We start from the raw sequence: 51,037 nt of genomic DNA, 5'->3' as shown, positions 1-51,037 counted from the left end.
GTGTCTCCGGGTGTTGGAGCAGAAAGGATCGGGGGTTTCGTCATGTAGCTTTTCAATTGGTTGAGAGCTTCCTGCTGCTGAGGTCCCCACATATCTTTGCTTTTGGATCGAATAGCATCAAAGAAAGGCTTACACTTATCAGATAATCGGGATATGAACCGGCTGAGAGCCGCAATTCGGCCGGTTAGAACTTGCACTTCCCTGCGGGTTTTTAGCTCCTGGTTCTGTATGAGTGCCTTTGCCTGAGCTGGGCTTACTTCTATTCCTCTTTTATTTACGACGTGCCCAAGGAACTGTCCTGATGAGACGGCGAATGAGCACTTGGTGGGGTTCAGCTTCATATTGTACCTCTTGAGGGTATCAAAGACCTCCTGGAGGTGCTTCGGGTGGTCCTCTTTCCGTATACTCTTGACCACCATATCATCGATATAGGCTTCAACTGTGTTCCCCAGCAGATTATTAAAAATTTTATTGACAAGTCGCTGGTAGGTGGCTCCGGCATTCTTTAGGCCGAAGGGCATCACTCTGTAGCAGTAAGTGCCTGTCTCTGTAATGAAAGCGGTTTTCTCCTCATCTTCAGGATTCATGGGAATCTGATTGTAGCCGGAGTATGCATCGAGGAATGTGAGCCTCTCATAACCAGTCGTAGCATCCACCATTTGATCAATTTTGGGCAGAGGGAAGCTATCTTTTGGGCAAGCTTTGTTAAGGTTGGTATAATCTACGCATACCCTCCATTTCCCATTCTTCTTTTGAACGACTACTACATTTGAGAGCCATTGTGGGTACTGTACCTCTCGAATGAATCCTGCTTGTAATAGTTTATTTACTTCCTCGGCTATTATGCGATTCCGCTCAGGTGCGAACCGTCGGTGCCTCTGCTTGACCGGCCTGAATTCTGGGTTAACCCTCAAACTATGGCATGAGACCATAGGATCGATCCCCACCATTTCCGAGTGATCGCAGGCAAAGATATCTGAATTGCACCAAATGACCCTGATCACTGCTTTCTTCTCTTCGGCTGTGCAAGATGAGCCAATGTAGGTGACCTTCTGAGGGTCTCCGAGGACTACCTCTATAGCTTCGAGGGACTCCTCGGTAGGTGCTTCAACCTCGGCTTCTTCCTCTGCCTTGAGATACTTGGGCAGAGGATATTGTAACTGCTATTTGATTGCGTCTTTGGGATTCGCCTCTAACTGAGGTGATTTTGACGCCTTTTTTGTTTCATGTAGCGTTAGCATGTAACATTTTTTTGCAGCCACCTGGTCTCCCCAGAGGTCGATGACTTCCCTGCCATCTGGGGATAAACACCTCATTACTTGATGAAGGGTAGAGGGGACTCCGTTCATACGATGGATCCAACCTCTCCCCATAATGAGGTTATAAGATGGATGAATCTCCATCACGACAAAGTTCTCCTTCAGAGTCCTCTTTGCTGCAGTAACGGATAGATCGATCACCCCAAGCGGATACCTTAGTACCATCAAATCCCATTAGGGGGCTGGAAGTTGGCCTGATGGACGATGGCGAAACCCCCAACTGATCAAAAGCTGTTTTTGTAATGATGTTGGCTCTACTTCACGGATCTATCAGCACTCTCCTGATCATATAATTCGCTACCAGGAGGCTAATGACCAAGGTGTCCTCATGCGGGCGCTGGACTCTAGAAAGATCATTGTTACCGAATCCAATGTTGATGCTGCCTGGTGCAACCGTGTTTACCGAAGACAATCTTCGTAACTTATGAGCCTCTCTCAGCCTGGATCTGTACAACTCTTCAGACTCTTCATCATCCTCTGACCTGCCGTGTATAGCATGGATAACCTTTACCTGACCGCCCTTTACCCGTCGAGGGTTAACCTCCCGAGGTTTTACGTGCTCCTTCGTGGCGAGATACTCCACCAACTCTCCTCTCGCTATCATGCTTTCTACCTGTCACTAAATGGACCTGCAGTTATTGGTGGTATGCCCATAGTCTCTATGGTAGGCACAATGTTTGCTTTTGTCCCTCTGCTCCAAGGGTTGTTTCATGGGCTGAGGAGTTGCGAACCTCGTCTTATTTTCTTGGAATAGGCGCGCCAAGGTAGTACGGAGAGGGGTAAGCATGTCCTCTGTCCTTCGCCTCTTCTCAGATGCTTGGGTGACTTGTGTGGTGGTATGAGGAACCTTCTGCATCCTTGTGCTCGCAGCCTTCTCTCGAGACTTGTTTTCCACTGTGACGAGGGTAGCGTGCTATGCACGGTGGGCTACGTTTTCCTCCAACCGAATGTAGATTTGTGCCCTAGCGTTCAAAGTCTGCATATCCGGGGGGGAATATTTGACCAAGGATGTGTGAAACTTGGTTCCCTGGATCATTGCCAACTTAAATGTTTCGATTGCCGTGGCAGGGTGGCAATCTGCTATCTCCGAGGCCTCCATGTTAAACCTGGATAAAAAATCTTACAGAGTTTCTCCCTTCCTTTGCCTTATGGTGAAAAGGCTGGTGATACTTTTCTTCTGCTTCTTATTTCCGCAATACTGGGCTAAGAACATAGTGCACAAGGTCTCATAATCAGGGATAGACTTGTGTGGCCTATTCCTGAACCATTCTAATGCTGCTCCGGTTAAACTGGTAGGAAAAACCTTACACATCCATAGATCGTTATGATCGTCCAGTGCCATCTTTTGCGCATAATGATCGAGATGCCGAGAGGGGTCTCCTACCCCATCGAACTGGGTGAAGGATGGCATAGTGAACTTCTTTGGTCTCTCCACAAGGTACACCTCGTCAGTAAAGGGGGTCTTGACCAAGGAGTTCTTGTGCTCTCTAGCCATCTCGGCTAGTGTCTGAATTCTTAAGAGCTTCTTTTCGTCGAAGGCATCTTGTGCGCGTGCACCATCTGGAACGCCATTGGACCATACCGTAGGCCTATGGCTGGACTCGGCCTGTTCATCCTGTGTGCGATGCGGGAGATTATCCGAAGCAACCGCCTCGGACCTCGTCCCTTGCTTTTGCTGAACCTCATTAGGTCGAGCCCTGTTGGGTGGTGTCTCGTTGGCTGGAGGCTCGTGAACCGGAGGTAAATTCCGGGTGGGGGGTGGTGCCGCAGCATCGCCTGGTGGTGGTTGTGGCGTTAGCCTGGCCATAGCCGTGTGCAGCGTATGAGTCTGCTGCTGAAGCGCAGCTATCTGGGCGACACTCGTATCATTTGCTTGCCGGAGTGTCTCAAATTGGTGCAAGAATTCTTCTCGCATCTTTTACATCAATTCTATCTGTTGATTCATTGCTGACTCTCCATTTGACATTCCAGACACGACTAAGGATTTGATTTGAAGAACAAGTAGGAGTATATTTTTATACGTTTCCCACAGACGGCGCCAAAGTGTAGGTGCAAAATTTCGCTCAACCAATAATGATTGAGAAAAATAAAACAACTCACTCAACAAATAATTAAAATAAACAAGAACAGTATATAGAGAAGCGTAGAATTGCTTGATCGCTCTATTGGAGGTCTTAGCCTCTATTTATATACAAAAGATTGCAAAATTATGGTAGGACTCGCGTTGCTTGCCCTCCAATTCTTTCTATATAAACATTCTTTTCTAATAGAGTTCTTTCCATTGTCGAATTTTCCATACATAGAACTTACCTTATACAGAACTTCCTATCTCAGAGTTTTCCTTCTACAGTAAATCCTTCAACTGGTAGGACTTGTGTACTCTTGAATAACTAGGCTGAACATATTTTGATCCGGCTGGGCTTGAGTAGCAGGCCGGATGTTAAATATTAATAAGCTGGGCTGATGACTTCTTGATTCGGCCTTGATGGAGGTTGGAGGACAAATAACAATGGTCTTGGGCTGTAAATACCCTCAATTTGGGCTTGAGCATGATGGGCCTTATATGTCCTTGGAATGTAGATATGGGTAGTGATGACGTGTGCGCTTTTTATTGGAGGGGGTTTTTTTTCCCTCCACAAGGGGGGTTTCTGTCCTTTGTTGCAGGTAAAGAGCAGAGGCTCATGTCTATAGGAAGAAAGTTGCGAGCATGATGGCAGGCATTTGTATACATGTTTGACGACTATGTAATATTATTTATTTAATTGTGGCCCACATGATTTGGACATGTGACATATTACTTGGTGGGTAAGTAAATAGATATCAATTAATATTATTTATTTTTGGTCAACTTATAATTACCTTTTTGGTAATTACTTATTGGAGAAGTGTTTTTGTAATACCCCTAATTTTAAAAGGATAGTCTCGGCATTTATTTATTATTTTTATTGTATTTTTGCATGATTATTTGGTTTAATTATTTTATTTAATTGTTTACTTGTGTGACGTGTATTTAATTGGTATCTATTTCTTTGTTTAAATTGCATTCTATTTATTTAATTGATTATTAAAGGTTTTAATTTAGGAAGTAATTTAGGAAGTATTTTAATTAACGATTTTTCAAAATTGAGGGTTTAGTTTCTTTAGCCGACACGGGATTTAATTAAGTTCTATGGGCTGGTTAGGATTTAGTTAGGGCTCTAATTAATGTAGGGTTTTGGTATAACTCTATAAATATATGGGTATACGTCTGCCGAGGGTTTCTAAAACCCTATTCACCATATTCCCGTATACAGTAAAGAGAGAAGTTGAGAGAACAGAGCGTCGTAACGGTCTGTCAAGGAGAATAACAGAGAAGACCAAGGGAGGTGTTTGGTGGATTAGATCAGAACCAGAGGAGGCTAGAAGGTAGTCAGTGGTTGCCGGAAATCTTAGAACAACGGCGTCAAGGTTCTGTTTATAAAACTGTACAGGCAAGTTCTTCTCTTTCTCCTTCCCTTTGGCTTGTGTTCTGTGCACCTAGACAGTCTCTAGGAGATTAATTGGCCTTAAACTGAACCATGCATGTTTGATATATGTTTTACTTGATCGTTTTATCTGTGAAATTTATTTACAAAACAATTATAGCACGTATGTTTTCTTGACTCTGTTTTGGCGTAACGTCTTACTGGTTTAATTTTTATTTTGAATCTTACTGAAATCAACCGAGGTCTGATTGGATACTAGATGTAATTTAAGACTTCAAATTTAAAATTGGAGGAAGAACAGAGGGGTTGGGATAAAACTGATGTCGCAATTTAGTTTCAGTATTGTTCTTCAACTATGCTAGTTTAAATGGCTTGATTAAACTCTGTAATTGTTTGCAAAACTATTGTAAACAATCTTGGGGAATGCTTCTAGACTAAATTACGAGTCCTAAGATTAGTTTTAGAGACCAACAGAGTGGTTGGATTTGATCAGAGAAGGAGCGGACGGACTGAAACGAAGCAACGGGGACAAGGCTCTCAGAGGAGGTGAGAGCCGGCTCCATGGAAGTGGGAGCCGGCTCCCACAACAAAGTGGAGCTGGCTCTAGGGAGTCCTAGAGCCGGCTCTAGGCTGGAAAAGAGCCTGCTCCAAATTCTGGAGCAGGCTCCCTTGGTATTTTTGATTTATTTTACGATTTTTTTTTAATTTTCTACATACTATGTTCACTGTTGGAGCATGGAGACTGTTTGAATGAAACTGGAACTTTACAGAGGGATCAAGGAATGAATTTTGAGTGTTATTAAGACCCTAAATTGAGTAAAGTTTAATTCTAAGTTGTCGGGACAAACAGTGTAAAAATTAAGGCACTTAACAAATGGAAGTTGAATTAATTGTTGAATTAAAATTCAGCAATTTGATGGAACATAATGTATTTATAAAACTTGTTTTAGAATGCATTCAAGTGCATGATAAGGTCATTTAATTATTAATTTTGATCTATGCATGCTTAGGAGGCTAGTTGCTGAATTATTAAATTGTTTACTGCAACTATATGGTTAATGCTTGGATTTAAACTGCTGAAATATTTAAACAATCTTCTGAATTGTTTTAGCAATTTATTGGTTAATAATAGGATTATTTAACCTATTCACATGCATGATGGAGTCCCTGACATATTAAATTTGGTCTATGCATGCTCTGGATGTTAGTTGTTGATTTGTTAAAATCGGCTCCTGCAACTATATGGTTAAATGCTTGGATTTAAATTGCTGAAGCTTTAAATAGTTTTCTGCAATTGTTTGGATGGTAGTTTTTGGTCTGTAAATTATTGAACTGTTATATATGTTGTAATTTACATGGATATGGAGGATGGTATGTACCGGTATGGGACGGTGACATACTAGGGACGGTTTAGCTCAAAACGCATAAACCTAACCTAATGGATTAATGGAATGGATTGAAAGATATCGAATCCTAATTGTGGCTAAGTCAGATCAGTTGTAAACAAGTTGGATGACTTCCTGGATTAACGGATGGTAGTTAAGTCATATCAACTGAATAAGTTGAATGACTAACTAGTTGGTTTATTGTATGACAGTTTAATAAATAGTTGAACTGCATACCCTGGATTTGGACGGACTTTATATATATGGTTATGGTACCACGAGTTGAGCTTGAGTCTCAGACTCGTTGGTTAGGGTGCGTATATGCAGTGGATGCGTAGCTGGTTATAATAGGTTGAGGTGTACCCTGTTAGGTCTAGGTACTCATGCCCACCTTTGGGTGCGTATTCGCATGTTGCCTTCTATTCAGGTTGAGACCCCTATTATAGACTGGTGAATGTCCTTTAGTGTGGATATATTTATACGTATGGACTAGATAGATATTGTGAGGTGTCTACGGTGTATCTGCGTATCGAGTCACTGTATGGATTGCAGTTAGATTAGAACTTGCTCGTGGGTCTGACCCACTCCTTTTTTACTCTTTTCAGGTACAGGACGGTTCCAGCCTTAGAGCTTGATCGTGCTTGTCGAGGACAGTCTCACTTTCATCTGATTACGTAGGACTTCTCTCGATGTTTCTAGTATTATCTATTTTCAATTTCATTCTCAGTTGAACTTTTAGTTAGGGGTCCATCAGTAGATTCCCAAGTTGTAACTTTGAGGTTTTGGAGGATTGGAGTTTCAATTTTCAGTTGTACATGGAGGATTTTATAATTAATATTTCTTTCAGTTTTATTCTATCTTTATTGTTCATTTTGTCATCTGTGTTCGCTTTAATATACTTTAATTGTTTGATATTCCCTCGGGTTTGGGCCCGGGCCTGATCAACCCGTGTCTCGGATCCGAGGGGTATCACAGTTTTCCTTTCTTATTCTTTACTTTGATGGAAAGTAGAATTATGTTACTATAAAGAAAACTGGTCATCTCTCTGCCTTTATAAAAGTGCATATACTCCATCAATTATGTACAATTAATGAAACAACACGTAAAAGTTTTATGTGTGCAAAAGGCCAAGAGAGATAAACCAGTTTCCACCTTTGCCTGTTGATCAGAGTTGCAGATTAGTTCGTGGCCAAAGGATCTGGACGTTGGACTTAATCTCAACAAGAATTGATATCGTGAATCGAGGTATTTATATCTAACTAGTATTTATTTATGCATTATAGATATGTGAAAATCATGAAGTTCTAAGATATGGGATTCATGTAAATTTGTGATTAATGGCTTAACACGAATTATTATAGTTTACATGTGGTATCAGAGCTAACGGTTTAGGAACTCATTATTTTTCATTAAAGTTGCATAAATAATATGTATAAATTTAAAATTAAATAATTGTAGAATCCATTATTTTAGAATCGTATGTTTAGATCAGTCTGTGTGGTTTTTGGGTTTGGGTAGCTCAATTTCCGAGCCAAAATTGAATTATGAAAGTTGATTACTGATACATAGTTTACATATGTGTAATAGTACAAACATATGCATAATGTGTGTAAGACAAACAATTTCAATGCTTTAGGTTATTGATTTTCGTGCATGACTAATAAAGAACATTGAATTAAAATAATAATAATAATAATAATAGCATTTGTCTTGCTTTTGTTTCATAGAAACAGTCAGTTTTGCAAGGATTGCAAAGACTCATTATTATTATTATTTAAAAATTAATAAATACATAAAGTTTGTGTATTTATTTATTTTATTAAAGAGGTTTAAATTATTGTTATAAGTATTTGTCCAATGATTTGAATATTCTGATTTTAATAAAAAATAAATTAAAATTAAAGTTATTGAATACATAAAATATATGTATTGATTTATTTATTTTAGGAATTTGAATTTCTAGAATAATTTGTGAGTTTAGAAATTTAATCTAATAAATTAGACATGCAAATAACTTTTTGTTTCGTACCCAAACATACATACATATTGTGGAATCAATTTTAAACTGATTCAATTATGATCTTTAAGTCTGAAAATAAAATAATATATTTTATTATGTATATAAAATAAAAAGATATTTTCTATGAAATTTCGGACTATTAAGTTTTTGAGATCGAAGTTGCTTAAACTTTAATCGACAATTATGAGTATGTGTGTATAATGTTAAATGGGTAAATTAATAATTAATTAATTACTAGTTAATTTAATATTCATATTATGTGTGGGTTAGTAGCTACCAAAGTGGCCTAACCATAATGGTCGATGAATATTAATTTTAGTAGTAAATATAACTTAATGATGAATTAATTACTATCTAATTTAATATTCATATTATGTGAAGATTGGTAGCTACTAAAGTGGCCCAATCATAATGATTGATGAATATTAATTTTTGTAATAGACATAATTAATCATAAATTAATTACTATCTAATTTAATATTCATATTATGTAAAGGTTGGTAGCTACCAAAGTGGCCTAACCATAATAGTTGATGAATATTAATTTTAGTAGTAAACATAATTGCAATATTTCATGAATTATGATACTTATAATTTTTTGTGATATTCATGAATATTGATTTTATTTAATTATGAGAAATAATTCCTCAAAGGGAATTGATTTTCAAGTGATTAAATAAAAAATTTAAGGGTCGTATGTATTTTTTTTTTAATTAGGTAAATATAGGATATCCAAAGGTAACTTATTTGTTTAATTAAATAATGCATCACCAATAAAGGTATACATATAAATACATGTAAGCATCATTATTAGTATTTTATAGTTGCCACTCAAAGGGGTACTATAGTTATACATTGTATTTATATTTTAAAGTTATACATACGTGTTGTTAACTCAAAGCATTATTGTTGTTTAGATTTTATCTTATTATATTTGTTTTATTACATCCCTTAATGCGCATGCTACATCTGTTCTGATTCTCAATATGATTAACTTTTCATAATGAAATGAGTAAGTTGAGTTCAAAATTTAGATGTGTTAAATCTTAATTTAACATTTTAAATTGAGAAACTTACTGTTATTACTGATAAAAACAGTGAGGAAGAAAAGATTCTCCATAAAGTTTGGGAGAGATCGAACAGATTAAGCATTATGGTTATGCGAATAATTGTTCCTCATAATGATAGTGCTAAGGAATATTTGATTATAAGAATGTTTTCGTGTTGTAGATAAATATCTAAAACGAAAATTATTAATTGATATAACTACTATGGATTTTTTGTTGGTACTCTTACCATGTATGGTTATGTTCTTAGGATGACTAATGTTGTTATCAAATTGAGAACCTTATGGATGATTGTGGATAAGAATTTTCTTATTCAATTTATCTCAATTTTTGTTTACTCGGTATGGGTCATTTCGAATTAACACTATTAAGACAAGTGGAAAGTAAAAGAATTGACCATTATGTTAATTTAGGAGGAGACAAAGCTTAAGCAGCAGATAATCATTATGTTCATCTGATGACTCAAGGAGTTAAAAAGAAATTTGTGAATAATTCAGAAAAGGCAATAAGTGAGCAACACCCAAAATTAAAAGATTTAGGTCAATCTACTAAAAGAAAGTAATGTAATAATGAAAAAGTGTCATTAATGTATTGAACACTTTTATAAAGATTACATGACATATAAAGAATGATTCGAAAAAGAAAAGTACGTTTTTGGCTTTTGTATATTGCGAATTACTTGTTGAAATTCTTTTTAATACATGATAGGTTGACTTAAGTACTAATATTTATGTTTCTAATAGATGTAAGAATTTTGTATGGCCTAAACCACAAATTCAAATAAGAATTTCTTATTTATGATAATTGGGAAAAAGTTTTGTTGAAACAATTATGACACTATGTTTAATGTTAGACAATGGATTTTATTTAAATTATTTTAAAATTTTTATGTTTATTCAATTTCCCATAATTTGATTTTATTTCAAAAACTTTATATTAATAGTTTTTCATTTAAATTTGGTAATGATATTTATTTAAGAAATTACAATTTGTGAGTTATGGTATTATTGTTGATGATTTCTGTAAATTCAAATTTGATGGTTTATTTATTAAAATCCTTTTGATCTTGTATCATAATGTTAGAATTAAGTGTAACTCAATTAATAGAAAATTTATCTTTGACATAAAATACTAGGTCAATATCTAGTGAAAGGTTAGGAAAATTAGTAAAGGATGTGATTCTTCTGAATCTAAACTTTACTGATTTTGATGTGTGTGTAGATTGTATTAAGGGTAGACAAATTAAACGCACAAAGAAATGAGTCACATTAAGTACATAGCTTCTTGAAATTATTTGTAAACCTTCTGATGTTCCATCTTTTGAAGGAGAAAAGTATTTTATCGCCTTTATAGTTGATTTTTCACGTTATGGATATATCTATTTGTTGTATGAAAAATCTCAAGCAGTGGGTACTCTTGAAGTATACATAAATGAGGTTGAAAAACAACTAGATAGAAAGTGAAAATCATAAGGTCATATAGAGGTGGTGAATATTATGTAAAGTATGATGAAATAGGTTAATACTCTAACCGTTTATTAAACTCCTTAAAATGTATGCCATTTGTGTTCAATACACTTTGCTATACATGCCACAGCAGAAGCGTGTAGCTGTAAGGCGTAATCGTACTCTTATGGAATTGGTTAGGAGTATGTTAAGTAATTCCTCGTTACCCATAATGTTGTGGATATTAAGTAATCTAAAGGGTACAAGTTTTACTATCCAAAACATAGTACGATAATTATTGAAACCGGTAATGTCAGATTTATTAAGAATGGTGAAATCAGTGGGAGTGATAAAAATAAGAATTTGATCATTTCAGAAGTTAGGGTACAAATATCTTTACCCATAACATATAAGGAAATAATTGTTCCTTCAGTTGTTGAACCGTATAACAACGAAGAACAATTAAATGATCAACAACTTTATAATGAGATTGTCACTAATGAATAGATTGTAGAAGAATCATAAGGAATAACATTAAGACGATCTCAAAGAGAAAGGAGATCTGCTATTCCGGATGACTATGTGATATATCTGCAAGAATCTGATTTTGATATATAGTGAGATATATACAGATCCGGTTACATATTCACAAGCCATTAACAGTAATGATTTTACTAAATGGATTAGTGTCATGAATGAAGAGATTATAAAGAAATCTTCTCTCTAGTATTTAAGAAGGAATCTTTTAAAATATTATGGCATTAATAGCTTATTATGATTTAGAGTTACATTAAATGGATGTGAATACAATTTTTATGAATAGGAGTTTATAAGAGGAAGTCCATATGGAAAAACTTGAAGACTTCATATTAGAGGGTAAAGAATTCATGGTCCGTAAACTTAAGATGTCAATATATGGATTTAAACAAGCTTCCTAACAATGGTATATTAAGTTTAATGATACCATTATTTCTTTTGGTTTTAAGAAAAACACTGTTGATCAATGTATATACTAGAAGATTAGTGGGAGTAAGTTTATATTTTTGATTCTATATATTGATGATATTTTATTTGTTAGTAGTGATCTTAGTTTATTATATGAAACTAAAAGTTATCTCTAAGAACTTTGAAATGAAATATATGGATGAAGCATCCTATGTGATAGGAATAGAAATATTTTGTTATAGATCACATTGATTTGTTTTTAGAATTATCTCATAAAGCATATATTAAAAGAGTTCTAGAAGATTTGGTTGGAGGAACAATATTATGAAAAAGTGCAAAGTAATTTATGATTACTTTGTCTATTATGAAATTTTAATTTGTAGCATGCTTTGAGGCTATAATTTATGGTTGCAGAATTTATTTCAGGACTTGGAGTTATGGGTACCGTTTTCAGATTGCTGAAAATTTATGCTGCAATTGTTGATCTTCTTGTATGAAAAATGATAGGTATTTTAAAGTTGAAATACTTTATCATTAAAGAAGATATTTAGAAACAACAAATGTCTATTGAAATTATAAGCACACAACTTATGATTGCAATCCATTAATGAATGGACTACCATCCAAGACATTTATAGAACATGTTGAAAGAATGGGTCTTAAATGTAGTCAATGATGATTATTTTTTAATTGTGGATTGCTTAAATAGTGCTTATATATATTTGACATTTTGCGCTGATTAAATGTGTTTCTGATATTTCCTATTAATTAATGTACATGTACGTATTACTTTAATAAGTGGTAATAGAAATAGTCTTGGAAAAGACATTATTGTTAGATCATTATTGATATTTCTCATTTATAGACTATGTTGAATAGATTACTAATGTTGTGGTATATGGAAGGGACTGTGTCATTTAAGAATATATAACCGCCATGCCTCGCATTGGTAATTTATTAACCATGGTATTTATGATGACCAATTTAATAAGTTAATCTGATTTATGGTGCACATTAATGACTATTTTACTAAAGCACTACAGAAATTATCATATGTGCCAAGTGGGAGAATGTAAGATTATTTATTTAATTGTGATCCACATGATTTGGACATGTGACATATTACTTGGTGGGTAAGTAAATAGATATCAATTAATATTATTTATTTTTGGTCAACTTATAATTACCTTTTTGGTAATTACTTATTGGAGAAGTGTTTTCCTTTCTTATTCTTTACTTTGATGGAAAGTAGAATTATGTTACTAGAAGGAAAACTGGTCCTCTCTCTGCCTTTATAAAAGTGCATATACTCCATCAATTATGTACAATTAATGAAACAACACGTAAAAGTTTTATGTGTGCAAAAGGCCAAGAGAGAGAAACTAGTTTCCACCTTTGCCTGTTGATCAGAGTTGCAGATTAGTTCGTGGCCAAAGGATCTGGACGTTGGACTTAATCTCAACAAGAATTGATATCGTGAATCGAGGTATTTATATCTAACTAGTATTTATTTATGCATTATAGATATGTGAAAATCATGAAGTTCTAAGATATGGGATTCATGTAAATTTGTGATTAATGGCTTAACACGAATTATTATAGTTTACAGGCTATACTAAACTTTAGCAGCTAGAGAACTACTTTAGATCTCCATCTCCTCTTTTCTTTTTTTTCTTTTTTTTAAACTGAAGAGTATTAGCAGTATAAACAAGGTAATGTTTATCAGTATTTCCTACCAAGACTATACCCAGTTCCGGTGAAGTCCACTCTGGCCAGTTCCGGAGAGCTCCAAGCTTCTGCAAAACCCATGTCAGTTCGGTGCATTCCTCTTCGGCGAAACCCACTTCAGTTCGGCAACGTGTCCACGCTACCTAGGCCCATCGTTGCAAAAACGCAACAGTGAGCTCATAAAACTGAAACAGAGCTCGCCGTTTTTGTTCATCGTAGTTGAATGCAAGTCGATGAGTTCACTGATTTGTCACCGGAGAAGGCAAGCAGGCCGTGAAGCTTGCTGTCGATCAGTTCACAGGAGCGCGGAATGCAGCTTGGCTTTCGCCGGAATCAATGGTCACTTGTTGAACCCGAACTGGAATAGTAGCTGAAGCTTGCGAACGGCGAACCCAAACTGGAACAGCTGGCGATGGAAACAGAAAGATATCCCTTTTGATTTTTTGAACAATATGAAATGATATGCCGATATGGGTTTTGAACTTTTGATTCTTGCAGCAGATGGATAAACTAAAATATATGGGTTTGAACTTCGGATTCTTGTAGTTTGCAGTTGCACAGAGACAGAGAGAGAGAGAAGGGGGGGGAGGGGGGGGGGGGGGAGTTGAGAACCAGAATAGCGATGGATATATATATATGTATATATAAATGATAAATTTAATTATATTATAAAATATGAAAGGGCATGTTTGCTTTTAGATTTAGTTATATTTAGGTTTAGGTTATCCCAATTTTATTCAATTTGAAGTTAATATTATCCTTCTGCCAAACAAACCACATTTTATACAAATTTAGACAAAATGATCATTTTACATGACCTATATTTATAATCATTAATTTATTTAACTTAAGTGAGGGTATTATCGTCATTTTACACCACCAGGAACCCAATCACACCAAATTGATAGTATAAGAAATTTTTTTTACCACACAGGGACTGATATGCCATATATGATAGTAAGGGGGGAGGTTTTTTTTTTTGCACTTTACCCTTTAATTTACCAAACTTGAGTGTCATTGCCCTAAAAGGGCCTAAGTTGTTTTACCCAAATCTGGAAGAGTACAAGTGCAATTTACCACCCAAGTTGTTTTAATCCAAATCTGGAAGAGTGTTAGTGCAATTTACTCTTTAAAGTAATTTCCTAAAAGTGTGTTTGATTACATGGAATTAAAATTAGAATTGATAAAATTTTAAAAATAACAACGGTAAAAATTGAATTAAAATTTCCTCAAATTCCATAAATTCCAATTCCAAAGCTTTAATTCCATATATCCAAACACACCCAAAAAAAACATTTCTCAACTTGGAACTTAAAAGCTTGTGTTCGTTTAATCTGATTGATGCATGAACCCATTCATAAGCTCGGCAGCTCCTCACATACAGAACTGCAAATAAATTGACCAATTTATTTACTGTCTCAACTCAGTCCAATAAAAGACTCGGCTTCTTTGGTTTTCATCAAATAAACATGCATGGAGAGGAAGCATGATTATGAAAGTGCTTATATATATATATATATATATATAAAATGAATGATAAGAGTAATAAAGTCCAATTTCATCAAAAACAGCATTTTTGTTCTGAAATTTAAGACAATCACCAGCGATTCTAAACAAACTAGATAAGTGCCCTTTCCAGGTCAAAATGTAGCAATTAGATGGTTGTCGTTATCGTCTGTCATCGTCATCTTGAAAATGTAGCAATCAGTTCAACTCACCCTGTTTACTCCAATCTGGACACAAGCAGAAGGGCATCCCCATATTCAGTACCACTAAATAGTTCAGCAAACAATAAGTGCATTTGGGCATTTTTAGCTTTAAAACTCTGAAGGACACAAGACCATCAACTTAGAACTAAAGAGAAATAGGCAAACAACATCGTTCCAAACACAAAATGCAAACAGCTCTCATGCTTGATATGGCAAAAGTAGTAGCAAGATTTACCTAGCGACGGGTGTTTATCCCATTTCATCACTCAGTAGAGTTCACCTTCCTTATGGGTGTGAATCACACAGTCGGAAGTTGGGTATGAGACACAAGTCAGCAAGTATCCACTCTCTATCTGTTTCTCGTCCAGGAAAGACTGATCCGATTGGTCCACTGTTCCCATCGCCATATGACCGGCACATGTAGAGCAGGCACCAGCCCTGCAAGAGTAGGGCAAGTCTAGTCCTGCAGCTTCGGCTGAGTCGAGGATGTACGCATCATCGGGGGCATCAAACTCGTTCTCTTCGCCTTCCGGTCCAATCAGTTTCACTTTGTACGTTGCCATTGCGGATACTCTGAAGGAGGAAGAAGACTTCAAGCCAAATGCTTTAGAAACACTCTTCACAGAACCCAAAGACCATGGACTCTTTATCAAGGCACAGGATGTCGCTGGGGGTGCACTTTTGAACATGCGAGGTGAAGGAATGATCACGGTCGGAATGCTCACAGTCGACATGGTTAAACCTAAAGCCCATGCAAAGATATTTGATTTAGTAATACAGAATTAGTTCTTAGAGATGAAATAATGATGAAATACGTAAACAATCACTACACTGGGATGGTGCCAAGGCCATCATTTGGCTTTATGCACAAGGTAACAAATGCTCAGTATAGGGTGAGAAAACCAAGGTAGGGTTCTCAACTCCACACTAGAGGTTCCATCTTTCAATAGATTGATGGAAGTGATACCACAGTAGGTCTATCGTATCAAATAAGGTGAATTTTTGTTTCACTCATAGCAAAAACATTATTGTATATCTAGTGAATTAAGGTTCTACACGGCAGAGTCCCAAGAGCCACTGCACGTGTAGAACCTTAATTCATGGTGGACGGTACCATCAGAAAAACTAACTGGCCAAAAAATTGTGTGAACTGCTTCTACATATTCAAAAAAATCCCAATACCTTGGAGAAACTGCAATCATAATAACTTAGGAGGGTGACAAAGAGGAACCAAGTTTAATTGGTTTATGCTATGGGCACTTGAAAATACCAGGCAGCTGCAGTCGAATGAGAAATACCGTTTTTCTAAACATTGTGACACTAACATTAACAAAGATATGATGCTATTAAGACGCATGCACCCTTTTAACTAAAAGAAAGAAACTAATAATATCAATAGACTGATCTATTTTATAAATTTTATTTGATAACTCCTTGTAGAAATTGGACCTTTTAAGCTAATTCAAACAAAGAGCTAAAAGATTGTTTTTTATTGTTCATGAGTTCTGTTATAATAGAAATGGGCAAAACCACAAAGACCAAAGGAGTATTTGCTGCTATTTCTTGGTAGAAAATGCTTGCTCTTTATTTTTACTCTTTCGGTACTAATTGCAAACCTTGCTAATTTCTTTTTCCTTTTCTTGTTACCCTGTTAACACAAATCTTGCTAATTTCTCTCTGTTTTTTAAAAAAAACACAAAAATACGAAGTTCACAAACTTTTTTCGTGGATATGTTTATTATGTGTGAGAGAGAAAAAGCTAATATAGAAACTGAAAAATATCCAAACAAATATGTATTTAAACAGTCAATATTAAGAGTAGAAGAAGTATAATTTGGGTATAGGTATCTCTACTAGCCTACATCATATTTCCACTCAAAGCCCAGAATGCTTACCGCCCAAATAACAAGCCAGCATCTTATATCACAGAAAACTCGCATTTTCTTACTCAACCGAACTATTAGATATCATTGTGAATTCTATTTAAAAATTTACACGATCAGTAACGCCTTCAAGTTCAAGGGAGACAATTTTATTTTAAATAACAAAAGTCCACATATTGTTGAACAAATTTGACAGCAGCAAACGGTTGTTTTAGAAGACAACATCACAATGTTGTTCACATAATTGTGGAAGTAAATTGAGATTCACATACCTAACGATAAATAAAATCAGCTAAAAATACCACTATTCATACAACCATAAGCTAATAAAAGAACCTTTAAGTAGTAAAGTACTGAATTAAAAATAATAAAATAATAATAATTCTTTTATTTAGAAGAATTACATAAGTTGATTCAACCTATATCTAAAGCAGATTTTTCCACCAAACCACGTCGACCCAAATCTTCAAAACATCAATAAACAAGATCACAGCTCTGTTGGGACTAAAAAATCCAACAGCCACTGGTAGGATGCATAAATGATTGTTACAACATCATCACAATTGCGGTACAATTTCAGTTCAATTATTATTATCATTATCTATACTTTCATGTTCATATATACATATGTATGTACACAAACGACACAAAACACATAATCCGCACACACAAACAGAATGATGACATATTGGAACAAAATGGAACTCAAGAGAAAAACCTTCTTTCTAAAAGTTCTAATAATTAACATATTATATTTCATAAATTAAGGAACTATTTCGGTTTAATATAATATATATAGAAACTCTGTATTTTTTCTTATGTATATGGGTCTGTGTACCACACAACACAACACACAAATACAATCCAGATATTATGTATAGAGAGATAGAAAACTAAAAACAATCAGATAAAGGAATAAAATGGACTCAAGCACAAAAACCTGCCTTTTATAGTTCAAGAACTAAATAAACTCATACATAAGCGTTTACCTAACAAAGTGATCGAACAGAAATGACCCATAAATCCATAATCACCCATACACATCAACACTGATTAATCATTAGATACGATCACACAACAACAACCAAACTCAAACAAAAAAAAAATTGCAATACAACACAAATTAAGCGAAGACATTAAGGAAATCACCCACTAGAAAAGAAAAAAAAAAAAAAAAAAAAAAAAAAAATCGAATCAATGATGGAAAAAGGGCAACAGAGAGATCTTACAAAGGCGAGAGATTTGAAGCTTCGACTGTGAGAGAGAGAGAGAGAGGGCGTGAAAAACAAAGAGACCGAGTTGTTATTATGCCCTAACTCAGTGCAAATCGTTTTGTGTGTGATGGTATATGTATAAGCATCGTGGCGGCGAGTGAGGTTGGAGCTAATTGCAACGAGGAATAGAAACAAAGTTAGGTGTCCTAATCACGTGATCCGCGTGGGGTTGATTATGACATTGTCAAGCACTTTTTAAGTCAATTATATATATATATATTGTTAATTTGGGAAAATTATTTCTTCTTATTGTAATATTGTATACATTAATAAAATTAACCCACTCAATAAAAAGCACAACAAGCGTACCAATATATAGTCAATAATATTCTGAATTTGATTGTGGACCCACCATTTATCTAATTAAGTTCTTTTAACTTGCCCTAAAAGTTTATCAAGGAAATATTGAAAATTGAATTGATTTTGATTTACTCGTTAATTTATTAATTCAAAATCATATAAAAATTTAAAAGTTCATCAAATTTAATGATAAATTTAAAACTTGAAAGTTTTATGAATAAATTTGTGCAAATGTGGTTCAACCCAATTCAATCTATTTTATAAATATAATATACACACAATCCATACACGCTTTCATTTTATTTATTTATTTTCCCCTAGGACAATTATTTGTGCAGAAACCATTTTCCTTCCTTGGGCATATACTTAAATATTGTGGAACCATTGATGGTTATGTGTTTTCTTTGATTTTCACAAGTTCGTATAAATTTGTTTTCTTGGCCCAGGTTGGGCTACCCCACTTGCACCCCTAATGATTCAAAAAGATATATCAACTTCAGAGGTTGGACAATTTTGTACGACAATACTCGAATTTTATAGACAAAGATCCTCTCCGGTGCAAAAAAAATCCTACACAAAATTTATTAATTAAGATTGTACCATCACTAATGGGTCATATTTATCAATTCAATCTTAACCACTGAATTTTGTGCAATACCTTTCATTCGCTGGAGAGAATCCTTGTCCGGATCTTATCGATAAAGATGTACTCCATTCTGATAGTTGACATAGATCGATAACAATTAGACTCATTATTTTGAATTATAAATTCAAAAAGAAAAAATATACATATTAATATTTAGGTCTCAGTAAATATTTAACTTATCAACTCTAATATTGTAATTAAAGAGAACATATTTATTTGTTATTAGTCCACATCAGCAATAAAGATGAAGTACATCCTCATTAATAAGGATCTAAATATTGTTCATCAAATTATATTATTTATTTTTTAAAAGTAAAATCGCGCCTAACAATGGGTAACCAACCATAATTCAAATAACCAATTACCAACCATAATTCAAATCTAGTGAGGTGTTTAACTACTTAATTGAGTTGGGCCCAAATCCTCACAATAAGTAGGGTAGATGAGCATCCCCTATTTTAATTTGGGCCTTGAGACCTGTATCGGGCCCAAAAAAAACTTGCGGGCCTAAAAGTGTGGCCTGGGATTATAAATCACTTTGAACGCGTCCCATCTAGATAATCAGACAACCCTCAACGTCTTCCCTCTAGAGAGAGAAAGGAGAGAGAGAGAGAGAGATGGCATCGTCTTTCTCATCTAGGGCGGCGGCGGCGGCTAAGGTGGCCGGACCCGCCGTTCGCCGGCAAGCCCTAGCCCTAACGGATGCCGCCGCCGATAGGATACGCCAACTCCTACAGCAGCGCCAACGCCCTTTCCTCAAGCTCGGCGTCAAGGCTCGTGGTTGCAACGGCTTATCCTACACCCTCAATTATGCAGGTTATTTCCTAATGCATGGTTGTGTATCAATGATTATAAATTCATGTAGAAAATTTGTGTTTTGACTGCACAAAATTGTACCGGATTTACATGGAAAGCAAAAAAAATTATAATTGATGTAAATTTGGCATATGCTGTATTTTAAATATTACATGTGTGTTTTTGAATAACGATGAAATTAGGATACATATCGTAATCCTCTGTTAAATAAAATTCTCATTTCCTGAGAAAATGTGTTATTTTTTTATATTTGTTTTGTTTGCATGATGGCTTAGAATTGTTGTGATTTCATCTGGAAGTTTGTATTGCTGTGTAGCTTATTTGCCACTTACTAAATAAATAAATAAAAATGGAATAGTTTCATTTTTGATCATGAGTATTATCTGATATTCTGATTACTATATTGTTGGTGGAGCATTATGTAGGATAAATTGGGAAATTTATCATAATATAATTGTTAAACGGTGAATCATTTTATTAATCACACTTTTTTCTTTTTTTTTTGATAAGTCATTTTATTAATCACACTTTAAATTTGTAGAAATGTAAGACGAGCAGGGGGAAATAAGAAAAAAATGAATTATTGTTGTTCTTAATCATAATTAATCACACTTTAAATTTGTAGAAATGTAAGACGAGCTGGGGGAAATAATTAAAATGAATTATTGTTGTTCCTTGTTAACTAGGGATGTTTGGAAGGTTGGTCGTGTGGTCTTATATCTGAATTTAGAATTTTATTATAAGAGCATATAGACATTACCTCATCTCCAATTCTCTCTTCAGCAGTATACCTTAGCTTTGTTCTAATCATGACCTTTAAAGAGTCCTGCTCACTAGCTTGGGAGTTACCTCTTTTTTCTATATATGGTAGGCAGATCCATTGAAGTAATATCAAGGCATGGTGAACGCCGGAAGAGGTTGACTTACCGAACCTTTCTCAATAATCCTAAAGAACAATAAAAAAAGCCCTATGGTCCAGCCTTACCTATAGAGGCCCAACATGTCTATAACAAGACAATTTCACTGCATTGATAGTATGTTAGGAACTTAGGTAATAATATTAACAAGGATACCAACATATAGTTGATAGTATCTTAGGAACTAAGACATAGTAAAATTTTAGAATTTATATCCTTTGAAAAATTATTTATTGCTGAAGATAATTGAGGTTAGTCATTCTCACTACATATGGGCTTCATTAATATAATGACGTCAAACTAAGAACATAAAATATTGCTAAAGAATTGTTGTGATAGCTCCTCTAGCATTTCAAGCACTCAATTACGCAATTACCTAAAGTGTGGGGGAAAGAGAGTGAGCTTGGATAGCCCAATAAGAAATGATCTAACCAATTGATGACATGAATTATGTAAATCGCAGGTAACGCAGTTACAATGGTAATGATAATTCATAAGTTAATGAAGCTTAACATGCCATGTGATGTGTAAACTGAAGAAATAACATTATCGCATTATGTCATTGATTCCACTAAATATTATCTTGATGTCAATCCTTATGAGTGGACGAACAAGATAATAATCCTTATGAGTGGACAACTTCATTTTCGTTATTATAGGACCACAATAGTCCGTTAATTTAACTTATTTTTGTTACTAACTCATGACTCAACCAAAACCTAAACTTTCATAAACTATGGCTAACCTCTAAGCTTAGACTAGACTGCACACAATCCTGTAAAATGATCCTCAATCCCGCCAAAATCATACACCATGGTCCAAGATTATCTCCATTTAGAAATCATCTTTCTCCAAAAGTCACGGCATAGTCTGTCTAAACCTTGCTGCATCACCATTTGATCATAAAATTCATAGACATGCCTAAGAAAAACTACTAGTAGTATGTGGCTACAAATTGTAGTTAGGGCATATCATCACTTTCCTTTGATTTTTCTATCTAGAGTTGATGATAACTATAGCTTGCCCTTGATTACTTTTCCTTTCTCTTCTTAGTGCAAACCGACTACGTAAAGAAAAAACCCTGATTTTTTGTCAAGGTTCCTTTTTTAACGAGTCCATATCCCCTAGGCTTGGCTACAGTTTCACTTTATATTTTAATTTCTTATTCCTGTTTTTCATTATTATGTTATCATTCTCATTAATTTATAATCTATTATTTAATGAAAATACACTATTAAATATATATATATTTGTTATTACAATCTACTGAAATGGAACTCTCTCTTGTTTCATTCGGCATTGTAAACCTGCAAATTCATGTTTTCCATGTTCCGATTGGCAGCCCTTCCTTGCTTGTGAAATGCTCTACTGTGCTGTGTTATTACCCATCTTCATGCTATTGTAAACGTTCTGTCTCCTTAAAAACGCTGCATTTTGCATTTTACATTTTTGCCCACCTTTGTGCAACTTTAAATTCTCTACCCGGCTCTTTTCATTTTGGTAATTGGGTCCAGTTTGTTATTTTAGATCCACCCCATATGACCGTATTTGGTTGGTCAAGATGCATTTGGATACCACAGACTGTTGTCATTCCCAACATCTGATCCCGTTTCTTCATCTTCTGAATCATCTATTGTTGACAATCAGACTGCATTACTAAGTCTACAAATATGTTCTCTTGTCATTAACAAAGCCCTACTTATTTATATATCTTGATCTTAGTTCCACCTTGTAGCATTTGAACCATTTGGTAGAAGCATCCTTTCTGTCGCTTTTGTCATTAACAAAATTTCGTTCACCTGGTTAATTTTGTGTCACACATATTTTCATTTTGTTACTTTTCGCTTCTTTTTGTCTCATCATTACAAGCATTATGTTGTCTGTTTTGAGTGCTCCAAAGTCTTAAATTTATGTGCTGCTGTTTGTGTAAATATATTGATGACCAGACTCTACGCTAGTATGCTAGAAATTGCTTCAATGCTCCACAATTTAGATGTTTCTCTGCTATAATTATTTCTTCCATTAGTTAGCAAAGTGGAACTGTTATAAGCTTATAGATTATAAAATCTCTTGTTGTGCTGATACTTTAAATATACAGATGAGAAACAGAAGTTTGATGAGTTGGTTGAAGACAAAGGAGTGAAGATATTGATTGACCCAAAGGCCCTAATGCATGTCATTGGAACAAAGATGGATTTTGTTGATGACAAACTCAGGTATGGACAACATTTACCATAAATTGTTCTGGTTATGATTTTGTCGATTTCATTTATGGACAGAACCTGAGTTAATATGCATGCATGCATTAGTGAAGTATGGTGTATGGTCACATGATCATCAATCTTGACGTTCAGAATGTTATATTATCCCTTTTAAACAATGCAGTTGATGACACCTCGGTTTCATTTGACCATGATTTGGATTCTAGATAGTTATATTGGTTAATTTCTAATTATGAGTATTTAGAGGTGATTCATCATTTGCATGGTGTCACGCCTCGCTCCCCACAGGCACATGAATTAGCCACCATTTAATAAAAATACCATGATTTCCAAACCATAAAATACAGACTCGAATCAATCACAAGATAACTCACCAAGCTTCCTACTTTCGTCTTATCTTTATTTCCTGCAGTTTTCCCTTCGAAGTTTGAACTAGAACCTGAAAATATTAGAAAAATAGGGTGAGCTCAACGAGCCCGGTAGGTTCTCAGTGTGATGAAAAGAGTATCCAAAAATAACTTCTTTAAACAATAGTAGGAAAAGAGTGTTTTTTAACGATTTTAGATAAACGAACCGAACATCTTGGACTAGATTGAAATATATATAACCAAATAAACCATTAATATATTAATTAACTTGTAATCCCATATCATTTCCAAATTTAACTCATTTCTTATTAATATATTCAAAGCATATAATCATGAAATATAATCATAAAACTGAATATTTCATCAAGTATAAGGATCTCAGAAAAATAATAAATCCCATATCCATTCAAAACACTGTGTACCCTATGCGTCTTTAGGGGCTTCCTCCTGGGACCACCGCCCCCGTCCTTCGACTTTAGGAGCTTGCACCCTAAGACCGTGAACACATTGCCGTTTAGGGTCTTTCAACCCAAGGGGAACTCTTACCCTACCTATTTTATGCTAGGCAGATGCGTAGTAGAGAGACAAAATCAATACCAAAGTACGTAATCCATATACCATTTCCATGAACAAGCTGTTCTCTTTTCCACCACCATACTCATATTAGAAAATTTACCATATAAATCACGTATTTCATATTTCTTGACAGTAGAAATCTGAACATACCATATATGGTCCACTTTTATTTCCCAAAATCTCATTGTTAAATATAAAACTTAGATATGATATAAAAACATTAAAAAATATTGCTGTCCCGTAATTTACTCAGCAAAAACAGATTTTATTCATAAATTTGTCAAAACAAGTATAGTAATCCAAATTGCATGAAACCAAAGCCATTTGAAAGCTAGCATATCATACCATAATATTAGAAATTAATATCACTGAAAAACTTCATAAAACTGATCACTTATAATCAAAACAGTAGCAAAAATTCTGCTGTGTAAAACAGTCTCACAATCAGTCCCAAGCAAACTTCAGAAATTCATAAGTAATTCGATTTTTAATGAAATTAAGTCAAACCAAGTGCTAAAACTTCATACATCAGTGTACTATGTTGTCTCAAATTTTCAAAAGAAATGAACAAGTCTAAGTCAAGTGGAATGTAGTGCTAATCCACAGTTTTCAGTTCAGATTTTCATCACAACACCATGTTCAAAATCTTATAAGCTTTTCAACCACGTCTCATGCTTTAACAAAGAGAATTAGCAACACAACTAAAATTTATATTTTCACATGGATAGCATTATTAAAAACTATAAATTTCTCTGCAATTTATTTTGTATTTAAAAAAAAAAAAAAGGATTTGGGAACCTATCTCTTTTAAGTTTTTTTCCCCCCCAATTTCAATATCTCTTTTCTTCTTTCTTTTCCTTATTTTCATCACTGGCTGCGTGATCTAAAATTTTTCGGCTCTTCTTCTCTTCCTTCACATGCATATACTTGCATGCATAATATTCTTCACTAACCAAATCTCTCTCTCTCTCTCTCTCCCCCCTTCTGGCCGTTTCTCTCTCTCTCACTTCTTTACTTTGTATACTATTAGAGACATAGGAGACTATATGGTATATATTTGTATATATAACGTTCCATGGACATGAGTAATTGGGATGACACCTATACAATGAGGTGTAACATATAAGTCCACATATGGCCTCACATGCACACCAGCATGTGTTTTTTTTCACAGGCAAGCTTACCCATATGCTAATCTATATGAATATATATATATTTATATACTTTTAGAGAATTCCAGTACCCATACTGAATGTTTGTATAATATTCTAAGTTCTCACTTCTCTCTTTATCTTTTTACTTACGTCAATTTCTATATTACTCCATTACTTAAAATCAGTATTTTCTTTTGAGCCCTTAAGTCTATCATTATCTCAAGTTCTTTTCCCTTCCTATATTTTCATGGTCTATCACAACTTTATATATTGCGACATCCCAATTAATATATTTTATCCAAGTTGGACTCACAAGGGTACTCTACTTGGACCAACAAAATGCACCATAACATTTATTACATTTTTCAATGTACTCATCATTCGATCTAATAAATCTAAAATTAAATGACCCATAACACTTGTTACCAACTAAATAACTTAATTAAAATTCAGGATATTACACCTGGCCTGTCATTTTAAAAGTGAGAATTTTCAATTCCTGTATCATCTTAAAATCTAAAAGTTGATGCTACTTTTTAGAAGCAGCCAACATTGATTTTGAAGTTTTTGTACACTTGTATTTAAAAATATGGTTCTAGTATTCAGTAAACTTCCGGCATAGAGGAAAAGCTTTATGAGATTTGGTTGCTATAAAATTTCTCCTTTGCCATCTTTACTCTTACTGAAGTGACATAAATCTAGGTTTTTGCTTTCTACATTATATTTTTATGCTGCTTTGATGGATTCTTACATCCCTATTGGTTCTATGTGCAGATCTGAGTTCATATTTATCAATCCGAATTCTAAAGGCCAGTGCGGCTGTGGAGAATCTTTTTTGACAACAAGCAGTAGTGCAAAAAGTGGCTAAGCGGCCCGGTGGTAGTTCAGGATCATAAATATGATAAGTTTGCAGTAATTGAATAAATGCTTTCAACAACCCGTGTACTTAAGATAACATAAACATTGACTACATATGTCTAATTTGCAAAGAAAACAAATTTTATGACTTATAGACGACCGAGGATGACTTGCTTACTGAGTTTGTCTTTCGGAAATCTGTTGGTGACTGTGATGTAGATGTTCATTATGTTTAAGGTGGTGCCTTTCAGTTTGCTTCCTCAAATACTCTCTTGTAAAATGTTTTCTTTTTTGTTCTAGGGATGTACATTTACATTACACTCAATGTTAATATATGAATACAGAAAATCCCCTTCCCTTTTGTGAATGAGAGATAATTTTCTTGCCCATTTGAGTTCTGTTCAATCTAATCTGTTATTGCAGAAACATTCAAAACGCAGATGCTTGAGCTTGCCAGACTGTGATGGGCCTTTTCGGGAATTGGAAGGTTTAACAATATGGCAGACACTCTTTGAAGAGTATGAGGTGAGCTGGTATTAGTTCAAAATTTTCATGAAAGTGGTTGGATCAAATATGGTACTAGTAAACCCCAAGGGGTTGGCTCTCTTGAAGCATTAAGTCCTAGGTTCAAATCCTCTCGAGTGCGATCAATTCCTTGGGGGTTACGACCTCGGACATAGTTCGAACTTTTACCCCATTCGTGTGGAGGGATCACTTTGCATGGGTCCCGTGGATACACTCCGGTTATCGAAAAAAAATAATGGTACTAGTGATGAATCAACTAGCAAACCTGCAGTGCCTAACTGGATATGGGAATCTCAAATTATTGGTGAGTTTTATCTCCCCAAGTTTAGGATTTTACTTTCCTTGGTAGAAGTTGCATTGATATTTCTTCATTAGACTTATGTGGAAAAACAGAGTTAATATTGCATAGATGACATGAATTTTTTTTAGAGAATTTACATAGTAATAAGTTGAGAGAAACATTACAACTTATCAACACACACACACACACACACACACACAAGATATGAAAGAAACATTTCAGATCTCTTAAACAGTCGCAAGGCTTGAGACTGACATGGTGGATCCTAAACATGGTCTTTCTGGAGCAACGATGCTGTCTATCCACTGGAATGAGATTGCTTTGCTGTGTTCTGGTTGATTCTACCATCAGATGACGATTCAGACCTCTCTGGTTCGACTTGAAACTGATCACCACCATCCTTGTTAGCAACACCGGGTGATCGTTGTTTCTGCCCTCTAGTCGCAATGACTCTCTGCATGACATCCATAAGCCCTTTCACCTTATTGATGTCATGGTTAGACTGTTTGTTGACGATACTTTGGCTCCGGTCTCCGGATTCCGGCATGATGCATGTCTCATCTTGGTCTAGCCTGCACTTGTGAATCTTCACATACTTCATTAGATAACCTCTCTCGACACACAGATGATGTTAGTAAGCATGTATGACCAATTTATAAGCTGGGATTAGGTAAAAAGACAGCAAAAACTTGCTGATATAGTATTAGATTGGTTGTTGTACCTTTCGGTGACCAATGTATCACCATGCCGTGGTGGCAAAGACGTCTATTAATATGATTAATTTTCTGTTAGGATATCATGGAAGATAGCATATTGTCGTGTTTCTTGCTTCCTAGTGCATTTGTTAGGCCACCTGCATACCTAAACCATCAGTCCAGAGCTTGCCGCCAACTTCGTGGCTCACAAGTTTATAAGTGTTGGCCTTTGTCACATGGTGCTGAGCGAGAACAAGTCCCAAAACAAGAGTACGAAATCGATAAAATTTAAAATTTAAATCACATTGGGGTCACCTTTTAATAAAAATGAATCTTGATAGACAAATACTTCCCTCTGTTAATTCTGTTAATTGATAATGTTGGTCAAAAGACAAAAAAAAAATAAAAAAAATATTACATCAAGCAGTGAAAAAAGTTGAAATTCCACTCTTTTTTTTTGGCAAAATATTATTATTAAACAAAAGTAATATAATCAAGCATTAACCCCTTTACAGGGATGTCACGGTGATAGGGGAGATTGACTATGGTGGTGTAATTTTTGGAACATAAGGAAGATTCAAGCAATTTTATCGAATTTCCTGAAATTCAGTGTAATATCTCACATTCAAGTAAATAAAAATAAAAATAATAATGATAAAATTGCAGACCCTCTGCATTTAGTTTGATGAAAGTGTAGTCTCTCACTAGTCTACCAGTCTCAAATCTTGACGCGTGGATTTGATGCAAGTGTACTGGAGTTGGTGGTGTTAGGTTTTGAAGTGCAATTTGTCACCTTTTAATTGTATTGGAGTTCTTGTTTTTATTTTTTTATTTTTGAGTTGATAATTGAGAGGTATTTTTCTACAAAGTGATAGTTCTGGGGAATTCGATACAATTTGGTTAAATATAAATTATAAGTAAATGGATTGCAATCATTAGCTAGCATGATCCTAATGAGCTTTTTTTATTTTTTATTTTTTATTTTTATTTTTTTTTGATTTAGTTGATTACATGACTCATTACAAAATGGACTATGTCCAATATACCCCCTCTTCTTTTGTTGGCATAAGAAAAGATTAAAAAACGAAATCAAATAGTCTTGGTTTAATCAAAATTACATTTTAAAATATTTATTTTATTAATAGATATACGAAGATATATCTTAACATACACGGTTCATTTAATTAAATATCATTCATTTATTAAATAAATTGAAGAGATATCAATTGATATATTTTTTAATATCAAAGACCGTGTAATCTAGTACTAATACTATCTTCAAAGAAAGAAAAAAAAAAGTCTAATACGATTTCCTATACAATTTTTTAAAATAGCAAGAGTATTATATAGTTCCTACTCTAAAAATACCGACTAATTTTTAGTCAATTAAATGGTTTTATTTTATTTTTTATTTTTAAAATTTGTTGTGTTAAAGTTCAAATGTTTCTCTGCCTAGTGTGGTTTTCTCGTTTGTGCCATGAGCTTTGTGCTTGTTTGGATTTTCTTTGCATGTCTTTCTTGGATTTTATAATTTAATTTTTTATATATAAAAAAACCACAGTCGAACATTTTTACAATTATAATTTATATTGACAATCAAATTATTTTTTATTTCTAAAATTTTAGTTTGAAAAATTAATTACATAAGGTACATAGTGAGACGACGTTTATTATACTATTCAACAAAATGCACTCTAATTTTTTTTATCAAGTAAATGTTGAAAGTTTTCTAAAAATACGTATTGCATTGCCAATATATATATATATATATATATATATATATATATATATATATATATCCCATGAAAAATTAATACTTGCTTGAATTTCCCAAAAATAAATGAATACAAAAAAAAAAAATTGAAAAGTAAATAGTTAGCCCAGCCGGCCGGCGGCGGCCACTCTTATCTCTCCACAGACACACACACACACACACATATATTTCTCCTCCTACGAATGTTTTTTCCGCAACAACCACTAGACCCAGTGACATGCGAGAGTAAAGCTTTCATTTTGTTGTATAAAAATGGAGTTAGAAAAAGGCGTACGGAGATGGTTAGTTGACATATCCGAGTGGAACCCTTCTCCCCAAGACTTCTTCTTCGCCATCTCTTTTCTTCCTCCACACGAGCATTCCTCTATCACCAGGTCAGCAAATTCACATATAATAAACAAACAATCACACACGCACATATATATAATATCTCTCTATGCACAATTTTGGTTATGATTATTTTCTTTTGATGATCACTTGATGTTACTATATTGGGTGTTGAAGAACCTTTTGTAATTGTTATTTGGAATATTTGTATATATTTGATGTGTATTTGCAATTTTGGGTTATGATTATTTTCTTTTGATGGGCACTTGATGTTAGTGTATTGGGTATTTATCTAAAGGGTGTTGAAGAACCTTTTTGTAATTGTTATTTGGAAGATTTGTGAAACTGGAAGATCGAAAAAGGGCACTTGTGAGTAAGCTGCTTCAGTATGCTCTTGTTCATGAAGTGTTGGGAATCCCACTTGAGGAAATTGTCATTAAACGCACTGCTGAGGGCAAACCCTATCTGGTACAATCCCAAGCTCAATATTTACGGAGTATTTGGTTTTTTGTTCTTGAATTTTTCATCCATTGAAGGCATGTATTTGTTTTCGAAGTTCCAGTGTGGTAGGTTACAAAATGGTTTCCATATTCTGTGACTATGTGTGATTGATTAGCCAACTTTGATGTTCACTAGCTGTCCTCTGAATCGAAATTGTGCATTATTTTGGATGAATTTTTTTTACCCTTTTATTGTTTTGGCTTAGCAATTGAGCTAAAGTAGCATATTCTTAGGAAATTTTCAGCTGTATTAATATTTATAATTCACACTAATTTGGCTGAATATTTGGGTAAAATATTTGAGGTCATTACAGATGCACATTGAAAACAAAAAGGAAGAAGATTTAAGATTGGGTAGCTGAAATTTGAAATGAGGATGGGTTGTAATTCAACCTGCAGCTGGATAGTGAAGGCATGAAAGCGTGTTAGTTTTGTTGATATTGCAGGTTTAGTCTTCCGATTAGGAACCAATGTAGACATCAAAATTCTTCTGTTTGTAGGCGTTTTGCAAGGTTGAAACTAAGCAGATTGTACAAACTATCCTAATTATCCAACACAAATGACTTTTAGGATATGTACGACTGTCATCCTCCTTGCTGAATCCACATTGCATGGAGGTCCTTGGTGACTTAGGATTTACTTTCATGTGAGCATTCCACCATGTCCATAACTAATGCACATCTTGTAGACATTGATCAAAATTTGGATTGAATACAATCATATTCAATTATGTTAGTATGAAACTTTTGGAAGTTTTGTTTTGTTTTATTTTACTTATGGGTTTAGTTTAACATGAAAAGCTTTTTATCTTTTACACAGTAATAGAAATCCACAGTGATTAAGATGTTAAAAGAAATTTCAAAATCATGACATTTCAGGAAATTCTGAAGTTGCTATTATTTCTTAAATTTTTGTCTCTTTCTCCTGATCATTACATTGTTTGGAGTTGTAAAAGTATCATTCTAGTCAATGTACTATTGCAAATTTCTTATGTGCTTTCCAACCTTGCCGTAATTTTTTGAATTGTAAACCTGCTTATGATATTTATGTATGGTCCTTCTTTTATAGGAATGCGATAACGTGAACTTGGAATTTCCAAATTTTAACTTCAATGCATCCCATCATGGTGACTACGTGGCAATAGCTTCTGAACCAGTATGCCTCGTGGGGTTGGATATTGTTTCACACTTCATTCCCGAGAGAGAGACAATTCAAGAATACATTCAGAACTTCTCATCATACTTCTCAAGTTTGGAATGGAATAATATTATTAATGCCGACACTTGTGATGGAATGTTAAATGAGTTCTACAGGTAAGATTGATATACAGCTCGTAGTTCAATTCAAAGAAATTTATTTTACTTAAATTATTATATTTATTTCTTATTATTTGACCCCTTCGTCCGTTCTACTCTGATTTCAGCAAAATTTTATTGATGTAATTATTTTATCCAATCATGTTACAGTGTAATGGATGGAGTAGTCCAAAAATGGATTGAGTAGTCCCAAATATCTATAAGCTTATATTTTGGTCCCTTTTGGTAGTTGGGGAAGATAGTGGATGACGAAATAATGAAATCATTGAACAAAATGGCTGTAACCTTCCACCTGAGATCAACCTTCACCATGGACTAAATCTAAAGGATGTAGACGGGCGTTTTCTAATAAATATATGTTTTCGCCACAGTTAGAATCTGGAATCTGATTAAATAACAAGGATTAGAATCCCCTAGAAATACTTCACTTTCTTTGTAATAAAAAAGTGAGGAGAAACTTAAAAATGAAATTTGACACTCTTATTATTTTTATTGCTACAGAAAGAAGGTGTAGTAATAATATAACTACACTAACAGTGGTTTATATTCGTGGGTTCTTTCTAGACAAACTGTGATTAAAAAGATTTATTTTAGTTTCAAGAGACATTAATTTAAAAATTCTAAGAAAGAAATAGGTACATTTTGTTCACTCCCTCCCAAAACATTTTCTGGCTCTTCTCCTGAGTTATGCTCTATAACATATCTTTTCCTTTTCTTTTCTTTTTTTTTCATTGTTCCAGCTGAATAATGTGTATAGCATTTTCTTATTTACTGATGTACTAGGTGTTTTTGGTGCATTTAGATGTAAGTGGGTGCAAATATGTGATATTTTTTACTAAATATAAAATGAAGAAGCAACTCTGTCTGACAAATGTAGACTTCTTCTACAGATATTGGTGTCTGAAGGAAGCATTTGTGAAGGCCATGGGGATTGGAGTTGGGTATAGATTGGATCATGTGGTATTTCATCACACTAACTGGACCAATATATTTGTTGAAGTTGATGGGGAAGAACTGAAGGATTGGAGATTTTGGCTTTTTGAGCTGGCAAAAGGGCATTTGGTTAGTTTTTTCAATGACTTCTCTTTTTCCTTCCAACTTTTTCCTTCCCTGACTTACTGGCTCGTGAAATCGCGAGTGTTTTAGAGTGAGTGTTTTTTCCCTTCTGATAGTTTAAGATGTGCTCTGGGAAGCAGCAACTAGAAAAGTCACTAGAAACTAGCTATTCTTGTGAAGGTCATCACAATATGCATTCCATTGCCCTTGTCATTTGTGTTATGCACTCAAATCTCACATTGAGTTGACATTGATATGTGTGGCCATTTGAATCAGACAGCAATGGGTGTCTAATCATTGAGAGTTTTAGGTGCACAACATACATCAGGGTGGCTTGTGGTCCATTTATGGCCTTTATGTAACATTAGTGTGTGAGATTTTTCCTAGTAATTAAAAAATAGCAAAACCTTTAAATAAAAGATGTCTCCTAGGTGACACTGACTCCAAATTGTTTGGCATAGGCACCATTTATTGTTGCTGTCGTCACTCTTGGTTCATTGTCAGACTGCACTCATGCAAAAAAAGGACTAACCGGTAGTTGTACTTTAGCTTAGCTGAGGATTCTGAACTTGATTTCTTTCACTTGAATTTGGAGCTCTCTTTGCAAATTATTAGGCCAATGAAGCAAGTTGACATTGGACCACTGGAGCACATTTTAGTCCCCTGCCCCCCAAATCTTTTTTTGGGGGGAGGGCAATGAATAGTTTTTGTTTGAAATTTGTGTCTCCTACATTTGCTTTGCCATATGAGTGCCTCACTTCCAAATTTTGTCTTGAAACCACAGGTATGCATTGCTAAGGGTCACCCCAGGACTGCCACCAAGAGTTACAAGAAAACACTAAAACGACTGCAGTTTGACGAAGAGGAGTACCATTTGGGTCTTCATCTTCCAAGTGTAGGTTTTATGTTGCAAACAGTAAACGAACTCATTTCAGTCTTGAGCAGTGTAGGTGGACGGCACTGATGTAGGAAGAAGGCCTGATGATATATTAAAAGCTGAAGGGCTATAGTTGGTCAGAAATAAAAAAGCAAGCTCCCGGCAATAGAGTTAACCATAACAGTGTCATAAATATCAATTTTGTTATTCCCATTCCAGCTCCTCTTGGCTTAGGTCTCCTGATTGTCCGGTGACCATTTGCAACAGGCAAGGTTAAAATATAGGAGACACTGCCATAGACTTGTCAGAACGGAAGGCCCTTCATGGGTGAATTTATTATTTGCATCAGCCGAATCCCTTATTGTTGAAATGAAAGTACAAAATTTTCTGGCTGATTACAAGAAAGTGGGTTCTTAGAATCATTGCCTTCCATTTCAGGGTGGTGGTGATTCTGCTTTCTTTGACTTCCGCCTTAAGGGTGGGATGGAATAGCATGGAAATTCATTGGAAGCAGCAAGTAAGCCAACCCTAGTTCCATTCATTAGGATGGATTTCTGGATGGAAGGGCATGCTCTAAGTCGGCATATAGGGTTTGTATTTCTGGATGAGCTAAAGGGTTTGTATTTCTGGATGAGAGAAATGCTAATCAATTCTGCTAGATGGTTGTTGTAACAAGGGGAGCTTGTCCCACATTTGATCCGGATCAAAAAGTGAATGGGTATATATGGATTGGGTGTTAACCTCACTTGAACTTTTGGATTGAATCGCAAAGCACCCACCGTTACAATTGGTTTAAGAGCCATACTCCTTGGCATAACAATAAGGTGGGGGAGTGACCTTTTTAAATTATTTTGATATGTTTCATTTTTCACTAGCTTCAACCATCAACTTAGGGTATGTATAAATTTTATATTAAAGATTTGTGTAAGTTTTTGTCGATTTTTATTTAAAATTCTCTTATATAGTTATTCATTTTTGTAGCTTCTTACCATTCTCACTTTGGGAGGTTGGTAGCTACAAATGACTTCTGACTAGAACTTCCCAAACATTAATTTTTGCAACCCTACAAAATTCTACAATTATAGAATATTGTATTCTCTACAGATATTTAGAATCTCTGTAACATTATAGAATATTCTCTACAATTATGGTAGTTTGAAACTTTTGGAGGTTTAACTATGACAAAATTAAAAGCTTTTAAAGGTTTTGTTTTGTTCCGTTCTAGTTTACGTCTGGTTTTAGTTTAGCATGAAATTTCAAAATGGTGAAGGTTTTGGAGAAATTATGAAGTTGCTATTATTTATTTTATTTCTTAATTTTTTGTGTCTTTATCCTGATCATTATTACATTATCAGGGGTTGTAAAAGTACCATTCTAATCATTGCATTATTGCGAATTCCTCTGAGGAATACACTTTCTTTGCAATAAAAAGACATAAAAATGAAATTGATCGACTCTTCTATTATTTTTGTTGCTACTAAAAGAAGGTATGGTAGTATATAATAACTACACTAACAGGGGTTTAAATACATGGGTTTAGATGGTTGTCATGTAATAGCTGAGAATCATTGTTTTAAACCTCGGCTATATTCAAAACTTGTAAAACATTATTTGTGCCAAAGCTCCATTCACTTTGTTTGGACTGAATACAGATACAAATTTGATTCATAATTGTTACATGCATAAGTTTTAAAAATTAACTTTTGCATTTTGAATACTCTTATTACCGATAAATAGTTAGGGGGTGAGTGGTATTTTAAAATATTATTAAGAGATGTACAAATAGAGGTCTCTATAACTTAATTCAATTTTAATATATTGTGAAAATTAAATCAAACACATGATTGGTTGTAAAATAGTTTGGATTTTATTATTATTTTTTCTTTTTTTTCTTATAAATTGTACATAATATTAAATAAATCGCCTTGGAGGCCGCTCTGTTCCAATCCTTTCAAGCCTTCCTTAGCTTAGCTCTGTACCTTCCTTAGCTTAGCTCTGTACCTGTTCTTAGTTGGTAGAACAAGTAGTGGGCGTAACACATTAAGAGGCCTAGTGGATTTGCCTAACAATACTGTTCACATTGAAAATCCACTACATAATAAATATTAGATCATTTTTTCAGAGTGATTTGATATAATTTAAAGACGGAGTTATGTGAAATGCTTAATTTTGCTAATGTATCTATATAATTTTTGCCTCTACAATATATAATCACATCATCATTGCTTTAATATTAAATTTTTAGTGATTAGAAACGAAGTTAATTGTGAAATTATACTCTCTTTACCTTTATATAGACAATTTTTTTTTTAATCGACGATTATGATGTGTTAGAACCATTTAAGTTTTAGTTTCTAAAACTATCCAACTAAATATCTACCATTTTTCTTATCTACTCTTCTGAAATCTTCTGAAATCTACCAATTTTTACACACATATATATTTTGTAGAATCCATCATCTCTCTAATACACCACATTTCCTTATAATTTTTAATTTTTCACATTATTGAAATGAGTTTTTCCTTATAATTTTAAATGGAATTTTTTTTTTTAAAAAAGAAAACATTATACAACAAAATATCTATAATAAAATTGAGCATACCATACTACTTGGATTCTCTTTCGATACTTCCTAAATGTACTTATAATTTTAAATTATATATCTTTATATTATTATTATTATTATTATTTCTAACATCCACACTTCTCAGATACTTCTGCCACCGATACTTTATCCGATACTTCTTAGATACTTCCGAACACATTTTTAACAAGTTTTAAACATTAAAATATATATTTTTTTTAAATAAAAATATCATAATATAATTGTTAAGAAAAATTGAAAAGAAGTAATTAGATATATGTGCGATTTAGTATTTATCCATACAAATGATTTAATATGACTCTTTAACTCTTATTTTACTTGTTAATAATATGTTATACAAAAAATATTAATAACAATATATATAACATAATATTAATTTTTATTTTTGTATATATAAAAATATAATTTATTAATTTTATATTACTGTATTCTATTCATACCATTATTCATTTTTTGAAATTTATAGTAAAGCCTTACATTTGACCTATGAAGCACGAACACTCCACCAAGGGGTGTTGTGGTGGTGTCAGTCACGGTTAGAAGTGTCTTGAAATTTGAATATTTTATTTTTGACACGTTTTGAACACTTTCAGAACACGACGAGGTGATTTTGTAATTATTTTTTTTAGAAGAAAGAAATTCAATGCAATTTAAAATATATTATGGACTAATACAAAAAATAATATAAAATTTAAAATAACAAACATTTAATTCTAAATTCCAAATTAGTGCTTTCATTCATGATTATATGGATAAAATGAATAAAAATGAGCTTTTCTATATATAATAAAATGTTAAATTATTATTGTTTGTCGTAAACATGCTGTGTCTATGTTTGTGTCCTAATTTTTTTTTTTTTTTTTCATAGCGTTGTATTCCTATCGTGTCGTATTGTATCCGTGTTCGTATCCGTATTTCGTAACATTTGAGATATCGTATCGTGTTGTACCCGTACTTCCTAACATTTGAATTATGTCCCGTATCCATATTTATTAGCCAAGCCCTCAGTAGGAAGCCCAGAGTCTGCAGCAAAACCCCAAGGACCACCCCTAAAGCCCAAAAGGACCCAAAGAACTGGGGTCCTATTAGTATTTGCCATGATACTCTCTCTCTCTCCTTACCCACTTCATGATATAATTACTACATATAACCCGTCACTATTGCAATGTTAGATTAGAAGTTAGAATTGAAAAGGTTTGAAGTGGAGCTTCCAAGGACAATGGGGAGCAAATCAATCACTGGACTACGAAAGCGTTTCCAATACTCCGAATCATTCGGCACTTTATGATATGATTTGATTACATTATGATTTGACTAGGTGTAGTTCACCGCCTCAAAATGACCGACCAAAAAAATATAATTAGAGATCCACTTTCTTTAAATTAAAATATAAATAAAAAATAAAATAAAATTTGGTATTTGACTTTTATTCAAAGAAATAAACAAGTGGTGACAGTGTAACAGAGGTTTTTTTAAATTATTATTTTTTATATGTATCTCTCTCTCTCTTTTAATGAGTAGACAGTGTTCTCTAGAACTTGTATGTTTTGTTGCACCAAATTCTGTTCCAATATCTTATAAATTGTCAATTATGTCATATGTTACTGCTTCATTTCCAGGAAGAAATTTTTATGTCATTTTGACAAGTTACTAAAGATTATTTTTTTAATTTATATGTATACAAGTAACACAGGAGCAAAATTTATTGTTCAGGTTAAAGTTTAGTTGGTCATCAGGAACAAAGAAGAGCAATAAATTATAAAAAATATATCATCCAGTTCGTTACTCCTTTCCAAAATCTAATACCCTTATATACCTAACTTGCTATTCGATCGGTTTACATGATATTCGCCCGAGTACGTTACCGTGAGTGCAAACCATAATAAAACCATCTAGGGTTTCCTCACTCAACCGAGTACCCATATCTAAATTTCAGACTTCAAAAACTAATAAACTATGGCAACAGGGCAAACAAAAACAGACCTAGAAATTTTGGTCAATCAACATTCAGTCTATTTCTCCGACCACCCAAAGTTGGCTGGACAAACACTGGGTAATGAACCTAGAAGCTATTATCTGATGATTAAGCAACACATTTCCCCAGGAAAAAAAAAAAAAAAACGAATCGGTTTCAACCTAATGATGAAAGAAACCTCACACTGATCAATACTAGAAAATAGTGACAATTATGCATTTTTTTTTTAATATATATATATATAACACAATAGTGATCAAATACAAATCACATTTAAAGAATACTAGAAAACGACTGAAGAATTTCAAGCTCAACTGCACATTTATATCACCAGTCCGCACAAACTCTGGATTCTGCAACTACTGATGCCCTATTTGTGAAGGTTGCTTTCTTTTGGATGCAGCAAACCTCTGTATCATGTACAAGGGAAAAAAGAAGAAGACATTTTAGCTTCATTAGATGAAAAGAGGGGGAAATAAAAAAACAAAAAAACAAATCGACCAATTGGAAATATAGTAGTGCTTAAGCTGACCCTGTTCACATTTAAACAACCAATATGAAAAAGAGGAGATTGAACTTCAGTTTGTATCAGCAATGGAATATAAATGCATCACAAAATTATCAAATCATCTGACATACCAGTTTGACCATGTAAGTTTTTCTCTGCCCCTTATTATTTCACGAGCAGGTTCAACTTGGCTACAACAGTTTTTGGGATAGCTAATAAAACATGTATACACTAAAAGCTTAAGCTATTAGAGAGGGTGTAATTTCAATATTTAAATCCTCTAGCACGCCCCCTCGCGTGTGGCCTTCTTTTGGTCCAACATGTGTTTTCAATTTTAATTATCAGGTGATGGTGAGTTTGAACAACCTTTGGCTTTGATACTATGTTAACAAGAAGCTACTCTAAAAACTTAAGCTACTATAGAAAGTGTAATTTTAATATTTAAATCCTCTAACACTGGACAAGGTCACACATAAGAGAGGATGTGAAAACTTATATGCATAGTCTGGCCATTTCTAAACCACTACTTCTATGGTCATTTTTTGAAAACAACTAGATTGTCCTAGAGTTTGAACTTCTATTAATTTATTTTTGGTTTCGACATGACTATGACAAAATGAGGACACGTTAGGGACACGTGTTTGGACACTTTTGGCATGATATTGTGGATAAAATGAGCAAAAATTATTATTTCTGTAGACATAATAATATATTATGTTATGAATTTTATGTTATATCCCTTCCAACTCTGTATCTTTCCTCTTCTTCCTTTTTTTTTATTTTGTGTGTGTGAGTGGAGATTTACCGTATCGCCTTATCTGTATCGTATCATATTTATGTTCCATGTTCATATCCGTGCTTCATAAGACAATTGTTGAGGATCAAGAAATTGGGATATTCCTGCATTTCCAAGCTTCCCTTGAAAGAAGGTTCCTAAAATAGAGGATTGAGACGTGGATCCATACAAAAGTAACGTCCACTCAAACTAACTCCTTGTCAAAGAAGCACATTTCACTGCTCCTGGATCAGGTTTATTTCAAAATAATTGATGTGGACAGATTTGACACACTGGGATCTTGTGGAGGATGAGAAAACAATGAAGATGAAGAAGATAAGACCTTTGTGGGAGCCTGATATTCTGCACATGCGAGGGAACTTAATTTCTAAGAAGTGATTGTTATTGATTTCTGCCACCAGTTTTGTGATGTCTGTGTATTTATTGTGTGTGTGTAGTGTAATATAAAAGTAAAAGAAAAATAATTTAATGGTGGGTCCCACAAGGTACTTTAGAAAAGGGTCAAGACCATAAAGTTGGTCTCATTTTCCTGATTCCCTTTCTCTCTCTTCGTGCATCTCTCTCTCAACCCGTAAGCTCATTTTTCTCTTATTTTTGGTTTCAACTTTGAGGTTAGATTTCTCACTCATTTCTTGTTGGAATTAGGTTCCGTTTGAGGCAAAACGAAGCTCGTGTCAAGCACTATACATCCATGCCATCAATTTCCAGTTTTGAGTCTTCCTTGGAGCTCGAATTTAAGGACCCATTTTCTAGGGTTTTGGGTGCAATCTTGAGGTAGGGGCCCTTAATTCATGAAATCTTGTACCTTAGTCAGTTAATTGCCTCTAATTGTTGTTTAATTTGATTAGTTGTTTAAAATCTAGAGAATTGTTGATATGTATGCATATATGTTAGTTGTGTGACTATATTTGTTGATTGTTCTATGTGAAACATGTTTAGGACTTGATTATATATGTTCATTGTGCTAGAACTTGTTATGTAGAAGCATGTTATGACTTTCTTGATTATTCTTGCGAATTATGCCATGTTGCTTAAATTGGATAAAGTATGGAATGATGAACTTGTGTATGTCATTGAGGTATTCATGCATTAACATTGGGCAGGAAAAGGGAAAGAATTGATTTACTTCAAAAAGGGAAAATTTCGGGAAAGTGTTTTTGATGAAATGATTTTATGCGAAACTCGGTCGCTGCGGGGTTACCAACGGGCCGGAGGTTAATATAGCCTAGAGGGGACTAGGGAGTCGTCCTAGTGTGGTTGAGCTAGCTGGGCCCCATAATGACGCCGCGGGGTTATCAAGGGTCAGGGACACTAGCCAATCCTCCTCTCGTGTCGCGGCGGGGTTACCAAAGGGCGGGCTGTATTAACGTTTGAAAGTGATGATTTTGAGAATGAAAATGGGGAGTGTCAATTGACATGCATTGCATTTCATTGCATTGCATTGCATTGTTTATAATTGGAATTGAATTGTATGTTGTATTTGATCCCCTACGTTGTATGATCCCTATCTCCCATTGGCCTATGCTTTGCTTGAATTCACAAGGACACAAGATTTGTGTCTTAAGTGTCTCTGCTGAGCTATATGCTCACCCCTATATCTATATATTTTTTTTCAGGTATTGGAAAAGAACCGGTGGACGACAATCCACCCCAACTTTGAAAGTTGCTAGAGGAGCATTTTCCTTGTTATTTTGTAATAAACTACTCCTTTGTTCATCCCTCATTTTTTGTAAAATTCCAAAGGTGTAATGATGTAAATTTCTTTTGAAGAACCATGATCATGTAATACACTTATGATACTTGATGACATATGGGATGCGAACTTGATGATATGTAACTTGTTGATGAATGGAAGGATAATTCTAGCTTGAAGCATTGCCTAGATTAGTAAGTTGTATCATTATCTTTTGTTGCCGTGAATTCGGAAATTAGTTGCATGACAGGTTAAATATGCATTTAAACAGGTTGCGGTAGGTCCATTTTTAGGGAAGGTTATGCCGAATTTAAAAAAAAAAAAAAAATTTCTTGGCATTGTTTTGGGATCGTTACAAGTTTTTGCTGCAAAGTGCAGACTAGTGCAGTCCTAATTTCTAAATCATAAACCCAAAAACATTAAAGCTCTAGCTCACCATATTTTACTGTAGTGCAGTCCTAATTCTCTTATTTTTAAGATTCTATCCTACACCACTACATCTCTCTCTGCAGAAGGTAAGGTGTGTTGAGTGAAGGAAGACTAAAGTGGCTTGAAACAATTTCAAAGAGGTTACTTTGGTAATGTAATCATGCTATGAAGAGATATGGTCATAAAAAAAGCCAGGTGGAGCACACCTGATTCTTCAAAGCATGAGTGTTGAAGTAACCTCCCATTTTCCAGGATCAGAAGACACTTGTTAAGGAAGTTTGATAGAAGATTTGGGTAACATAAATATTTCATTGGGCATGCATAGCAGACCAGAAAGAGGTATATTTGAAGGGCATGTTTGGTTTGTAATTATGGAAACAGTTTTCTGTACAAAAAACTCTACTTGGTTTAATTTTATGAAAACTCGGTTATAAAAAGGTCTGTTTTCGTACAACAGTCTTTTATTGTTCTTTGAAAATTGTTCTCTATTTTCTAAGAACTGTTTTTAGAGTTACAAACCAAGTAAGCCCGCAAGAGAGAATACATTGTGGATCTCCCAAAAGAGACTGAAATGACTATATTGAAGTATAGGTTTGAGAATACAAATTGAACAAAATCATAGATCCAGTAAAGATGCTGAGACCATTTAAGTGGGTGTATGGAGATTCCAAAGGTTTGTAAGGAAGCTTATCCATTAATCTCATACTCTGCCTGATGCCTATGCAGTGTGTGTGTGAGCTAGTTCACGCATGCTCCTTGATTATCCTTTACATCTAAACAGAGTCTTCAAAATTCTTTGATACTGGTGGAAAATATTCGATTCTCCAAAAATCATTTGAGGAGAGAAACTTGTACAGATTCAGAATAGGCAACCTAATTAATGACTTAACTTCAGGGTTATATACCTTCGTTGGAGGTTATTTAGTGATTTGGTAAGTAAGAAGCAATTAATGGGCAGTGGTTGTCAAGTCCATTACTGAAGCAAAATTTAGGGTAACAGCATAGCTTAAATGCACATCAAAAGTGCTGCAAATTGGTCAATGATCTGCAAACTTAAATCAACATCGATCTAACAACTCAGAATTATGTGGACCTTCCAAACACGGATAAAGTTCAGAAGGAAACCTCAGTGCCAAAACAAAATTCTGCTGAAACCCTCCTGTAAAGTTTCGTAGAATTTCAAAAGAGAGTACCATTGTCTGAAACCTCTGCATTTGAGACCTTTTCAGGATAGGGGAAGTTCATACAGAGAGAAGCCCCCCGGAGCTTAGCTAAATAAATCCTTCACACTTCTTTAACATGAAGTAATAGATGAGGAAATCAATTCTCGGTTGGAGTAGACACTATTCACACAAAGCTCTCATAAAGCTCATGCACAGGGGACTACATCACCTGGACTCAGGTGAGCACATCAACGTATCAAGGTGTTATATTCATCCAATCTTGAAGTCTTTTGCAGAGAGGTGAATAGTTAAAGTTTCTGATTTTTCTTGTTCTATATTTTAGACTAGAACATGCTTACATAGCATAGCATCTCCGTAATGAGTCCTCCAACTAGTTTTAAAATATCCCCACAAAGAAAGTAACACAGAACCACTATCCCTTGGAACTTATGGTAGATTGTGAACATGATCTTCCCTTTCTATACACAGCAGAAAAATATATAAATATCTATAAACCACATGCAAATCTTCTCAACTCTGACAAGGGTACTTCACACATTTTGAAGCACCCTGCACGTTGCAACATGACGTTAACATGTTTTTCTCCGAGAATACGATTTCTGTATATTTCCCATACTTGATTCACTATTTCTATGAACATAGCATTGACGCTAACTGTGCGCTCCACGCTATTCCGCTGCCCTATCATCGCCATAAGATTCTCACTCATCCATCATTGTTCATGTAATCTATCTGAACTCTATTGGATGTACAATCCTCAGTTAGTCTCTAGCACCTAGGAAGAATTCATGGTGCTTGAATATTACAAAATCACCCATCATAACTAAAATATATATATATATATATATATATATATAATTGGAACCATGGCATATGTAGACAACTAACCACCAGGCACAAATTGCATCATAAAGTTGAACCAAAGGCATAGGCAACCACGATCAATCAAAAGTTCATTGAGTTGAACCTAGCAATCACATTTCACCATGATTAATCGAGAATCACTTTTAACTTGATGGGGAAATAAAAACTGCAGAAGGAACAGTAATTGCTGTAACATGAAGTAACACTAACTGCGTACAAATTGTTCCCTCCGGCAGCTTGACAAACATGATTATAGCGCACACCACCAAAATGCCCCCAGGGTTCTCATCAAGAAAATGACCCAACCAACCACGATCAAGCATTGCTAACTGAAACACTTCAAGAGGAAATTGAGAGAGAACAACATCAGCTTGCATAGCCAAAGATGAGAGTGAAGCAAGAGCATGGGCCACCTTATTGCCTTGTCTGCAGACATAAGAAACTTTAACCCAAGAGAAAAGGCTGAGGTCATGCCGGATGTCAAAGATAATGGAGAAAGAAAAGAAGCCCACCTGCTACCCATATTCAAAGTTCCACAATAAGCTTGGAATCACTCTCAAACCAAACCTGTAGGAAGGAGAACGCACTAGCCCACATGACGACAAGCCGGAAGGCCCTAGCCTCAGAAATCAAGGGAGAAGAAGCTGGGAATTGCTTGAAGACAACAGCCTAATGAATTGAGCCATCTGAATCACGAAAAATAGCTTCCCCATCACCCATCCCAGCTGAATATGAGAAAGAAGTATCGACATTGCATTTAACAACACCAACAAAGGGAGGGAATCAGGTAGATGAAGAATCGTGTGACTTAGGATCTGCTAACATAATCTAACAGCTTCATTGACAATCAGTGAACTCCCAAAACCTTTGATCAACCATTGTAGCCAAAACACAGGAGTGCACACCTCCCCATTAAAAAACAATTTATTCCGGGCTTTCCAAAGGAACCAACAACAAAATGATGTCAAACTTAACTTAACAAAGAATACTTATTGAAGATTATAGAAGAAAATCCTACAATTATCCAATATTTTAGATTCATTAGAATGCTTAACCAATGTCATTTTTCAACTAAAAAATATCATAATTTACACTAACAGATGACAAATGAAAGAATCATAAATTCTTACATTTATGTGTGACATAAGTTATTCAGTACTGTGTGAATACCTTATTTTAATGGTGAAGGTGATCAGTGTGCTAATTTATTAAACTTTGCAATGTTTTTTTGTCATAAATATCAAATAATAACCTCTTAAATATGTAATTGCCGCATACATTTAATACCAAAATTTTTTGATAACACATTAGTACCTAATAAAGCCAACTCAGTTCAAAAAATTAATTATGAAAGATTTTAGATTCACTACAATGACAGATGACAAATGAAAGAGTCATAAATTCAGTTCTAAATCTACAATATTCAGTTCAAAACAAAAATTTTACTGTAATTGAACAATACTGTTAAATACACAATATTAATGGAACAAGGAGAGACGAATTAGGGTTTGGATTAAAGAAATTAAAAAGAAATAATGGAACAAAACGAAAAGGGAAGGAGAGAAATAAGAAATCAAAAAGGGAAGAAAGGGAAAGGGAAAGTGAAGAAGCGGGGGCGCCAAATTTTGTATTTTTCAACTTATTTCAACTTTCCTTTTTCGTATTTTCTTTCTTTTTTTTCTTTTTTCTTTTTGGTTTACAGTTGGCACTTTAGCGTTAAGTTTACAGTGCCGTTAGTTGACTTTTTTGTTGTTTCAAGCCAAACACGGCATTAAGCAGTGCACTGCAGGGGATCGCAAGGTTAGGGACAGCAGGGGATTTGCGCCCGTACAAAGTAACATGAACTCTGTCAAAGAACTCCATGGTTCACTTTAGAGAATAACTAAATGTATGATTTTTTAATACTTGAAAAAATGGTCGTGGCTCTTTCAATTATTTTGCTAAACTTCGAATATTTTGTATATTGTCTAAAGTTAGCCCAAGCAACTAACCTTGGGATGGAACTCTTTAAATTAACATGTGACAGTGATTTTTAGGATGCTCTATTTTTTTGTTGTAGAATTTAACTTCAAAAAACAACATAGATAATATGTTGAATTGAGTTATATTTATGTGTGACATTAGTTAGTCGGCACTATGTGAATATTTTAATACGAGGGTGAAGGTGATGAGTGAGAAAATGGCTACTAATATCAAATTTTGCAAAGTTTTTTTCGATAATATAATAATAAGAAGGTGGTGAGTAAGCAAATGACAATTAATACCAAACTTTACTAAGTTGTTTTCGATAACACAATGGTTTGAAAGTAATGGATCTCTATCAAAGAACTACATGGTTCACTTTTACAAAATAACTAAATGTATGCATTTTTAATACTTGAAAAAAATAAAAAATAAAAAATAAAAAATGTTGCTACTCTTTTTCATTATTTTGGAAAACATCAAATATTTTGTTTGTTGTCTAAAGTTAGCCCAAGTGACTAACGTTGGGATGAAACTCTTTAAATTAACATGTGAAAGTAATTTTTAGGATGCTCTATTTTTTTGTAGTAAAATTTAACTTCAAATAACAACATCAATAATATATTAAATTGAGTTACATTTATGTGTGACATTAGTTATTCGGTATTATGTGAATACCTTGTTTTTAGGGTGAAGGTGGTGAGTGAGCAAATGGCAATTAATAAAAAAACTTTGCCAAGTTTTTTTCGATAACACAATGGTTTTAACGTAACAAGTTTCCAATCCAAATTATTTCCATTTGTACTAAATAAATTTTATCCTTTCCTATAAGAATCACTGTGATAAATCATCAATCTCGACAACGGTTGTTCTAAATGGAGAATATGAAATAATTTTGCAAACTTTCATCCGTATCATAGTACTTTTGCACAATTTTTAGTATGTTAATTACTTCACAATTCATTATATTTTGTGTTCTTATTATGCATCTTTAAGGATATCTTATAATTTTATTCCAATAGTTTTCACATGACATATCTCAATCATAAATTACATTTTCCCTTACCTACATGGATTAAAGAGATGAATCATTGATCTCGCTACATGGATTAAAGAGATGAATCATTGATCTCGACAATTCTAAATGAACAATAGCAAATGCTTTTACAAAATTTCACCAAAAATTTAATCCTTTCCCAAAAGAATCACCGCGATGAATTATCGATCTCGACAACGGTTGTTCTAATTGAATAATATGAATTGCTTTTACAAACTTTCGCTTCTATTATAGTATTTTTGGACAATTTTTAATATGTTACTTCACACATGTATTAGACAACAAACAAAATACTCGACGTTTTTCAAAATAATGAAAAGAGCGAAGGCCTTTATATTATTCCAAGTACTAAAAAAAAAAAATCATACATTTAGTTAGGGACAAGTGAACCATGAAGTTTATCGAAAAAGTTCATGTTACTTTCCTACTATTATGTTATCGAAAAAAACTTGTTAATTTGCTCACTCAACGCCTTCCCCTCCAAAACAAGGTATTCACATAATGCCGATTAACTAATGCCACACATAAATTTAACTCAATTTAACATATTATTTATCTTAAAGTGTTAACAATAAGGGGGTGAAAGAACAGAGAAAATCTTGGAATGTATTCAATCTTTGAATGTGACACCTTCCTTGTTGATTTCATAAAATACATATTTTCGACCCTTTGCTTCTAAATATTGCTAGAATACAATGAGTCACAATTTTGAACTCAATATATTGATTTTCATAAAATGTGTATTGTTTTTTAACCACAAAACCATGATGTTCGTAAAGTCATTATCCTCAACTTCAAACCCATGATTTTATTTTCAAGGTTAGTTGTTTGGGCTAACTTTAGATAATATACAAAATTCTACCTTTTTTTTCCCCTTGAATCTGGTGAGTTTTATTGATACAAAAAAAATACAGCAGAAAACAGAGCTAAGAAAAATTTTACAAAACATAAACTACCAATATTTTTAAAAAACTAACCAAAAGAATAAATACAACAGAATTAAGAAATTCAAAGCAACTCCATATCCTCAAGCCCCATACAGAGTGTGCTTCCAAATATTCATCAGTAGCTAGCAGACCTTGTTTGATCCTCATGTAATCTAAGATTTCTCTCCCTTCAGATATTCCAAATAATCACAGTACCATCTTGTGAACTTTACTCCACTTTGTGATTCTTTTGAATTAGTCACAAACCATGCAAATCCGCCTCAAGTTTTGCCAAACAATATGCCTAGAAAAAAGTTCGCCAACGCAAGTTGACACAACAAAGAAAGTGGAGAGGAAAAAAATTACTTTCATTTACTAAAAACTAACAATGTAAATAAAAATTATTAGCTTAATCTTATACTAATGAACGCTTGGACCACCTGCAAACACATATATCTATATCAATACATCTCTTTATATATTCGATATCCTCATTCCAAACATTCAATTACAATCCTAATAATCATTTACTCTAGACCCAAAATTAAAAATAGAAAACTAAAAAACTAGACACATTTTAAGCTCATGTCTGCTATATACAAACAATTGTACGACCTTTAAATGAGAAGGATGCCTAATTTATAGAATAAATTATTATCTGAGCTCAAGTCGTTATAAATAATAAATTGAACGATAAACAAGTGGAGGTACTCGATACAATTTAATGTGCTCTAAATAATCAAAATTAAATGCAGAAGAAATTCTTAAATTTCAATTTAAAAATAAGATCATAAATGAGATAGGGAATGTCATCCACACAATTAAATAAACTTTATAACTTCCACAAAGAAATTAAAATTATATACAAGAACAATGAAAAAATTAGTATTTTTCGCTCAATCTTATAGAACAACTCACTTAAACCATCAATAAATGAATTTACCCACATCCTTTGCCTTAAATTTTCAAAATCATTAATGTATACAATATTATTCATGTTAGAATATATTGTAATAGATTGTGCAAAAACTACAAATATTTTATGTTAAGTCTGACACCAAATAACAATTGGAACACCTAAAAATAAATTTACAGCATACCATTTAGGAAACCATTCACATAATTAAGCCCATAAATTCATTCACTCCAAGACATGAAAAGAAAGACTAAACCACTCCTTTTTAAATTGCAAAATGACGGAATAGCATTGTGTGTAACCAGCATAGAAGCTACTTGTACTTTAGGTCAGTATCAATTCCACACCGAATTCAACTCTAGTACCCAAATCTCTGCACTAATTCCACACCAAATTCAACTCTAGTACCCAAATCTCTGCACTAATTCCACACTGCCTTGAAATTGAAATTCCCATACTTCCATACCACAGAATCCTCCATCAAATGATCTCTGAATTTGGAAAGATATGCTAAAATCTCTACCGGCCGGGAGAGAAATTCCACTGACCATTTTACAATAAGTCTTCAATTATTGAATTTCTTTGTAAATCGGTACCTCTAAGCATTCAACACTACCCAAAAGTTTCCACAAAAGACCTTCCATGAAACCATGGATCATTAAAAATCCTAACATAATTAGGGAATATCAAAAATTACTCATGAAAATCAAGCCCAAAGCCCCAAACACGCATGAAAAATAAATTGTTAAAATTAGAAACATTGAAGACAACAATTGAGGAAAAAACGATTATCACTCCATCCCAAACCTTACCGTACAACAATCCATGGTCCAAATAAAACTGAAATATGTAACGAATTCGAAGCCAAACAATAGTAAAAAAATAAAAAATAAAAAAGCAATCAAGCAAAACCCAATTTCAATCATACTAAACCTATTCACACTTGCATAATAATCAATCAGAAGAACTTTAAAATTCAAAATTGACAGGTCCACTATTGAAAACCAATGATAAAATCATTTCAATCATACAAAACCTATTCATACTTGCATACTAATCAATGAAAAGAATTTTAAAATTCAAATTGACTGGTCCACTATTGAAAACCAACGATAAAATCCCAACCCCAATTTTTTTTCAATACCACTTAGCTACCAGAGAAATAGAGATCAGATAGATGGTTATATCGTCACCAGAGAGCTTATCTTTGGCGCTCAAACCCTACCGATGTGCGAATCTTCCTCTCTTATTCTTAGTATTTGACTATGCACATACACAATCTTTTTCGCACTAAGGTAGGCCACCGATATCGGAGACTTCATCTCTTCAATCAAGAGATGGAGCAACAAATGTATGGATGTGTGTGTATATATATAGCTAGCTAAGAAAACATAGAGGTTGAGTTTTAATTTTGCGGTGGAAGGATTTGCGCCCGTCCTACGTAATCCTATCTCTTTTACTAAATATTTATACATATGGTAACAAAACATCATGTAATTATACATATTATTGTTCGTATAATTTTATGTTTATGTTTATGTATATTTATAATAGTAATAAAAATTTTAACAGTAAAAGAAGTATGTTAAAATATTGTTTCATAATATGTTGTTTAAGTTGCCAAAATTATTATAAATAAAAATTATGGTTTAAGTACCAATATATGTCGTACACACATATCTCTGTAAGAATAAAATGGTAAAAAATAATATTTCCATTTCAATTCATTTTTTTGCATCCAAACATAAAAAGGTAATTCGTTTAATTAAAATTTTACTTCATTCCAAACACAAATGAAATTCCATTTTAATTCCAATCCAATTCCTTTTCCAATTTTAAATCCAAATCCTTCGGGATTTGGTTCCAAACAGAGCGAGATTGGCTTCCTCTCCTATATTATCTAGGGTTTCACGTGTCTTCTATTTAATTAAGGGTTTCTTTTGCTTTGTTCGTCAGATCGATCCCTCTATTTTATCACTCAATCCGTTTCTTCCTTTTGTTTTTGCTGAGTTAACAAATCTCAAGTTATCTCCATCGTGATGGAAGTCACATCAGGGAGGAAGAAGATCAAATTAACGACGACGGAGGCACCGCCGGTGCCGGTGGTGGTTGAGGAGGAGGATGTAAGGTCAGAAGTGTACGTCGTTGGCCAATTGGATTATTCTTCTGCGTACTCGGCCGCAATATTTAAGATAGAAATCGGGAGGAACGGAGAAGTAATTGGGGATCACACCAAGGCTAAAGATCGAATAGTTGATGTGTTTGATTGGGAGAAGTACCTTGATTTTGAATCTCCTCCTCCATGTTTTTCAAACGTGGCTTGCGACATGGTGGATCATAATATATATTTAGTTTGTACCCATTCTGGGCTGGGGAAGGGCCGCCGCAAAGACTCCTCCCAGGCTCCGCTTCATATATTCAATACTCTAACTCAACAACTCACCGGGTTGCCGGTGGATTCATCATCATCATCACCGCTTGCAGCAAAGCCATTCCCTTCAGCCATGGCCGCTGGTGGCAAACTTTATGTTTACGGACAACGTATGTTGACGTCAGTGAAGGTCCCACAACCGACACTTGAGTGCTTTAACTGCAAAACGTTAGAATGGGAATCTGCTTCATTCAATTCTGCTTCGTTACAATTTCAATTACAA

The 51,037-nt window shown here is 34.1% G+C and overlaps 3 protein-coding genes and 1 long non-coding RNA gene across 4 annotated transcripts; 2 read left to right on the top strand and 2 right to left on the bottom strand.

Annotated features, from left to right (window-relative positions):
• Window positions 1-14,910: 14,910 nt before the first annotated feature.
• On the bottom strand, window positions 14,911-18,348 carry LOC132271168 (ferredoxin, root R-B1-like). The gene is made up of 3 exons (XM_059772463.1): window positions 18,195-18,348; window positions 15,318-15,824; window positions 14,911-15,106 (listed from the first exon to the last, which is right to left on the bottom strand). The coding sequence occupies exon 2, from the start codon at window positions 15,814-15,816 to the stop codon at window positions 15,349-15,351; it is 468 nt and encodes a 155-aa protein (XP_059628446.1). The 5' UTR covers window positions 15,817-15,824; window positions 18,195-18,348; the 3' UTR covers window positions 14,911-15,106; window positions 15,318-15,348.
• Window positions 18,349-19,744: 1,396 nt separating this feature from the next.
• LOC132271167 (iron-sulfur assembly protein IscA-like 1, mitochondrial) lies at window positions 19,745-26,457 on the top strand. The gene is made up of 3 exons (XM_059772462.1): window positions 19,745-20,001; window positions 23,017-23,134; window positions 26,013-26,457. Exons 1-3 carry the CDS (start codon window positions 19,803-19,805, stop codon window positions 26,104-26,106), a joined length of 411 nt encoding a protein of 136 aa, XP_059628445.1. The 5' UTR covers window positions 19,745-19,802; the 3' UTR covers window positions 26,107-26,457.
• Window positions 26,458-29,436: 2,979 nt separating this feature from the next.
• Window positions 29,437-34,427, top strand: LOC132271166 (uncharacterized). The gene is made up of 5 exons (XM_059772461.1): window positions 29,437-29,765; window positions 30,054-30,186; window positions 31,287-31,531; window positions 32,425-32,596; window positions 33,375-34,427. The coding sequence occupies exons 1-5, from the start codon at window positions 29,644-29,646 to the stop codon at window positions 33,552-33,554; spliced, it is 852 nt and encodes a 283-aa protein (XP_059628444.1). The 5' UTR covers window positions 29,437-29,643; the 3' UTR covers window positions 33,555-34,427.
• A 12,963-nt stretch (window positions 34,428-47,390) lies between these two features.
• On the bottom strand, window positions 47,391-49,860 carry LOC132271165 (uncharacterized). The gene is made up of 2 exons (XR_009469657.1): window positions 49,577-49,860; window positions 47,391-47,771 (listed from the first exon to the last, which is right to left on the bottom strand). It is a non-coding gene; the product is annotated as an uncharacterized LOC132271165 (long non-coding RNA).
• Window positions 49,861-51,037: the final 1,177 nt, after the last annotated feature.

Source organism: Cornus florida, unplaced genomic scaffold (genome assembly GCF_030987335.1).
Source record: "Cornus florida cultivar Cherokee Brave unplaced genomic scaffold, ASM3098733v1 CherokeeBrave_3.0.0_Hap2_Chr08, whole genome shotgun sequence".
Classification (NCBI taxonomy): Eukaryota; Viridiplantae; Streptophyta; class Magnoliopsida; order Cornales; family Cornaceae; genus Cornus; species Cornus florida.
This window is presented reverse-complemented; position numbering and strand designations above follow the sequence as displayed.

Coding starts and splice junctions, on each gene's coding strand:
- LOC132271168 (XM_059772463.1), bottom strand. CDS start 15,816: ATGTCGACTGTGAGCATTCCGACCGTGATCATTCCTTCACCTCGCATG.
- LOC132271167 (XM_059772462.1), top strand. CDS start 19,803: ATGGCATCGTCTTTCTCATCTAGGGCGGCGGCGGCGGCTAAGGTGGCC. Junction 20,002..23,016: donor CTACACCCTCAATTATGCAG/GTTATTTCCTAA, acceptor TTAAATATACAG/ATGAGAAACAGAAGTTTGAT. Junction 23,135..26,012: donor TTTGTTGATGACAAACTCAG/GTATGGACAACA, acceptor TTCTATGTGCAG/ATCTGAGTTCATATTTATCA.
- LOC132271166 (XM_059772461.1), top strand. CDS start 29,644: ATGGAGTTAGAAAAAGGCGTACGGAGATGGTTAGTTGACATATCCGAG. Junction 30,187..31,286: donor CTGAGGGCAAACCCTATCTG/GTACAATCCCAA, acceptor CTTCTTTTATAG/GAATGCGATAACGTGAACTT. Junction 31,532..32,424: donor ATGTTAAATGAGTTCTACAG/GTAAGATTGATA, acceptor CTTCTTCTACAG/ATATTGGTGTCTGAAGGAAG.